The 68,437-nt window shown below is 41.9% G+C and overlaps 3 protein-coding genes across 3 annotated transcripts in view; 1 reads left to right on the forward strand and 2 right to left on the reverse strand.

Moving 5' to 3' along the window:
* Window positions 1–10,745, reverse strand: part of LOC310801052 (uncharacterized protein) — a 10,757-nt gene extending 12 nt beyond the window's left edge. The window contains exons 1-6 of the mRNA XM_083665002.1: window positions 10,600–10,745; window positions 9,558–10,009; window positions 9,110–9,274; window positions 8,618–8,742; window positions 2,107–8,011; window positions 1–1,990 (exon numbers count right to left, since the gene is read on the reverse strand). The exon at window positions 1–1,990 is cut by the window's left edge and continues 12 nt beyond it. Coding sequence (XP_083521128.1) covers window positions 1,973–1,990; window positions 2,107–8,011; window positions 8,618–8,742; window positions 9,110–9,274; window positions 9,558–10,001 — 6,657 coding nt within the window. The 5' untranslated portion in view covers window positions 10,002–10,009; window positions 10,600–10,745 and the 3' untranslated portion in view covers window positions 1–1,972. The remainder of the gene's footprint in view (window positions 1,991–2,106; window positions 8,012–8,617; window positions 8,743–9,109; window positions 9,275–9,557; window positions 10,010–10,599) is intronic.
* Window positions 10,746–13,617: 2,872 nt separating this feature from the next.
* Window positions 13,618–18,504, forward strand: sord (sorbitol dehydrogenase). Its single transcript, XM_083665108.1, has 9 exons — window positions 13,618–13,762; window positions 13,977–14,010; window positions 14,203–14,367; window positions 14,874–15,033; window positions 15,128–15,246; window positions 15,725–15,790; window positions 16,103–16,281; window positions 16,526–16,647; window positions 17,104–18,504. Exons 1-9 carry the CDS (start codon window positions 13,709–13,711, stop codon window positions 17,267–17,269), a joined length of 1,065 nt encoding a protein of 354 aa, XP_083521234.1. The 5' UTR covers window positions 13,618–13,708; the 3' UTR covers window positions 17,270–18,504.
* Window positions 18,505–19,084: 580 nt separating this feature from the next.
* apba2b (amyloid beta (A4) precursor protein-binding, family A, member 2b) lies at window positions 19,085–38,231 on the reverse strand (the record flags this gene model as incomplete). Its single annotated transcript, XM_083664808.1, has 13 exons — window positions 19,085–19,156; window positions 19,498–19,638; window positions 20,997–21,116; window positions 21,344–21,556; window positions 21,912–22,091; window positions 23,355–23,540; window positions 25,732–25,818; window positions 27,153–27,185; window positions 31,352–31,497; window positions 33,352–33,391; window positions 34,800–34,880; window positions 36,750–37,604; window positions 37,977–38,231. The coding sequence occupies 13 exons, from the start codon at window positions 38,229–38,231 to the stop codon at window positions 19,085–19,087; spliced, it is 2,409 nt and encodes an 802-aa protein (XP_083520934.1).
* Between the last annotated feature and the right edge of the window lie 30,206 nt (window positions 38,232–68,437).

Consider the following 68,437-nt stretch of genomic DNA (forward strand, 5'->3'; position numbering starts at 1 on the left):
ATTTCTTCATATGTAAGACAAACAATAGGTCAAAGTCCCCCTTTTGGCTGCACCAGTCTTTAATATGATCAGACCAACAACTGCCAAAAACAAAACAAAAAATTTAAATGATTATCACACAAAAATTACAAATGAATGTATAGATTAATAATAAACAATATTTTGGAAGACTGGAAAGCAAAAACCCACCTTTGCCCTGAAAATCATCAATCAAAATCAAGACTCAGGGCATGGATAAGACTTTACCTGACTTTGGGTAGATTACTTAAAAAATATCACTGTCCCGGATCTCAAAAACCTGTAGAGTGTCTACAGTATAGTATGAGATTAAATCCTTTGTATGACAGTAGTCTAGGTTTCAATTTTTGTGGCCACTCTGCCATGTCTGAAGAAACCCCAACAGACTTTGCTGATTGATAAACCCTGGATTTATTATTCCTGCCACCTAATCTTGTGAGAGGTTTGTCCTTGCTTCCATCATGAAACATACAGTAGCTATTTAAAATAAATTGCAAATAGTGTTCATTTTAACACTTTATTTTTTTAAGAACATACTCTACAGAACATCCAGTTAGCGTAATAGACAAAGTAACAACAGGACTATACACAGTAGCTGACATTGTATCAGTGGCTCATGTCACTGTGTACTGTAAGTCAGTGGTTGCCAAGCAATGCTAGTACTTTCAGTAAGGGATTCTAACTTTTGGAGCCAGTAATGACAACTTAAACAAGCCACAGAAACTGGCTTGCAGAGCACAAATCTTGACATCCAAATGATGAAATTCAATTCAAATCATTCACGACCAAAACCACCTTGGAGCCTTAAAACGAGTTCATCCAGGTCTGAATCTCATTAAAACTTGAAAGTTCAAAATACATGTCAGTGCACATAGGCAGTGGATTGGGCAAATAACTTTAAAGTTCAAAATACATGTCAGTGCACATAGGCAGTGGATTGGGCAAATAACTTTAAAGTTCAAAATACATGTCAGTGCACATAGGCAGTGGATTGGACAAATTACAAATGACAACATTGTTTATACTTTAGGACTGAAGGCATTACTAATCCATACACATATGAAACCAATAAACTATTTCTAACTGAAACATTTTTTATAGATAACTAAGTGATAAGTTTGTAACCTATCATGCTTTCTGCAGTGATTAAATATCTAGATATTACAGTATGTTTATGTTTTTCTTTCGTCATACAACCACACTGAGGCATAATGTTCCACAGAATAAAAATCACAGTAGTAAATATTAATTTACACATTTGTGGTGCAAATATACATGATTAATCATACATATGTTTTGCACATGACAAGCTTAATTTGGTAAACTAGAATAATTTGGTAAACTTGAACTATCCTCAGTTAAACAGGTGGTTTGCAGGCTATTCTAGCCTAGGACAAATGTATTCTCAGATCAAACTCATTCACATTCTCTTTAATGATACTAGTCTTTGTACTAGGATGTGTAGATGATGTGAAACGGCTGTTAGTACATCATACAGACCCTCAACCAGATCAGATTTAAGCAACTCACACAGAGTAACAGTTATTAAATTGCACTTGACCTGTACTATCAGTAATAAGACATCTTACATTCTATAAAAAGTTGCCCATTATTTTACATTAGTGCACCTGGTTCCCATAATTCATTGTAATTGTAATCCATGTTGTCAAATTTAGTAAAAAAAAGGTCCTATCTCTGTTAATACAACTGTAAAATCCTAGTTTGACATACTGATACATGAAGAAATGTCCATGCTTTACAGCATACTCTAAGTGCTGTTTTGTTTTATTAAGCCATTTAAAACAAGAACTAGCATATAGCCTACTAATTTGCATAAGCAATAATCCACCAGGTGAGCAGCAGATAGCCTATTCAGAGAAATCTTTTGGGGGATAACTGTTACATGGCTGGGAAATTGTGTGATGACCTTTTTCTGTACTCTCTCCTCTTCTTTTTATGTCCATGGCGTCATCTATCAAATTAAACGGAAGACATGAGCTGACATGAAGAAGGCAATCCATTTTCATCTTAATGTATTGCCATTTACCTATTAATAAGTAGTAATATAGTAATAGTAATATACTTTACCTCAAAGCGGCTGTAGACTTTCCCCTCCATCCGCATTCTCTGAATCCTCTGAAGCAGCTGGTCCCGCTCCTGAGTGGTTCTGGACTGGCCTCTACTATGTTGTCGAATAGGGGACTCCCCATCCCCACTCACATCCCTGTCAGCCTCATCCTCTTTGGGATTATCAGATTCTTTGGTGAGCTCTGTCCTATTCTGACTGTTGGCTGAAATCTGCTCTAAAAGGAGCTTTGTGTCATCCCTGAGGTTGCTGCTTGAGAGTACATTGGCTGTAGATGAATGATAGCGGGACTTTCTTACATTTGCATGCTTTGCTGGGAGTAACAGGGGATTGACTTGATCTGTTGTGCTCTCCGGTGTCATAGTATTATTATTCTCTGTTGTCTGATCAGGACTCTGTGGTCCACAGCAGATAAGTTCTTCAGGAATATTTTTATTAACAGTGTTCGGGGTCACAGCATCTACTGGTTTCTTCTCAGCTTTTGACACGGAGGAACTGCCAGATTCTTGCTCCTTGTTAAGCTCAGTTGATTTACACCCTTTACTATTTTCCACAAGATTGGATGACTCTGAGGCTGGGGAAGGATTAGGTGAAGGACTAGATTCCATTGGGGTAGGCTCTGGAGAACCAGTTAGTATTGGTGTGAGATTTGGACATGCACTTGATTCTGTTGGGTTGGGGTTCGGGGGAGAGGTGGACTTAATTGAGGTGAGGTTGGGAGAAGCAATGTATTTTGTTTTCTCAGGCTTGGGAGACAACACTGGTCCATCTGAAGAGGAGCATGATTCTGTTGGGGTGGGGTTAGGAGAGAAGTTGGGATCAGTTTGGAAGGGGCTGGGAAATATGTGTGCTTCTTCTGTGACATGCTTTTGAGATGAAAATGAGCAGTCTGAAGAGGTGTTGGGCTCCATTGGGGTGGGCTTTGGAGAGGCACTAGACTCTATTTTGAAAGGCTTGGGAGACAAGACAGACTGATCTGGACCAGTACAAGGGGAGAAGTTGGATTCAAATGGGTTGGTTTTAGTAGAAGATTCGGTCAGGTTGGGGCTATAAGATGTGTTTGATTCACATGTGACAACTGTAGACTTGGAGTCATCTGTACAGGGATTAGGAGAGGAGGTAGATTCTACTGGTGTAGGGTAAGGCAATGAAGTGGATTTAGCTGGGATGGGCTTGGGTGTGCTATAAAGGCATGTGCTAATTTCAGAAGGAATGGTAGGAGGGGAGTGGCTAGTTTCTGATGGAATGGTAGGAGGGGAGGTGGGCCTCAGAGGTTGGATGTTGGATCCAAATGTTACAGGTTTAGAGGATGATAATTGTTCCTTTGAGGTGGGATTAGATGAACTGGAATCCTTTGTGGTGGGGGTAAGGGGTACGCTTAAATCCTTTGCATGATCACTACTGATTTCCGTTGAGGTGAAATTAGTTGAGCTAGAATCCCTCTGTGTGGGACATGGTGAGAAAGCTTCTGTTAGGCTCAGCGGATGAGATAGGCTCAATTCCTTTGTAGCAGTGTTTGATGATATTGATTCTATTGGAGATGGAGTCGACTCAGTTGAGCTATATTCTGTTGCAACAGGACTACTTGTGGTGGTCTTACGTGAACTGAATTCCTTTGAGGTAGCCGATAAACCAGACTCCTTTGAGGTGACATTGGAGGAGATGGTGGGCTTTTTTGAAGAGGGTTTAAGAAATTCACTTGACTCTCTTGCTCTAGACTTTCGTAGGTTATTCTTATACTCAATCTTCTCAGCATCAGTTGAGTCATTTTTTAGAAGATCTTCCCGCTCCTCACATGCTTGTGATGACTCGCATGTTATCATGAGGGTTTTGTCCTCAATCTTCAGTGGAACTTGTGAGGTTTCTGATGTTTTTAATGAAGCCTCTTCTGATGTAGATGCCTTTAGGATGGAAGTATCTGCTGGGTTATGTGGTACCTCTGTGACTGTGGTCTTAGTTTTCAAGTCAAATAAAGGCAGTGGAAAATCTGGCTTTATGGTAACCTTTTCAGCACTACTCTCAGACTCTGCAGCCCTGGGTGGGTGTACTGATTGTATGGCTTTTGGTTGCTCAACTTGAGCAGGTTTGACCGGGTGTACTGATTGTATAGTTTTGGTTTGCTCTACTTGAATAGGGTCAGATTGTTCCTTTGTGGAAATTATCGCTTTATCCACTGGAGAATCCTCAGGCAATTCTTTACCACCTGCATCATCAAATTTGGAGGATTTTGTAGTCAAGTTATCAGCTGTGTCTGCTGACTTTATATAGTGGCTCCATTCAAAAGGTGTTCTAGTAATGGATCTCTGTTTCCTCCGAATCTGAGAGACCATGGATAATTTGGATTGGTCATTTTCCTCATTGGCAGATTCCTTGTCGTGATGGCCAGGGGTATTTTTCAATTCCTGCGAGGTATGTTCTAGTTGTGAGCTAAAGATTAGTGAGGATCTTAACCTGGAGCTTCTCTGGACTGTAGGATTGTATTTCCGGAGGAATGACTCCTCCCTTGTCATACTGACATCTTTGGGCTCCTTTACATCCATGTCCTCTATTTTATCACCTTCAGTGGTTGATGATGACTCTGAAGGAGTTGTTGGTGTTGTCTTGGCATCTGTTGCCAGCAGCTCTGCCCTATTCTGTCTGTTGGCTGAAATCTGCTCTAAATGGAGCTTTGTGTCATCCCTGAGGTTGATGCTTGAGAGTACATTGGCTGTCGATAAATTATAGTGGGAGTGGCTAACTTTTGCATGCTTTGCTGAGAGTAACAGGGGATTGACTTGATCTGTTGTGCTCTCCAGTGTCATAGTATTCTTATTCTCCTTTGTGTCACCAGTACTCTGTGATCCATACTCAATCTTCTCAGCATCAGTTGAAACTCTAGGAGGCCCCTCATTACAAGAGGGGTTATACCTAAAATATGTGTTTGGGTCATTTTTTATAAGATCTTCCCGCTCCTCACATGCTTGTGATGACTCACATGTTATCATGGGGGTTTTGTCCTCAATCTTCAGTGGAACTTGTGAGGTTTCTGATGTTTCTAATGAAGCCTCTTCTGATGTAGATGCCTTTAGGATGGAAGTATCTGCTGGGTTATGTGGTACCTCTGTGACTGTGGTCTTAGTTTTCAAGTCAAATAAAGGCAGTGGAAAATCTGGCTTTATGGTAACCTTTTCAGCACTACTCTCAGACTCTGCAGCCTTGGGTGGATGTACTGATTGTATGGCTTTTGGTTGCTCAACTTGAGCAGGTTTGACCGGGTGTACTGATTGTATAGTTTTGGTTTGCTCTACTTGAATAGGGTCAGATTGTTCCTTTGTGGAAATTATCGCTTTATCCACTGGAGAATCCTCAGGCAATTCTTTACCACCTGCATCATCAAATTTGGAGGATTCTGTAGTCAAGTTATCAGCTGTGTCTGCTGACTTTATACAGTGTCTCCATTCAAAAGGTGTTCTAGTAATGGATCTCTGTTTCCTCACAATCTGAGAGACCATGGATAATTTGGATTGGTCATTTTCCTCATTGGCAGATTCCTTGTCGTGTTGGCCAGGGGTATTTTTCAATTTCTGCGAGGTATGTTCTAGTTGTGAGCTAAAGATTCGTGAGAATCTTAACCTTGAGCTTCTCTGTAATGCAGGATTGTATTTGCTATGGAATGACTCCTCCCTTGTAATACTGACATCTTTGGGCTCCTTTACATCCATGTCCTCTATTTTATCACCTTCAGTGGTTGATGATGACTCTGAAGGAGTTGTTGGTGTTGTCTTGGCATCTGTTGCCAGCAGCTCTGCCCTATTCTGTCTGTTGGCTGAAATCTGCTCTAAAAGGAGCTTTGTGTCATCCCTGAGGTTGATGCTTGAGAGTACATTGGCTGTCGATAAATTATAGTGGGAGTGGCTAACTTTTACATGCTTTGCTGAGAGTAACAGGGGATTGACTTGATCTGTTGTGCTCTCCAGTGTCATAGTATTCTTATTCTCCTTTGTGTCACCAGTACTCTGTGATCCATACTCAATCTTCTCAGCATCAGTTGAGACTCTAGGAGGCCCCTCATTACAAGAGGGGTTATACCTAAAATATGTGTTTGGGTCATTTTTTATAAGATCTTCCCGCTCCTCACATGCTTGTGATGACTCACATGTTATCATGGGGGTTTTGTCCTCAATCTTCAGTGGAACTTGTGAGGTTTCTGGTGTTTCTAAGGAAGCCTCTTCTGATGTAGATGCCTTTATGATGGAAGTATCTGCTGGGTTATGTGGTACCTCTGTGACTGTGGTCTTAGTTTTCAAGTCAAATAAAGGCAGTGGAAAATCTGGTTTTATGGGAGCCTTTTCAGCACTGCTCTCAGACTCTGCAGCCTTAGCAGCTTTTCGTTTGGCAGCTAACTCTTTAAAAAACATGAGCCTACTGTCTGGATTACTCATATCTACATAGGATGTATTGCTCAACAAAGGTTTGGGCGGATGTACTGATTGTATGGCTTTTGGTTGCTCAACTTGAAAAGGGTTAGATTGTTCCTTTGTGGAAATCATTGCTTTATCCACTGGAGAATCCTTAGGCAATTCTTTACCATCTGCATCATCACATTTGAATGACTTTGTAGTCAAGTTATCAGCTGTGTCAGCTGACTTTATATAGCGGCTCCATTCAAAAGGTGTTCTAGTAATGAATCTCTCTTTCCCCAGAATCTGAGAGACCATGGGTAATTTCAATTGGTCATTTTCCACATTGGCAGTTTCCTCCTCATGATGGCCAGGGGTATTTTTCAATTCCTGCGAGGTATGTTCTAGTTGTGAGCTAAAGATTAGTGAGGATCTTAACCTGGAGCTTCTCTGGACTGTAGGATTGTATTTCCGCAGGAATGACTCCTCCCTTGTTATACTGATATATTTGGGCTCCTTTACATCAATGTCCTCTATTTTATCACCTTCAGTGGTGTAACATGTGTGTTGATCCTTGATCCTGTCCACTGGAATTTTGGGGAGCTCTATGGAACTCAACCTGGAATTTGATAGATTTGGACCTAAGGACTTGCCCTGCAAGGGGTTTTGGGGCTCTTCAAATGGGTCAGGTCCAAGGGGTGGTGACACTGGCAGGTCCTCCTCCCCTCCATCATCATATGCACTGAGGTATGAACTGATCCTCCAGTCTCGCAGCCCCTGCTTTGCATTGGTGTCCTGTGTCTTACCTACCATGCTGGACCCCATAAGAAACTGTTTCTGTTCAGGTGGGTTTACCTGTGTTGGGGAGGCCTGGCAGCCATATGGCTGGCCAACGCTCAGTCGTTTTGGATGAGACTGACCCAATGAATCCTCACCTGGACATTTGTCTGAGCCATATTCCATTTCTGCAGCAGAGGTTGATGACAAGTAATTAAGTACTGGGTATAGCTGGCCATAGCTGTCTGGTGGCTCCATGTCTTGTGGGTACACAGGCTCAGAGTGCTGATCCATTGGATGGTACCTTTGGCCCCTGGACTTCTCATAGCCACCATTATCTGACTCTGTCTTCTGATAGTGATGCTGTTCCCCCTGGAGCTGCCTCCCTTTGATCCCCATACCTTCAAAGGTTTGCATGGCTTGATGCTGCATGAAATGGTAAGCAGAGTGTCTGCCTTGAATGTCCTCTGCATAATTGTGCCTTTTAAAGCCAGCCATCTCTATCATGTTGGAGGGCACCATAGCATGAATCTGCTTCATGAAAGATGGATCCTTTCTTAATTGCTGAGTGGAGTATTTGTTGCTGTACATTACATTACTGAAGTCTGGCATTGGAGCAAGGGCACTTTCAAATTTCAAAGGTGTTGACTGGGCAAACAGGATCCGGAACTCCTCATCAAAGGTATTCACAAGCTGTCCAAGGAATAGATGAGCTATACAACGGTGAATCTTCTCAAAAGACCACATGAAACTGCAGACAGACATATTTGAACATTTTACTACATAATGCAGTATAATGCCTATACCTGTGTAGTAATGCTGTAATTACCCCTGTAACACATTGTATTAACATGTTACAAAGTAATTTGGTAATTCAATGGCATATGGGGTTGAGTGATTTGTGTTATTACACACATAGAATAAGGGACAGTCCTTATCCTACTTGTGTAATAACTTTAATCCCTCAACTCCATTATTATGCAATTGCAAGCATTTACGAATGGTCTGTGTAGCGTCATGTTAATACAAGGGTTGTTACTAGAGTACTTCCAGAGTTACTACACAGGTAGAGGGGCAACATTGTCATCTTCAGTTTTTTATATCTGTGTTTACAATAGTGTACAAGACAGTGCAGAGGACACACATGAAAATATCTGAATGAAGCCCACATTACGAGATAGGCCTGTCTGAGAAATCATGCAATATTATAGGCTGGTTTCCCTGACCTATATTAAGACCAGACAAAACATTTTTTTGAAAAGTGTTTTCAAGTCCAGGACTTGGCTTATTCTGTGTTCACCGCCCCAAAATTGATTATAAGTACTTTGTACCGCCTTCTTGGAACTACAAGCCTCACCTATAGTTTCCACTCAGCACTGCCCTGCAGTCTGTCAACAAGAAGCGGTCTTTCATCTGACCCTTGAAGGACTTCCCAGAGCGACAGTAATAGGTCAAGCCAGACACCGTTCTGACGCACATGAGCTGCAAGATAAACATAATTCTACATAGTAATGTTCTCCAAAACTGAATTAGGATAATATGGAAAATAAAAATGGGGAGTTCACTAAAAAGAAATCCATAACCTACAGATCTATGAGGGAATGAATTAAAGTGAACCAAAGTTCCTGAAAATCCACACCTCTAACTGTATTCATCCCATTTCTCTAGATGGCAGTAATGCACCAAATAGAGCCTCACACAAATAAGAATAAGAACTTTCGGAACATTAATTTCCTGAGTAAAGCATTTTTTTTTTTACAAATGAAATAACAACATCAAAATGATCAACTTTAATGTACATGAAAATTCAAGCTCGATACAATATAATTAATCAATAGGATATACTCACTGGGATGCTCTCCAGATTGACCCGGCAGTTGGAAACCATGTTAATGAAGTGATGTGCATTTTGTTCATCAAGAAGGATATAGACCACAACATTTCGCATGGCAGCATCCAGAATATCAGCAAATATGTCAACATCTGTAAACGTGTCCATTACCACAGCTACCAACTGCGGAGGAGGAACACAGAGAACACTGTCAGAAGCAATTAATACTGTCTAACTTCATGTTTATTATATTCTTTTCAGAAGTTACAAGCCCTACTTGATGTTATTTGAGACATTTAATACATGCATAATGTGCAATGCAAAGACTCATGATAAAATAAATGGGCTGACATCAATCATCAATGAATTACTTGTATCATTTGTTGTTATACCACATTGTCTAATAATAGAATAATTAGAAGATTGGGTATGTAAAAGCTCCTAAGAGACAATGTGAGAGACGTACTTGTTGAGCGTTCTTAATGAGTCGGCGAGCCTGCTCCTTGATACTGGGCATATCAGGCTCAGAAGGATTAACCAGTGTGGTGACCTCAGTGGGGCCTAAGAAGCACTGCTGTTCAGGCCAGCCAAGGTCAAGGCCGGGTGCATCCAGGTCAGAGTGGATGGGCCAGTATGTGTCTGAGGAGCTATCATCCCCAGACCCCAGACACTGCAACTCAGTCTGAGTGCTCTGATGTGGAACCTGTACTGTGCACTTAATATGCTCAATCTCCTGTCTGGATAGGAAATCCACCACATCTGTACTCTGGAGAAATTCATAGTAGCCCTCAGAGTTATCCTCAACAAGTGCATCAATGGCCAGCCGGTACTCCTCACGGTAATGGTGAGGCAAGTAGTTGGGGTCCAGGGGGTTATTCCCAGCTGAAGAGCACTGTGAGCGGTGTGCCATACTGATATCTGAGGAGAGGACATACAATTAGCCAAAGCACCATAAATGTCTCTTGCATAATAATAAAGAATGCATTACAAGACATGACGATTTGGCTATTATACAATGGGAACATTTAACAGATCATGAGGAGGGATGGAGACGAAATGATACACAGATTAAGCAGTAGCAGTATCAATAATTGTGAGTAGGCTACTTATACAACATACATTGCAACTATGTATGAACACGTCATAACGTGTCCCTGACCCTGTAACCCATAACCCAACAACGGAGAGGAGGATCTGCCACAGCGTAAAGACGAGTCACTTTGAATAAAAGCGTCTGCCAAATTACTCAAATGTAAATGAAAGGGTGCGGCTATATCCTATTGCTTAAACAGTGTAATCCACAATTGCAATATATTTTTCTGCCGTTTGAAACACACTGAAAATACTCAAGAGCCAATAATGAAATACAAATGCAGATTATAAAACACATTTGACCAATAAACAAAACAAAAACAATGAATACATGTCGAAAAAAACAATTAGCCAATAAGAAAAGAAAAAGTTCCAAGCACGAACATATGTTTCCTGTAAAAGTTAGAGAACCTTACCTTAAGCCGTAATATTAACTGTTAACCTTTTCATACTTAGTCCGGCCTTTGTTTTTAACAAAAGTTAAATCGTAATTTCCAGACCGATTTCTGAAATGTGCCGTATTCCTGGTCCGGGACAGGACTCGACAAAAGGACCGTACTGCGTAGCTTTATCACCTACTCTGGTAAAACAAGTTTATTTTTTTTCGTGCTTGAGGCATGTTGCGAGAACGCGAGAGATAGGACAACCAGTTTCCAGAAAGCGTTTGCCCCTCCTCAAGACAATCGCTACTGGTACTAGAAATATTCCGAGTTCCTTTCCTCAGCTCCCAAACAGCAAAACACCAGCAGTTTCGCTTGGGCGGCAGTAGTAGCCTATTTTGGATTGATATGACTTCATTGCGCTCATTGAATTCTGCCCGTGACCTTGCAGAGGTGAAACCTTGTGATACTAAGGCTACTGAGTAAACATTTGGTCTTAACAAAGCGCGTGCATGTAGATATATTAACCTTATTTTCTGACAGCCTTCCTACAGTCTTCCCTAATTTAACTTTCCCAAGAAAAAATATAAAATCCGCCTTTACAAGGAGCAATATATTTGTCACATTGTCAACTTATGCTGTTTATACTGTTTATACTGTTCATACTGCTTATATTTTTTAGTACTTCTATTTTATTTTATTTTATTCTATTTTAAAACTTATTGTTGCACTACTCTGTGGCACTGTCACTTTTGCATTTCACTGTATACTTGTATGCACGTGACAAATAAAGAATCTTGAATCTTGAATCTTGAAACTTTGTGCTTCCAAAGCCTCCAGTGTTACCAGATGTTGCCCTCTGAGTCTGGTGTTACTACTGTATGGTCACAGGTAAGCGTCCAGGAAATGTCAAGACTGATGATGTGAAAAAGTGTGATCTACAGCTGTTCGCTGGAATTAATGAATCGTACCTAATGTAGCTATCATTGTCTTAAACATTTAGACGACACACTTCTATAAGCTAGTCAATTAAATAGCTAGTAATGTTTAGGCCTTGCAGTCAATTGCCCCATTGTCTTGTTAGCCTAGCTGTCTTTGTTTGACCAATAAATATTTTGAATATCAATATGAGTTCCCGCAACACTAAAAGCACAGGAAGACTGAAGCACTGGAGATAAGGCACCATTGAGGGGTTAAGGCACCATTTGAAAGGGTGTGGCTATATCCTCTTGCCTAAACAGTCTAATCCACCATTACAATATATTTCATATATTTTATGCCATATGAAACACACTGAAAATACTCAAGAAAATACACCAAAAAAAATATTGCGTAAATGATAGTCCAAATGATGGTTTGGATAGCCTTTGGTGAGCCTAAGGGTGTGGTAAATTCCAAAGATAATTGTTCACTAAGGTCTCTGACAGGGACACAAAGCATGGACTTGGATTTGATGAAGCAGGTAAACGCCAGCGACTGCTCAACCAGCTCTGCATAATCAACAACACTGATGTCAATGGCAACACGACTCTGTCAGACGCAGCAGGTGGAGGTCAGTCAGAGGTCATTATCCGAGAGGGGCTGACATCAACACACAGGTGAGAGAACCCACCCCCAACAGAAATACTAGAAAAATAAGTTCCAGAAGGAACTTTGTGGGCTTGCAAAGTTTTATTTTGGTAATGGAAAAGGTTTAAAGTGTTTCAATAGATAGTGGGTAGAGAGTTGGTTGGTTGAGTGGTTGGGAGTGGTAGAGTTGGTTGGATAACCAGATGAAAGTTTTTGGAGTTACAAAAAATGTAATAGTTTAATAGGTATCAGAAGCCCTTTTTATCAGGGTTGATGAAGATTTTCTGGGCAGTTGAAAGAAAGGGGTGGTATAGAAATATCAAAACAATTAAGAGGTTAATCAGTATGGGTTATACTGAGTGAAGCAGTAGTGACTGGTGAAAGGAAGAAAGGATTATGCTAGGTAGTTGAAAGGTTAGATAGATAAGGTTGGAAAGATATGAGGATAGATAGATAGTATGTTAGAAGGTCATAGATAGACACTGTAAATAGATAGATAGATAGATAGATAGATAGATAGATAGATAGATAGATAGATAGATAGATAGATAGATAGGATGAACCTGGGGTAGTTCAGTGGAGTGAGTAGAGGGTTGGTTGGTTGAGTGGTTGCGAGTGGTACAGTTTCTTGGTTAAGGGGTTGAGAGTGGTTTCAGTGGATTAGAACTGGTAGCCAAGAGAGTGTATTGTGTGTAATCATTCTAAGAATGTGTTCTGCAGGTCTCCTGTTTTTATTCAAGAGTTGTGAAAGTTCCATAGCAGTAACAATGGGGCTCTCAGGATGTTGGCCTAAATCAACATTCCACCATGTTAAAAGATAGGAGTTTTTGAGTTACAATAAGCTGAATAGTTTAAAAAGTATAATGAGTTTGAAAAATATAGGCAACTCAAGTTAGACCTCTCTGCACGTTTTAAAGTTTGATTAAATAAGTATGAGCAATAACAATAGTTCGACTTGCTGAAGCAAGCCACTAATAATAATAATAATTTGTATGAGCAAGCCCATTAATAATAAGAATAAGTATGAGTAATAACAATAGTTGGACTTGCTGAAGCAAGCCCATTAATGAGCTTGAAAGAGCTTTGGTGCAACTTTGTTACGAGACAGCTCATACTTCAGAGCACTGTTTACGTCTTCATAGAAACATTTCCGGATTGTATAATCAACTCTCATGATTGGCCCATTTACGTAGGCACCACGATCATGTGACTGGCTAGAAGGCTCTGGGTTGTCTTAAATTCTACTCTGTAGGGAAAGTAGTAGACATAAATAACAGTACTTTAATATCTTCATACCATTGATTACATATAAATTATTCTTATCAATGACATAAATGTAGTTCAGACAACCATGTGCCAGCAAACAGCTCTAAACACAAATGTAGCTTGCTTTATATTGAGTTCTACCCGAGCATCTCCCCTTTTATAATGGTTTTTCGTCCACTGCCCAAAGAGGATACACGCCCACTTTGACGCACAGAACAGGAAAGCACTTTGAGCTTTACACTGATTATTAAGTAAATAGTTGTTCAGCTCCGGACAACAACGTCGGTTCAGCTACTGCTGTCTTCTCGACATGGAAAAGGAAAACCTATCTGTCGTGTTGCATTCTCAAGGCGATCTGAGACTGGTAAAGTGTTCTCAACTTCACAGACTCATACTAAATAATGCCAGAGCAGATGCCAGCTTGTGGGAGATATCACAAAGTATCTATCCAGCTGTGGTTTGCTTTTCAAGATGTGGTTCTGATGATTTATTTGCAAGCAATTTGACGTGGTTCAACATGTGGTTTTGATTATTTATTTGCAAGCAAATTGACGCCAATAGTAATTGATGTATTGCAGGAACAACGGCCCATCCCTGAACCAGGTTTAAATGGTATGATGATTCATTTAATGTGGCATACTTCGAGATCTATCTAGTTATAAATAATGTCCTTCTATTTACATGTCTTGGATTTCAGGGAAATTCGAGTATCTGTGTCCTAGAGAGCACTTATGGAGATTCTGCTGCTACTGTACATTTCAACGCACATTTTGCTGACCTAAATTGGACATTTCCTATGTCCAGAGGTGCTTCTACAAATGCACTCCGTTGGGATCTGCGGGTCTGATGTGCACTACTGGCAACATGGGCGCATAGGTGACTTTGTGGTAAAGAAGCCCATGGTGCTGGGGCACGAGGCCTCTGGTAGGGTGGTGAAGGTGGGATCAGCAGTGAAGCACCTCAAACCAGGCAAGTACTTTACAAGTACGTTAGATGTACTCTTAAACCGAAATCACACGGGATCCGTACGTCCGTTGCATCCGTTTGACGGTCAGTAGGTGATGGTCCGTTAATTCACACTGAATACGAAAATGTGTGTGTCTGTTTAGAGGAGCTCCCTCCGTTTTGTTGCATTCCATGCTCCACTGCACCGTACATCATGTGTAGGTATAGCACGATTTAGCGAAATCTAGACCAAAAAGATCCATGCAAATGATCTAGGCTAATAACTGTAGATAGCTGCTATGGCTAATATTATTAAAACAGGTAACTACTATCTACTATTCTGTCAATTGTCTCTGTACTGGTTACTGTATTCAACATTACATCTACAATGTTCTCAAACACTTTTATTGATTTTCCTGACCTGCTTGATCTAGGCGTACTTCAAGCTTTGAAAATAGACCTGTTACCTTCATTTTAAAGGTGAACAACCTCTCTGTGTATTGACTTATAAACGTGTGTTTGGTGATTAGGCGATAGAGTCGCAGTTGAGCCAGGGGTGCCTCGAGAGATGGACGAGCACTTTAAATCGGGAAACTACAATCTATCCCCCACCATCTTCTTCTGTGCCACACCCCCTGATGATGGGAATTTGTGTCAATATTACAAACATAGTGCCAACTTCTGTTACAAGTGAGTTTATCATTCTACTATCCAACGGGATGAAGGTGATTAGCAACATACTGCCAATGTCAACCTATTGCTTAAGCTGCCTCTGTATGAACAGGTTGCCTGACAATGTGACGTTTGAGGAGGGGGCACTGATTGAGCCGCTGTCTGTGGGCATTCATGCCTGCCGCAGAGCTGGAGTGACCTTGGGCAGCAGTGTGTTCATCTGTGGGGCAGGTAAACCTCAGCTGCCTGGAGCATCTGTCCTTCATTTACACTGGCACTGAACAGCTAGAGGCAGTGTGGGACATTTGCAGCTGTCCAGGGTTTTGCTCAATTTCTGTCGCAAAGGAGATGAACATGATTACATTGCGATAACATGCCCATGCAAGTTCGGAAAACCAGTGAACCTGAACACCTGTAGTAACAGACATAACAGATCCACTGTTCTGGTAAGCAAACATAAATAATTAACATATGTAAATACATTAAGCAGTACCCTAGTAAAACTGTTCAAGTCATGAATGAAAGGGTTGGTTAGATATTCTCACGGTTTCTAGTTGATGATACAGTAGATGTATTTCACACACAAACCCTTGTGCTCGATGTTTCACAATGACCAGCACAACTAAAAAAATATCCCTTCAGGGATTGTTAAAAATTAACATACACATTTGACCTAAACCTCTCTCTGTTATTCACCTAATTTCTACAGGACCAATTGGGCTGGTCTGCTTGCTTGTGGCTAAGGCTATGGGTGCCTCACAGGTGGTTGTAAGTGGTAAGGCTAATTGTTATTTTATACAATTAATTGCATACCTATGTTTCTAATCCATATGTTCTTTTTTTTTAGAAAGGCCTCCATTTAGAATGTAGCAGATGTGAATGAGGTAGTCAGTTTAGCTTATAAGTCTGTTGTTGTCCATAGAGCTACAAGGTACCTAGTTTGGTCCCTCTAGTAGCACATTGAGCTGGCGACTAGAGACCAGAGTTTATATCCAGTAGGTTGCATTAGTTCGTAGTCCTTTCTGTGTGCTCTCTCTCTTCCCTGGTCTGGTCGGACTGTCACAGCACTCTATCTTTCTTCCCAAAGACCTGACAGCAGAGCGTCTGGCCATGGCCAAGGAGCTGGGTGCGGACTTTCCTCTGACGGTAAAAAGGGAAGATGGACCTGAGGAGCTGGCTACAGTAGTGGAGAGTCTTCTGGGAGCACAGCCTCATATCACCATCGAGTGCACTGGTGTGGAGAGCAGTGTCCAAACTGCCATCTATGTATGGAACTACCATCAAAATACTGACATCAGGGCATATTGTCACTGTTATTGACAAACTGTGCCTGGTTTTCAGTTCAACCCAAGTAGTTTCATCTGTAACAAAACACTGTATTTATGTTGGCATTGAGGTAAAAGACGAGGTAAAAAATTAAGCAATCAGAGACAAAATGTCAAGTGTACTGTAGCTAGTGCTTCAACCTTGGCTGATAACATTGTAATGTGTGTTATGTGGATGTTGCCAGGCTACCCGTTCTGGAGGAGTGGTGGTGCTGGTGGGGCTGGGCTCAGCGATGACCACTGTCCCATTGCTCAATGCTGCAGTCAGAGAGGTGGACATCAGAGGGGTGTTCCGCTACTGCAACACGTACGTTAATCCCTCTCTCTCTCAAATCATCAAGGTCAATAATTATCACTAGTTGCCGCATTTCACAAGGGAGAGCCCTACAGTATAGCCAGGACAGGAGTTGTAGTCACAGGTAAGAGATCAAATCATTTGCTGCATCTTATCTACCTTTTTTTCTGAAGTGCCCTCCCCCTCATTGTTTTGAAAGAATAGGATTGGTGTAAGTATGGGCTTGAGATGTAGGGGCTTTACACGTTACAGGGCCGACCCAAAAGCCCAATACAGCTGAACTCATTTCGGCTCTGAGGGTTTACACCCATCCATTCCTTTTAAATCCATGTGGGGCAGTGCACAAGTCCAACCATAACATATCTCTGAGGGAAGATTGTCTTCATTGTTCCATCAAGGAATGAAGTTGTTCACTGTTTTCATATTTGTTTATACTGTATGTAATGCCTTGGTGTTGTCCTGTTTTAGGTGGCCAATGGCTATTGCCATGTTGGCCTCTAAGAAGGTGAATGTGAAGCCCTTGGTGACCCACCGCTTCCCCCTGGAGCAGGCGGTCCAGGCCTTCGAGACCACACGTCAGGGTCAAGGGGTCAAGGTCATGCTCAAGTGTGACAAGACTGACCAGAACCCGTGAGAGGGCCACTGAGAGGACCAGCACAGACAACCATAGCACTGTAGACCTCAGAACCTACAGCTTTTTGTTGTTTGTTTGTGGAGCGCCATGGAAACACACTTTTTAAATCATCTATTTTTAAATCACTTTTCAATTTAACTCTTTGATTGCTGTATTTTCTTCATAATGTTGTAGTACTATCAGATACTGCCTTTAAATCGTACCTTAAAAGTGTTAAAATATGTCAAATGTCTTTCGTAGTAAAATGTTGAAATTATGTTTGGAAATACATACCAATTATAGTGTTTTTTTGGATCTTATGCATCTCAAGCTTTCTGCACTACCTAGCTGTTGCCACCAGGGGGAACCAGAGGCTTAAGGTTAGGTAGGATGTAATATAAAAAGGAACATGGTTCCTTGTCCAAACAACATACTAAACAAACCCTTACATACTAAACAAACCCTTGATTCAGACTGGGTCAATCTGATAACTCAATATACACTTTTCACGTTCAGTTTAATGTTGAGGCAGACACAAATGTGGGTTTATTTTTTATTTTATTGTTATCTTGCCATCATACTTGACTTCATACTTATCATAAGAGGCATGCACACAGATAATGATCATATTGTTAATTTTCAAATGTCAATTTTAGTACAATGTATTTTAAAACGCATTACTCAGTGGTAAGGCTTCTTCAGTCACAGTGTGAATCATTGTTCTCTTTCTCTCAAGGCTGAAGCCTGACACGGGGGAGATGTTTGCAGTGACTAACTGTGATTCTTATAGGAACACAATACTAGACAAGGTTCTCTTTATGTACAGACATTCTAATACTGCTTATGGCAATGAACACAGCTCGAACAACACAATACATTCACAATCGACTCAAATGTGTTTCTGTTGAGAAACCAAAAGATGAACATAGTAGCACACATATAAAATACACTTTCAAGTTTAAAACATTGTTTATGCTTTTGGGATCAAATCAATGTATGTTAATAGTTTTCAAATAATTGTTATTAAAATGTGTGAGAGACACTGCTGTCCAAAAATGTTTGTTTGTACATGGAAAAAAAAACTTTTTAAACGAGTCAAGAACATCAACCCCTTAAATGACTTGTTGTCATATTAAGGTTGAATTTGTGTATTACCCTCTAAAATTAGACAAAGTTCAAATATGGATGGATATGGCGTTTGGTAAAATAAAACCTCCACCTCCATTGGTTTGATGTACAGTATCACCTCAACAAAATGAGATTATACAAGTCACTCCCAAACCCTTTTTTTGCCTATATTATAATAACAACTGACTTTCAATCGTCCCTGCAATCAAACCAGCAGGAAAATGACAATACATATATACAAAGCAATCGTGGCCCTTTCTTACTACTTCACACACATTAGCTAAATATGAATTCACATGAAAAATAAATACATCAAAGAAATAAAAGAAACAATATACAAGTACCATATTACATTTACATGAATATAAAAAATAAATTGTGATGCATTCACTCTTTCATTCCATGAAGTCTCACTGAACTGACAATCAAAACACAAACAACACAAATAAATAACGTAAAAATCATCTGCTTAGATGACTCTTTAGTATAGTATTAACATCAACAAAATATCTGGAGTGTCAGTTTGATGTTAGCACAAAAAAGGTGGATGATAAAAGTTAGAAGTCATCAACACGGAAGAAAAAAATCTGTCTGGTCATGGAGATGAACCATCTGTAGCCAATTATTTGTCAGCTTGTTGTGTCCACCAAGGCTGTCAAACAGGTCTGGAAACAATCACGCTTACGGCTCCTGGGATCTGTCCCTCAGCTATATGTACATAGGAGTCTCCTGTCCCGTTAAGAGTCTGAACATGGCTGCTGGCATAGTCTTCATGTGAATCTGTTTCAGACAATGACATATAGCACATATTTACTGTAAATACCCACACCAGCTACTTTCTGCTGTAGTTTCTCTGACTGTTTCTTTATTGACAATGTCTCTATCCCCTTGTACCCCAAATGTAAGTATTAAAGCAGGTAAATACTCAAGCAAACATAGGGGCAGACAGAAAACCGAAAAAGTGTTTTATACTGTGATATAAAACATCCTTACTCAGCTAGGTGACATGAGGAGGGTTTTCCAGCTACCAAGACTAGTGCTGCTGTGAACTAGACTATTTCATTGTGCTGTTTTCTGAGTTATTGAATGTAGACCTATCTATATGGGTGTCTAATTCTCACCTCGCCCACAGAGTTGGAGAGGGCTTGGACAATCTTCTCGTGTGCTGTGGCCACTACACTTTGGCCATTGATCTCTATGATTCGGTGGCCGACTCGGACACCCCCTCGCTCAGCGATGCCTCCACGCATCAGACTGCAGATCTGTAGGTTAAGAATACAATAATGTTTCGCACATCACTAATGACGTTCACTCAAGAGAGAGGAACAGCTGCATTCCAAAAATATATTGAAATATATTGAAATACATAAAATTAGCATTTCTTTGCCACTGAAATACACACTCTACTCTCCTGTAGGTCCTTAGGGTATCAGGGAGGCATTCCTGAGCCGTTTTGCTCCTCTCCATTAGCTCAGTTTGTAGTGACTGCCTGATCAACATACAGCAGTGTGTAACAAATTCAGCAATAGATACGTTTTTGCATTTAAGCTAATTCTAGTGCTACCGAAATGTATCAATTCCCAATTGTTTCTTTCACTTTGAAAGCGTCTAGTAATCTAAAATGTGTAGATTAGTGGGACAAATCCTAATTCACCACTGTGAGAGCAATGTGTATCATTAACATATTGAACTGTACAGTAGACCAAAAGCTGAGATCTGTGAAGGACAAGGTTAGGTTGATCTGTATGCAGTGGCAAGGAGATGGCAGTTCAAACTGAGCTGAGAATCTACACTGTAAGACAATAAAGCTCTGAGTATTAGCCTCTGCAATGATTGCCAGAGGAGATAGAACAGTAATTGCATCTAATATGCAGACCAAAAAAGCAGCAGTAGATTTCCAAAGGATATTGTCTGACTACACCTATTACTCGAGCGATTGACAAAGTGTGTCAGAAGAACAATGTTTTACAGTAGATGACTAGAGTACACCAGAGACTTGAATCATATACTAGTACAAATACATTAAATGACAGCACCTGCATATGAAAGCAAAATAGTTTTATTTTATCAAAGAATTAAGGCTATCTTTGAGGTATTTAACTTGAAAATGTGCTACCTACAATTGATTAAATTGAGGGCCTAAGTTATGAAAGGAAATATGCAGGTGGAAACAGCCACAAAAGCATTTGTATAGATCCATACAGTCTGTCGTCTTGTATACTTTGATACAGTATTCTACCACTGAGGCTTTATTTCTTTAGTTGTAAATGTTGAAAACAGCTTTTAATTATTTATAGTGTTGTCTTCTCCTATTCAGAGCAACACGCCTGCTTGAGGGAGCTGAGATTTAATTTGACAAAGACATAGATCTTGTCTTGATTTTGATAAATTCAACCTGTGCACAAGAGCACCAAAAAAAACACAGGCCTAGACTTACTAAGTGTTTGCATTTGCTCTTTTCAACAGGGAATAGAAAACAGAAAAGAAGCTAGGTTCAATTCCCTTTGTAAAGAACAGGTGTAATCTTTACAAACACTTATATAACTTAAATGACACCAGTACTTAAATATAAAGTTTGACACCTTGCAGAGGGGACAGTGCCTGACCCGCCTATACTTACAATCCCATTCTGGACACTGAACCCCAGCTGATACTTGAGGTCTGGCCTCTTGATGAGGACGGTGGTGACAGGGGGACAGCTGACAATGTTCAGCTTGACTTGCACCTGGTTCTTCAGTCCCTAATGCACGCAAAATCATCAAAACACTATGTATTCATGATGCGGTAAGGTAAATGTGTCTAACTATCACAGAATGACGCTCTTTCACTATTACCAACCCAGCTATTTAGCAGTATTCTACCAAGAACCTATGCAAAAAATACATTTCTAAAATATACTACTGACGGTGAATTGTTTTGATTACACAGCAATGCAGCATAACTAAGCTGGAAGCACTGGAACTGTACCTTGATGATTCCCTGACAGGTGGCGAGAGGCAACCCCACCAGACTGGTGTTGTTGATGGACATGATCTGGTCTCCGATGCTGAGCTTCCCAGACCGGGCGGCGGGCCCACCGTTCATCATGTTGGCCAGGATCACCGTGGGCAGGATGGAACCCCAACCAGACTCCACAATTACCACACCCAGGATCTCCCCCTTCTGCTTGTCTAGCTGCAGCTGCACAGAAGCGCCAGCCAAGGGAGAGACAGATGAGAGAGATGGAGAGAGAAAGAGAGAGGGGTGATGAGTGCAGTGAACGTGGTTGCTGGCTGGAGGAAAATAAATCATTAAACCTAGTGTGGTGGAAGGGGAGAGAGAAAGTGCAGGAGTTGAAGGAGGTCAAATGGGTAAGGGACTACAGTAGTGACAGCTCCTTTGGTACAGTAATTGGCCCACAGGCCTTCTCTGGCTGCTCATCAGTCACAAACAACACAGAAACTATCTCATCTAAAGTAAAGGGGCACTGAGGATCTCAAGGTCCTCATAGAACAGGTGTGCCTGAGCAACATCCTCATAGAAATGTGAGCCAAACCTCTTTGCAGTTTTCTGAGTTGGAGAAGTGGATGAGGTCGTCGTTATACATCTCCTGTGTGTTGATTATGTCGCTGTACTCCTTCTGACTCAGGTCCTCCGGGTTAATGCCATTGGCTCGCAGAAACTCCTGATAGGCCACACTGAATGCCTGGCCAATGGACTGCGCAATGAGCTGGGCCTGGAGTGGTGATGAAGAGACAGGAGAAGAATAAATAACAGCTACAGTACCCGTATTGGCAGAGCAACAATCCACCCCTCACAATGACAGCGAAGTGGGGGAATCAGAGAGCTACTGAAGAAGGACCCAGATCAATATGATATGTGGAAGTATTCATTGCTGTGAATGAATCAATAATGAGATTCATAATGAACAGACATTATGAATCAATAATGGCATTCTTTCACTTATGCCAAGTTCAAAATCAATGTCTTAAGCTATTTGGGGAATTAGGTATGGTCTTGGCAATGCAGCAAACATCATTCAATCATGCCATATAAACTGATCAAAACAACCAAACTAGTGATTGGACAACCAAACTAGTGAACCCAATGAAGCCTGTACCTATATTAAATGATATGTAGAATTTGGTAAATTGTCTATCAGGCTCATCAGCAGAATGGGTGAGTAATCTGATCTGATTCTTCCCCTCAGGCTGGGTGGGGATAGTGAGGTTTCCAAAGACTGGTGGCATATAAACGTTGCCTTCATATGCCACATGCTGGGCTTTGACAAACACATGAAACCCAGAGTTCCCTTGGCTGCGGTGAACAGGGGTGAACATTGGCCATATCAACCATGACAGACAGCATATCACACACTGACATCTGGCTGTTGACCAAGGGACAGGGGAGCGCTTGCTTGTGGTTGAGATGTCTTGGCAATAAAGATCAATGTTATTGCCTGGCATGGATTCCCTGCATCACTGCCATATTCAGACACTTCTGCTCCTGACCGGATGTAGGGGGCCAGCAAAGCTAGCCATTGTCATAATCTAGAATTTGGACATCTGACCTGTAGATCACGGACTACAGTCAGTTAACTATATAATAGATGTGCATTATTAAGATACTGTGGGGGAAGAATAATTAAAATATATACAGTAATTGTTGCTTATGAGCACAGGCTGAATGACTCATGTGATAATACTCAGATTCACTGGGCTTTTTATCCCGACAGCTAATTTGACAGGAGATAGTGATAGACAGGAACGACTGCAATGCAGGGGCAGAACGACTGGCCAATCAGAACAGGATCCTCTTATTACCATACTGTACCACATACAGCACATTGATTCTAATCATCCTCAGTCAAATTTAACTTCACTACTTGTTTACCATTCAATCATGGCCTTAAGAGATAGCCACACCTGCACATATGCAAGCACGCGCACACACGCACACGCGCACACACACACACACACACACACACACACACACTTACGTCCTCAGACTCAAAGACATGGCAGATCATCTTGTACTGCTTCTTGGCTTCAGGTGCTCCGGGCGTGGTCTCAATGCAGTCCTGGGAGGCTGTACGGGGCATACGGCGTCTCGCCATCAGCACCACAATGTTCCCAATGTCAGCAATGTAGGAGATGGTGCGCAAGGCATTGTCCATCATATTTTCCTGTGTAAAAAACAGCAACAACTATGAATAACTGGGCATTCCCAGTTTCACACAGGTAGGTATTACCTGTAAATAATGTACACTCTAGAATGCCCCTTCAGACAATCAGAATTGCGTATTCAACAAAGCTGTGGTATAACTGTGAATAACAACCATAACATATTCTGACAACTGAAACAGATAGATAGTATGAAACATTATTAAATGCAGAATGTCCAGTTGGACCCATAAAGCAGAAATGGGCAGTGTGTGTGTGTGTGTGTGTGTGTGTGTGTGTGTGTGTGTGTGTGTGTGTGTGTGTGTGTGTGTTAGAAAGCTACAGAGGATGTATGATAAGAGGTGTATCTGCATGTGTTTCTGGTACTGTAGATCTTGACTGACAAGGAGCAGGAATGGTTTGTTCCGTCCTGTACGTTCTTCAGAGATACGGGTCATTAGTCTGTCAGCAGAATTAATGATGCAATTTGTCTGTGCATGCTCTGCCTACAACCTTTCACCTTTCTCATGGTGAGCATGGCAGAAATCCATGCATTTCCATTCAGTCAGCACACACTTTTAGCAACATAACAGACAGGCATGGAAATCACTGCTCCTCATCTTCTTTACAGTACACATTGCCTCTGGTGTACAAACACATGGTTTAACTTCTAAGCTATTCTATTTAAGATATTATTCACACATATAGTATTTATTTCAAAGGTGCTTGGTAAAAAATGACCATGATTTAATCCATGCAATACTGTAGCAAAAGACGCACGAACTAGGGGGCTAGTCATTGATCTGGGATTCTGGGCATGTGTGAGGATGAGACAAGAAACACACAGATGAAACAGGGAGGAGGGTGAGGGTGGAGTCAAGGTGGCCTTTGTCTGGTCTTTTTATGGGACAGCAGTTTATGGGACAGCAGTTTGTATTAGGTTTGGGGTCAACTCAATTTCAATTCAGTCGATTCAGGAATTGATTTTGAATTCCAAAATGGAAAAGCTTCTAATTTTCAGTTTATTGAGAAATCACTGAATTGTAATTTCAATTTACTTTCTGAATTGACTGAATAGAAATTCCACTGACCCCAACCCTGTGCAAACTCTCACAAACTGACACATTCTCCCTGTTCCCTTTGTGTAGGTTGTGAGACCATGGCAGGCAGACATGGAGAGGAGAGATACTGCATTGCAGCACATCGGTCTGTTCCAGTCAGCCCACACACTGCTGCTCAGTCAGCCACACAAACAGACAGCCAGTCAGGGACAGCCATTGTTGCCAGTGATCTCCCAGCCCTGCTCATGCTGCTGCCTCTCTCATAATGTACACTCCTGTGGTACCACTATAGACCAATGACCACTTTTAAACCTTGACAAATCCTTTCTAAGACCTAGACCTAGCATAGATGTTTCATAAATAATTTATCAGCAAATTTGTATTATATTGCGAAAGGATATAAGTTCCTACTAGCATCTTGCACTTTGCCAAACATGACATTTAACTATTTTGCCACATTCTATACCATGACATTTTCTTATAAATAATCAGTGAAGGTAAGAAGTGTATAAAGGATTTATCTATCTAGAATATGCAGTATACATTTCAAGTGGGACCACACTAGTTTCCACATGAATAAGGGATCCTGTACCAGGTTTCCAAAGCAAAGCTCTACATTGCATCTTTCTATCTGCAGCAGAAGTACTGTTCATCTTCAAGTTATTTGACAAGCCATATGGCACAAAAGTGTTTTGTGTTTTACACAAAATGAACATTAAATTCCAGAATGTTCTCATTTCTGCATCAACCAGCCTTCATCTGTTTGTACTGTACTAAAAGTCTCCGTCTGCCAGATGTCAATTGAGGCTTTCTGGCTTTGCACAGAAAGCATCTATTTTGGGGAATTCAGCTAAAACGTCATAAGATGAAATGAATATATGATCATAATCTGTGACAGTGTGGCTATGGCATCACTGCATTTGATTTATCCTGTCACAGAGGACAGGTTCATCTGTGTGTGTGTGTGTGTGTGTGTGTGTGTGTGTGTGTGTGTGTGTGTGTGTGTGTGTGTGTGTGTGTGTGTGTGTGCAAGGCTCTCTGTCTTGTTATTCACACATTCTGAGGACATCCAGGCCTGTGTTCTTCAGACAGTGTGCATGTGTGTGTGTAGCTGTGTGTGTGTGTATGTGTGCGCCTGCGTGGGGAGACTCACTTGTGTGTCTGCGTTGAGAACTTTGATCCTCTGAGTGGAGATGAACAGGTCCACCTCCGTCAGGGTGTGTGCGTCCCCCTCTGGGCTCTGGAGAGAAGAGACAAAACAGGAAGTAGGTAGTTATGTCAGAGCCCTGTGGCATCAGAGGAAAAACATCCTGATGACCAGACTGTACCGGAGGGCCCACCAGGGACCCTGGTTAACAGTCTCTTCTCTTTAACTCCTGTTGAGAGCGTGTTTAAGGCTGATTCATTAATCATGTCATAGGTTGGGCCTCAATCTCTGGCAGAGACACTGCCTTGTTGTACAATGATGGACTGTGGCGCCAACCATAAAGACCAGCCATTCAATTGTATAGGCATTCAGTTCATAGTTCCAAAATATTGATCCAAATCATAATTGAAGCACATAAGTCTCTCTTAAAGGATTTGATCTCTCCAACATTACCATTGGACATGATGGTCATGCTCATAATATGCTCAATATTATAGTTCTACACAGAAAGGGTAGTACTGTAACTAGGTTAACAGTCATAATACAGTCCATGAACATTGTGACAAAGAATGGAATACATCTGAAATCAAAACAGGCATGTTTGTGACAGAGGGTACATGCAGAGCGGGGTGGTGGTGGGGAGGGGGTTTGGAACATGAAGCAGCAGCAGCAGTGAGGGCTGGTCACAGAGGGACGTCTTTGGCACCGGACCTCAGATCAATAGGCATGTCATGATGATGGTGTGTTGGCACGGCACTGTGACAGTGCCCAGTGCTAAGCCATTACCAGCAGTCTATGAATGCCAGTCACAGACCTTGTCTAATTGCCATACATTGGGGACTAATTAAATCATGTTTGATTCTGGATCATTAAGAAATGATATGTGTAAAATGAGCAGCATACGACAAATATTTTTTAAAAGCCTTAGCTAATACATCATGTAAGGAATTGGGAGTAATTCATTGGATGACATGCTTCATAGTATTCATTAGTGGTTTTAGTTGTTCCATGGCTCTGTTGTTTTTTAGTATGATTTCCAGTGCAGAGGCTGCAGGGATAGCATGGTCCTCCAGCCTCACAGTGCAGAGTGATCAGATGGCAGGGAGGTGATGGAGAGATTCCTCATGACTCTGGTAATCTCCTCACACTCCATGATCAGACCCTCAATCCCAAATCAACCCCTAGTCCTTACCCCCTAGACACTTCTGTAGGTCTGAAAGCATAGATTAGACAATATATAAACAAGATGGCAATCATTCCACCTAGTTTATGACTAGGTATCTAGGGACCAGGGGCTAGTCATTGATCTGGGATTCTGGGCATGTGTGAGGATGAGACAAGAAACACACAGATGAAACAGGGAGGAGGGTGAGGGTGGAGTCAAGGTGGCCTTTGTCTGGTCTTTTCTGATTGGTTTTACACACCACCTTTTTCTTGATTTTGGCAGCCTTCTGAACCCTCTGGGACAGGCGTTGGGACAGAACAGGGTCGTCAGACACGGGAGCGGCAAAAACGCAGGGCAGGAAATAAAGAAAGTAAAAGAACGTAAGACTCAAAACTGTAAACCAAACAGCAGGTGTGCTATCATTGCTCTGACAGAGAGAGGAGGGATGGCACAGCTGTGTTCTGCAGAAAAACTAATTTAAACAGCAATTAGAGGGTTATAATTGCTATTTTTCCTTTGAATACAGCAAATCATAAGACATGCAAAAATGAGTTTGATACTGTACCTTGATATCAAAGAAAAGGGAAAGTTGAGTGTAGCATATGCATTTCATTAATGTGTTTGATGTATTCTTGAAATACTCTATAGACACCCTTCAATACAAATGTGAAACACAGTTGAGGCAAGACATGCTTGGCACACCCTTACACAAGATATTCTTTCTTGTCAACAGCAGATCGAAGACCTCTTCAATAAGCTGCATCTATATTTTGATCAACCAATAACTGACAGCAGATGAAAAGTCTCGGAGCGTGGGGTGGAATAACAGCAGACCCCAGCATCAGTAGGAGGTTACAGTACTTCATAGGGTGTAATAACAGCAGACCCCAGCATCAGTAGGAGGTTACAGTACTTCATAGGGTGTAATAACAGCAGACCCCAGCATCAGTAGGAGGTTACAGTACTTCATAGGGTGTAATAACAGCAGACCCCAGCATCAGTAGGAGGTTACAGTACTTCATAGGGTGTAATAACAGCAGACCCCAGCATCAGTAGGAGGTTACAGTACTTCATGGGGTGTAATAACAGCAGACCCCAGCATCAGTAGGAGGTTACAGTACTTCATGGGGTGGAATAACAGCAGACCCCAGCATCAGTAGGAGGTTACAGTACTTCATGGGGTGGAATAACAGCAGACCCCAGCATCAGTAGGAGGTTACAGTACTTCGTGGGGTGGAATAACAGCAGACCCCAGCATCAGTAGGAGGTTACAGTACTTCATGGGGTGGAATAACAGCAGACCCCAGCATCAGTAGGAGGTTACAGTACTTCATGATTTACTCCTGTGTCGTTGTCAGTCCCCATCCACCAAGAGAAATGGGATGTCATCTGACAAATTTGTTACTGAGCAGCTTTCATATTGTCTACACAACACATTGAGAATCCAGAAAGGGCTGTCTTTGTAGGGAATATGAGCATGTTGTTACTGTAACAAAACACGAGATTTCATTTCAGAGAAGGATGCTACTTGAGAGAGATCCACAAACAGCTGCACAAATGTTGAAGCACTGTATTGAGACACAGGACCAGAGAAAGGCTGGTGGGTTTGTGTTTGAGAGCCCTGAGCTGGAGCAGGTTGCTCTGTTCCTGTCCCATCCCATCATCACTCAGGCCCTGAAACCTCTGATGCCATCGGGCTGAATGTTTGTGTTGCTGTGACTACCCAGGTTATTTGTGATTGTACAGGAGCAGAGAAAATGGCCCAGTCTTTGTTTGGTAACGCTTCCTCCTCCACCTTCAGTTGTCTTGATAAAAGGCGGACATCTGAGTCCCCCAGCAATCCACAGCAGAATGCCAAAGAAGCCAGAGGAAGGAAGGAGGAGGCGTGGGCGATGAGGATACATAAATATTGCATCAAAAGAGGGAAGCATGCCAAAAAGATCAACATAAATAAACCATATGGGCTGCTATTTACCTGCAATGCTAAGTTTTTGTCTGGCTCAGTTGTGTCCATTTCATCAAAACATTTAGGATAGCAGTGTAAGTATTCATCGAGTGTGTTGTTGAAGTGCTATGATATCTGGCGGGGGGAGCACCCTATCCGGTCTGGAGGGAGGTGTGTGTGATGGGGAATGCTGCCCAGCACTGATGGCATGTGTGTGAGGAGATGGTAGGAGATAAAAGAGCCCATTCCCCTGTTTCCAGAGTGACATATGGCCCATTCATCTGCGGACAAGACATATTATCTGCAGTTCCTCCTTGGACGAGAACAAGTATCATGCTGTCAGATGACCTCCTCCACAGCTGAGAAGCCACATGAAAATAATGAAGGAAAAAAGACCTTGCAGTTAAGCGTTGCCATGGTTTCATCTTCAAAGGCCTTTGATGGTAGTGAGAAAGAGGACAGCTTAGATTGCTTTTCAGCGGGATGGATGGTGCCAGATCCGCTCAGCAGTAAAGGGGCCTTCAAGACTGAATTTCCCTCAAATGAAAATACCCAGAGGCTGGCTGCTGTTCAGATGTGAAGGTTAGCCGGTCCAGTCTAATGCCTGCTGAAGCGGACTGCTGGACAGGAGAGAGAGTGTCACTGTGTCACACAGTGAGGGGCAGGGAAAGGGCCAACCTGACCTGCCTCAATGAGCTAACACACACTTACATCTCTGGAGTGAATGACCTTGCCACAGGTGTGTGTTTCTAAAAGTAGATCCCAGCCTAGTGCCACTGGAGCACTGTGAGGCAGGCATGTCATCTAATATTAACAACACTGTACAGCGGAGGCCATGTTTAAACAAAAGAGAGAAGAAATAGGCTATGCCTGTCCTGGACAGCTTATGAAAATGTACAGTGTAAATCAAATTCAAAAGTAAATCATCATTATCGCCCTATGTACTGTATGTGCTTTGATACATACTGATATACCTGAGGTATAGCTTGAACAATACAATAGCTGCACAAACTGAGCTCCCAAAATCAGGCAGGATACAGGAAACTCAACAAACACATTTCACTGCATGTGAATATATACAACTTCACATGTGAGAAAGTCCTAATTTAACAGAGAAACCTGTCCTCACATTATTGGCGGTTTAAAGGCCAGACTGCAAAAAGCAATCATAAATCTGCTAGCTGAAAGCCAGTAGGCTTATTGAAGTGATTGAAATGCACTGTGGCCAAGGCTGTGTTTGAATATTACCATTCTCTCCGCCTCTCCATCAGTATGCAGACAGCAAATGTAGAAAATGGTCAGGAAATGGAGCAGGAAACATAACCTCTGAGTGTCAGCAATCCCATTACCCTAGCCATGTGGCACGTGTGCTCTAGTCCAATCTGGACAAACTGCTGCCCTAATGGACTGTTCATTCTGGCCAAATCTCAAACTGCTCTGGAGAGATAAAAAGCATTGATGTCCATGTGGATTTAATAAGGCAATCTGGATCTGCCTTTAATTAAAAAGGCCAGCACCCCATGTCAACAATTAAACTCCAATTATAAAACATTATTTCTGCCTGCCAAGAGAGCAGAACCAGCTCTAATATGGGATTCTAGTAGATTCTAGTAGATTCTAGTAGAGCATATTTTAGGTTGTTATATCTTAGTTAACGTCGTCTCTCAGGCTTTGATCCACCCTTTTGCATACCTGTGATTGGAAAACAATATTGAAAAGCAGGGAGGTACTTTTCAGTCAGTTACTTTTTCAGGCAAATCATGATGTCGTGGAGGTGGTGCTCCAAATGGACTCAGGGCTGAAAAATTCCTTGGATAGGTTTTAAATATTTTGAAGTCGATAACAAAAAGCACGCTGAAGATGTATGTAGAGAAGCTAAGTATAGCAGAGTGGGCAGAGGTGGTTTGTCACGAACAGAAAAAAAGGAATTTACCAGACTATACAGTATCTTAGTTGCTTTGAGGAGAACATATTTTTTCTTTTTAGGATTTGTAATTCAGATGTAACTTCAAATAATAAATAATACATGTACACCATTGGGGAATGCTTCTTCCATAGGGCATCATTAAATTGAGACTGATTAAAACCACTGGGATGTAAACAGACAGCTGAAGGACGGTAAACTGGCCCACTGGGCATGAGCATGATTCTACAGAACCTCTGTATCATAGCAATAGTCCTGTTATTCTGATTGGACACTGTCTCCTGGGGTGTAAACACACAGATCTGACACATTACCTCAGAATCACCTAAAAACCTCTCCTACAGTCAGAGCTGAACTATCTGCATTCTACAAGATACAAATACACAAATACAATATCAGAAGAACTTTCTTTTAGGGGAATATTTGGACGAGTTTTTACTTCTGTAGTATTTACATGGGAATGACGTGACAATAATAGGTACTTTCTGGTACTTACTGCAAATAATTTACCTTACAGGTAAGGTCAGAGACCTTATGTGTGTGTGTCTGTGTGTCTGTGTGTGTGTGTGTGTGATGGGGGGTCTCTCCGTACCTTGACCCGGCTCACAGCTTCCTGAGCCTGCATCATGCGGATGTTTTTAGACGGGTTCCGCTCTGACAGCAGCTGGGTGGAGCCCAGGTAGTTAGCAGCAAAGATGATGCCATCAATGAGGTCCTCTGGCTCACAGGGGCCTGGAACTGAGAGCAAGAGAGAGAGAGATAGAAAGAGAGAGAGAGAGAGAGAGAGAGAGAGAGAGAGAGAGAGAGAGAGAGAGAGAGAGATTGAGATTGAGATTGAGATTGAGATTGAGATTGAGCGAGAGGACGGAAAAGGGAAGGAGTAAGATAATTTACTGCAAAATTGTCCTGCAAAAATACGGAAGACATCTTAGAGTTATTTTACAATCTACAAAACAAATGTGGTTGTCAGTGTATACTTATTGGCACTGTATGTACAATGTACCTGACCCTAACCCTAAATTAACCCTAACCCTCATCACTTACACTAAGCCCTCACCCCACCAGTGCAACAAAGTCTGCCAGTTTAACAGATATGATCTGGCCTCTGGCCCCATGACTTTTGATTGATTGCTGGGATGCCTGTTAACTATGACACTCGGCCCACTGCAATCAATCAATCAATCAATCAATCAATCAATCAATCAATAGGCAGTTATTTAGACTCATAAACCTTGTAGATACGCAACAAAGGGTTAGGGTTAGTTATTTGGACTCATAAACCTCGTAGATGCACAACAAACATCTCACCACTGGACCTCTCACCCCATGGACTCTTTCACCACCTCTGGGCATTCAATTACTTTAGGCTTTGAATGTCATCATTCTATGTTCCTTTGTAATGTTACCTCTGAAAAAAGTCTGGTGAGTGAATTGTCTTGCTTCAGGCTAGAAGTTGCCTTGCTATTTTGTGGCAACATCATATCACTGATACACAACATTTACAGTATATTACACTGACAGCTATTTTAAAAAATCCCAATGGGAAAAATGAATGGGATTTTTTTTGCTTGAACCGGAGGTAAGTTCACAGACTACATTTTGACGAAACTACTTGCCTCTCCCTTGCTATTCCTGTTGTACATATTTAGTACTGATAGGTCATTACATAGCGACTTCGTTATTATGCTTTGTAATATATTGTTTATTCTCTTTCTCTTATAGAAACAACCTTGACTATCACTTCCACTAGTAATGATCTTGCTGGTGTGTGTGTTTGGGGTGTGGTCCAGCCAACAGTGGGTGGCGCTCTTTTTCACACAATCTAAACAAATCAAGCACTGCAAAGCTGTGGCAGTTGGGTATTATGCAGAGAAACAATCAGAGGATTGAGCAGTGAAATGCCCGCCTGCGGGTGAGAGCTAAGAAAGGCACAGGGGATTAATCTGGTTGTGTGATATGTAGATGTGGACTCTGTAACACCCACTGAGGGACACAATGCACTGTCATGATTTGAGTGTGAAAGAATCAGCTCAGCCTCCTCTAAGATTAGGTCCTAAATCTGCTCTGCAATTCATAGAAAGCCCCAACATCTCTGACCAAACAGAGGCCTGATGCTGGCCTGTAGCCCTCCCACTTTGATCAATCACTCATTAAAATGTCTGGCAGAATGATGGATTGTCCAAAGAAGGTGTTGATGAAGTGACATGATTATTTTATAAATGCATGTCATCATCGCTCTTGACTGTCTCGTTCATCATAATTTTTCAAACATGGGGAAAATACTTACTGATCTATTCAGTATCTCTCTGTCTACACTTAAATATGCCATGCATATGAGTATGGAGCAGGAGAATGTTCTTTTTATGTTAGGGCGTTGTATGTTAGTGACGTGTCACCCTGCATCTAGCTCTTTGAGTTGTTACAGTACATGTGAAACATCAGCTCCCTACACTTGATGTGCTATAATCTTCTTACAGACAATATCTGATGTGAATTTGATTCATTTTTGTCTTCTGATGTCATACTCAAAAGATTAAACTTCTAGAGCAGATTATCAGACACAGATAAAAGGAAAATAAAGTTGTGACTTACCATCAACAAAGCTGGGGAAAGATGCAGCCTTCTTTGTTGGCTGAAAAACAAAAACAGAAATATGCTGGTCTTATTTATTATTATTATTACTATTACTACTACTACTACTACTACTACTACTACTACTACTAATAACAATAATAATAATAATAATAATAATAATAGAAAATAACAAAACATAGAAAAACTGTAAAGCCCCAACAGTCTGAACAGCCCTTATATTGTCAGGAAGAGTGTTCCAAAGGCGTATATGTCATAACACTAAAAGAAGAAAAACACCTCTGTGTATAGCATTTGACTTCCACAAAAAACATGAAGAAATGTCTATAAAAACACTCTTCTTGAACAGATACGGGAGAAATAGAAGAAATTATGGAGACAAGAAATTGATAGGGTTATATATATATTCTAATGTATTGTGCTATGAATTAAATGAGCAGAGTGTACAATATAAATTGATAGGAAGGAGAGGGAGATTCTGTGAAAGAAATGGTCTCAACAATTGCACTTCAAAATATGGTGACAAGGTTGAGCATAGGCCTTTACATATCTATTTTACCTTTTAGTTGTTTACAAAGATGTGTATCAACTTTAAAACACCTTAACAAGACCATGTAGTCAATACTAGTTTGCTGACAAAATGACTGAGAGTCTGGACGATGCCCGGATAGCCGAACTGTGCTGTTAGTTCTGTGTGCATAAATAAGAGGCCATGTTAGAATGATGAGAGTAGGGGAAGGAGAGAGCTCTTCTGGAGGTTGTGCAGAGCTGAAAGGACCCAGTCTGAGTGTCAGGTCAAGGCTGAGTGCTTTTCCCTGATGTAAACACACAACTTACTGTTCCTTACTAGTGGCAAGAAAGGCCACAGCCATTTCCCCTCCTATCATGGTAGAGAGGAGAGGGGAGGGGGTCACATACAGCAACATCCTCAGAAGACATTCAAGAGAAAAATGTCCCTGATAACACTGCAGACCTCCAAAGCAAACTGTCTAACCTGGGGACCGGGACTTAATTTATGAATTTACTGATTTATGGATTCTAACTAATTATCTGTATATGAATGTAAAACAAAACAACCTGAGCCTAAGGTCAAAGACGGTTATGTATTCCTCACAATATTAGCCAGAACATTTTTATTTTGCCTGCTGCCCTAGACTGGTCCAGACTGCTGTCTTCTCAACTGGTCCAGACAGCTGTTCTGTAGACCGGTCCAGACAGCTGTTCTGTAGACCGGTTCAGACAGCTGTTCTCTAGACCAGTCCAGGCTGCTGTCCTCTAGAGTGGTCCAGACAGCTGTTCTCTAGACTGGTTCAGACATCTGTTCTCTAGACTGGTCCAGACATCTGTTTTCTAGACTGGTCCAGACATCTGTTCTCTACACTGGTTCAGACATCTGTTCTCTAGACTGGTCCAGACAGCTGTTCTCTAGACTGGTCTAGACATCTTACCTCAGGGACGTTGTTGTTTTCCAGTGGCACGTTAAGATCAGAGCGCTGCTGTTTCCTTGGCTGTTCTCCACTATGGGTCACCTGTGGGGGTTGAGAGAGTGACACATGTGAGACAGACGAGTCTCAGTACCTCTCCCTTGGCTAGCTAGAGCTTACATATGCATAATACATTTCTCTCGGTGAAACTTGGAAAAATGAAGGTCATGCTATTAATAGACATACATTGAGTAGTGTGTGTGTATCATACTGTACTTATATAACAAACACATGGCACCACAGTGTCTTGAGTTTTACCACTTCTAAAGATGCGATAGCAGTACATTTTCCCTTTGACATTGACTGCACTGTCTCCGAAACTGCTACAATTTGATGTCCTTTTTGTCTAATTAGTGCAAAATTGTTATCCATGATTAGCATTCAACATCTATCCAACATCAGCCTGTGCAAACAGTAATTACTAAATCTGATTTATTTGTTTAATAGGATACAATGGTAATCCCTGCTCTGAGAAAGGAGGCAGCATACACCCCGAATCTGATGCTCTCTCCAATCTACTGTGTATACGTATGATAAAAACATGTATCTGTGTGTATACAGTATATGCCACTGCAGTGAGTCTTTGTCACAGTACAGCCTGATACATTCCATAACATTTGGTGCTAGAAGTCACAGTCAGAATGATGCTTGTGTATTTGTATTTGTCAGTGACTATTCTGTGCAGTATTTGATTGGAGTTCAATCCATTTATGTGGCCTGTCCCATGTCACACCCCTAACACTGTACAGCACAGAGGACATACTGTACAATCACACAGTGGAGCAGGTGGGGATCAGCATGTTGCCCTCTCAAACCACAGGATATAGGCTTTCTCCATTCACCATCTGGATGGTGTGTGTGTGTGTGTGTGTGTGTGTGTGTGTGTGTGTGTGTGTGTGTGTGTGTGTGTGTGTGTGTGTGTGTGTGTGTGTGTGTGTGTGTGTGTGTGTGTGTGTGTGTGTCGGCTCCCGAATAACCCTGACCATACACATCTTACCTTCAGTGCTGTATCAACACTGTATCAACACATATCTATGCTTCTTAATACATGCTCTCTAAATACAGTCTTCTGCAGTACACCATTACACCATCCAACTGAAGAGCAGGAGGACTATGGTTTATGGCTGGGTTATAATCCTTTTATAGGATTCACTGGTAAATAACCCAAAATGTGACATTTTAAAACCAAAATCATGTTTATCCTGGCAGATTAGTATTAAACTGTAGAAGGCATCAGAATCTTTGAAACATTTTGAAATGTAGAGTGTAAAAAAGACTTTGATCGCTCTGCCCTTGATCTTGCTGTAAAATGAAGAACCACACTCTTAGAGGGATTACCCAGTACATCAACTAGTCCAACAACCTTCTTAAAGTTATTACCTCAACTTTGCTTCTTACTTTTCATTCACATATGCTAGGCAAGAGATTCATTGGGAGTGTCTTACAAAAACATACCAACCTATAATTATAAATGATAGCAATTATATTGCACTATATTGCACTTTTCATGAAATAAACAAAATATAGCTTTCACTGATATAGCCAGTCCATCACCTTTGTGTAGCAGCCACCTGGGTGATGCCATGACAGCCATGTTGTACCAGAACTGTCACCACATATCAGCTGTCATGGGGTCAACTGAGGACTCACCTTTCAGATACATTTTACTGAATAATAATTGCTATAATAAAATGTGTAATGAGCATATCTAATACAATTTAATAAGTGACCATTGAATACAATGCAGAGCAACATTTTCATTAAAGTGGATTCATCAGATTAATATCCAAGGATCAAACTTTGAATACATCAAATCATACATAATCGACTGTAGATCATTTGAATCTGAAGGACCTTTGGTAATTACTTGACATCCCCAGACCCACCCAGCCTCCTCTGCTCTCTCCCTCTCACCTGTTCTTGAGCCCATCTCTGTCTCTCCTCGGGGGTGCGAGCGTGTACTTTGAAGCCCCTCTGGAGTTCAGGGTTGTTGTGCCGTGTGGAGGGGAGGTTGAGGGACTTGGGTCTGCTGTCGTGGCGGTGAGGGACATAAGGGGTAGGCTCAGGCTTGGCATGGGTCTCAGGAGGGTAGTCGTTGGGCACAGGGTCTAGTGCTAGCTCCTCTGGGCTCTGGTCAGTGCCACTGCTCAGGCTGCCCATGCTCATACTCATCTTGATCTCGGCCACTATCTGGTCAATGTCTTCCTCGGCCTCCTCTCCCGTCTCCCCCTCCACCACCACCTTACGGCTGCGGTACGGGGACACATGGACAGAATTCCCATTGTCCTCGGGGGCATAGTAGTCCCCAGTGTAGCCCACCCCCTCCTCCTCCACATCCTCCTCTTCGTTGGGGAAGTACTCCTCACTCTCCTCCCCCTCCTCCTCTTCCTCCTCCCCTTCTCTGGGCAGGGGCTCCTGCAGGGTGGTGGGATGGTGGTCCAGGATGGGCTCTGGTCGCCCATCATAAATCTGTTCGTCTGGGTCCTGCTCCACCACCTCACAGCGCACCTCCCCTTCCCCCCACTCCTCCACAGCCTCCTGGCACTCATCTGTGTCGGCAGGCTGCTGGGCCACATGCCCGCCGCTGGAGTCGCCTTCGTTGCAGTCCATGCCCTCCAGGTAGCTGTCATCCTCAGGGCAGTAGCGGATGTAGTAGGTTACGCCTTCATCCTCTTCTGGCAGTCCTTCATCGTAGTCCTCATCTTCTGAGGTATTGTTGACATAGTCAGAGCTGGAGTCTCCATCCAGGCTGTCTGCATGACCGTGGCCGTAAGCGTGACTGTGGCAGTGGCAGTCTGCGCTGTCGTGGTTGTGAACGTGACCATGGCAGTCTACATGGTTGTGGTTGTGAGTGTGACCGTGGCAGTCCGCATGGTCGTGGTCGTGAGCGTCACCGTGGCAGTCTGCATGGTCGTGGTCGTGAGCGTCACCGTGGCAATCTGCATGGTCGTGGTCGTGAGCGTCACCGTGGCAGTCTGCATGGTCGTGGTCGTGACCGTGGCAGTCTGCATGGTCGTGAGAGTGACCGTGGCGGTCTGCATGGTCATGGTCATGAGTGTGACCATGGCAGTCTGCATGGTCGTGAGCATGAGCGTGGATGTCTGCTTGGTCCTGGTCGTGAGTGTGTGTGTGGTCGTGGACATGAGCGTGCTCATGATCTGGGGTGGTGGGTGTGGACGGCCGGCTGTCCGTCAGCTCTGGGTCCTGCTGGCTGCAGTAGTGGGGCTCCTCCCCCTCCCTCTCCCTGTCCTCTGGGTGCTGATGCTCCAGACCATGAGGCCCGGTGGGGTAGGGGGCAGGGCAGGGCCGGGCAAGGGGCTCGGCCATACTGCAGCTGCTGCCTCCACTGGTCCCTGGCCTCTTCCTGTGAGCCATCGTTGGCTGCTTACAGGCCATTCATCTCTAGCTGTCTTCAGTCCTGTCAAACACAGACACAATTCCATGAGAGATCTCACTATAATCATAAAAAATTAGATTGTTCTGTGTGTGTGTGTGTGTGTGTGTGTGTGTGTGTGTGTGTGTGTGTGTGTGTGTGTGTGTGTGTGTGTGTGTGTACACGTGCATGTGTATACTGTTTGTATAAGCCCTCTGAGGACTTCAATCCAACATATCCATCCATGCAATTAAAAATAGCTAATGCACATTGATTCCCCTGCTGAACATGTCTCTTTCTTTCAACCTTGGACCACTGAGAGACTGATCAATTACTACTATTGAGTTAGACAGGTTCCCATTTACTTTACCCACACCCAGACCAGCACTTATGTGCTTACTTAGCACTATACTACCCTCCCACAATACTGGTCTGCTTGATAGATTGTTTTATATTGGATTCTGTCCTGTAGACAAAAGTCTAAGACAAAGAATGAAACGTTTACCTTAAGCAAAATGGACTTTGACTCATACGGTCAATACCCAAACTGATGTCATCTACAAAGGGCCCTGCATGTATCTGCAGATAACATTGGGAAAGATTTGCAATTTTCCATTCAGTCTGGGTTAGTATTGATCACCACACAAGGATGGGACATTTTGAGTGGGTCTTTCTCTTCTCTCTGCATCTTAAACAAATACGATAACCTTATTAAAAAGCTATCAAACTGAAGAAGGGATAATATACATTGTGAGATAATCAATTAAAGAGGACACACACAGACACACAGACATACACACACACACACATACACACATACACACACACAAACAGATGTAAAGTGGAGTGCCAGCACATAAACGTTAGATACAAACATACTGCATTTTAAAGAGTGACAGCACAGACTATGTGTCCTACATTCTCTATGCCACATCCCCTTGTGCCATCTCCACCAGTTGACAGTAACAACTGCTCTCTGAGGGGCTTTTGTTGTTCCTTTCCCCCGTCTCTCTCCCCCTAATTACGTTTTCCATCACATGCATTTACAATGGCTAATTACCTCCACGCCAATTCTGTTGCTAGGCATAGGGACTGTTGGTGGAAAGTCTATAAATAGTGTAGGTTAGAACTCAAGCACATGCACAGGTGCGTGCACACACACACACACACACACACACACACACACACACACACAGTTTCCTATTCAATGCTTTCATCGTTACAGTGTTATACAATAGTTGATGCAGTGACCAGGCTAACCTAATGCAGAGATGGGAAGTTTGACTTTTTACAGAATAGCCTCTTTCAAACTCATTCAATTGATTCAGGAATGCTCCCGGCCCAATGAACAAAAGACTAGAATAATCAGTTGTTGATGTTGTCAGTAACTGCTCATCACAAATCAAGTTAGTGAATTCCTAATAAGGTAGCTTAATGTTTCTGAGTGAGTAGGCTAGGAGACTGAAAATTATGTGCAGTTTACAAACCATCTGTTCTTCTGCTGAACAGCTAATCAACTCTAGTAGGCTATGAGAAGTGATGAACCTGTTTATCTGTTGCCTGCCACACATAAAGAGAGATGTTCAAGTCGAGTGTACAGCCTTTTAAGCTATACATATTTGCCTATTTGCATATTTGAACTGCACAGCTCTCCACCTAATTGCACAGTAACTTGCACTGACTGCCATTCAGGTGCCCCAAATGACTCATTTGTTCTCTCATTCTCATTCACTTGACTCTGTGGCTGTGCTTGCCCGTGTTTCCTGCAATGAGAAAACAATTCAAACACTCAGAAAAGTGAATTGATTCACTTGAATCACTAGAAAGAGTGAAAAAGAACAAATCGTTAATGAGCTGCATATCACTCATGGAGCCAACCCTAGCCAAACACCTCCTATCCTACTGCATGCTATCTACTCTGTCTGTGGCTGACAGTCAGAAACACAACAGTGTAACAAGGCGTGTACTGTATCTCCTACCTCCTTTTTGTGGTCCTGAGTAGTGCTAGGAGATGGCCAGGCGCTGGAGTGCAATGATACAGCCCATCCCCATCCCCATCCCCCTTCCCCTCCAGCTGCTCCAAGCTCCACCTCCAGCTATTATTCCCAGCATCCTCTACTCCAGCAGCCAGCCCTGTCTTGCCCACTCCCAACAGGGAACAACTGGTAACTAAGGGTAACTGCATCCCTTGGGGACCAATAACCTTTCACCTCCTTTTTGTATGCTGCTGAATTCATCAGTCCCCCTTTACAATTGGTTGATGAATTAGGGTTGTATATCTACAGCATTTTGTGTTACCTCTCTGATAGACTTGTCTGTCTGACTAGATGTAAGATATGTTTGTAATATGTTTATCTGTCTACGGTATCTGCTGTGTAAACCTATCCTTTGAGCCCCTAAACCGTGTTTACATTTTTTTTAAACGTGGATAGGGGACATCTAGTCTCCCAATACCACCATCCTCGAGATAACAATACCATGTAGATGTTGAGTTTACTTACAGACACCAGTCCATTCATGCCTATCATTGTGTCCAAGCATCTGCCATACTGTATGTGGTAATGGGATAAGCCAAAAGTGGGCAGAAATCAGTTTTCACAGTTTTCACAGTTAAACCTGTTTGGGCAATCGACCCTCCACTAAGGATAGTGATTACTATCTTTCTTTCTAGTGTGATAAGGATTACCTTGGGCTGGTGAAAAAATGAGAACACATTAAGAACAGCACTGCAGTATGATAGAGTGGGTTTCCCTATGTGATTTCCATAATTAGGAGATACTATATATACAATATTTAATCTGTGTGTCGGTGAAGAATATCAAAGTGGTTTCTATGCCATGGCTGTCAACTGCTAACATAGCTGCTAACAGCCAATATGACATCCACTCTAACCTGTATTAGCAATGTTAATGGCAGTATATTTGATGAACACAACTAGTAAAGTCTGCTTACTACAGGATTGATAGAATTGAGCCTATAGTTGATTGTAGTTTACCAGTAGAGTATGGACAGTATCAGAACCAAGACAGACTCAGTGGTATCAGCATTTGGCATCCTCATATTCGTCTAAGCCCTAATTGGGCTAATTGCACTTTAGTGCCGGTTTGGTTTATAAAAAGCTCTGCCTTTGTAGACCCTAAAAGGGTGGCTAAATCACTTCCTTCCTACAACAGTATCAGCTGCAGCGTTGTGCAGGCTACACTTCGTCCTCCCAACTACATCTAGATAAGACTGCACAAGAGATCTGGAAAACAAAAAAGACTGATGAAAAAGACGAACATATGAAATAAAGAATCACTCCACTGTACAGAATGAACAACAGAGACCCAACACAGTGTGACTGTTTGTCCTATGGAGGGACTCGAGCTCTAAAGGATGATGATGATGATGATGATGATGATTAGGAGGAGGAGGAGGGGTCAGAGAGGTGATGGTCAGAAGTGATACAGGTTCCTTTGGTTAGCCACACTGCACTGAGGATGTACAGATCTGTCGACTTAAAAAGCAGTCTGATCAAAGCGTCTAACCACCCACCCATATGCCTATGTTGTACAGAACTACAGAAATACACTGCCATTCCCAAAGGTGTCCCTGGTTTCCACTCACCTCTATCTACCACACACTCACTTACATAACAAAGAGAGAGGTTTAAAAGGTTTTAAATTACTGAGGAAAATCATTGGGCAAAATAACTGAGATGACATAAATGGATCAAAAAGAGGTAATGGTGGTCCAGTGGTCTAGCACCATGGCCTACAGTGCACATGTATGCCCATGAAGGCATGGGTTCGAATCCAGCCCATGCCCTGCTGACATACCCTCTCCTGTCTCTATCCAATAAAAATGAAAAATATAAGAGTGGGACTGCCCCACTCCAAAAAATAACCTTTTAAAAAAATCAAAACAGGGAATGGTGGTTGAGTGTCCTGAATGATTACATTCATCACGCTGTGCTCTATGCCAGGCTGTAATTCCTTCAACATTCATAATCAAATGCAGAAACTTGGTCTGCTTTGTTAAAAGCCCACGCACACGCACACTCACACGCACACGCACTCCTGATTGCACATTGCGCTGCAGCACCATGATGCACTGTTTCACTTTAACAGCCTGAGATGTAATAAACTCTACCAAGGAGAATATACTGAACCTCCATGCCTGTGTGGAATGATAAATGACAGTGATGTTTCTGTGAGGGATAGGAATGCACCAGGATCACGCACACTTCATCATCTTTATGAGGGCGGGGCCACAGAGAGACTGGCCTTATGTCTTTTAGAGGGGCGAGGCCACGGAGAGACTCTCCCCATAGAGACAGGCCATGAAGAGACTACAGGACACAGACAAGCCAATCAGGTCCTAATTAGCAGATAACTGAGCAAGCGAGAGCATGATGAGTGAGGAAATGTGTTCATTCCCTGGAGATGATCCCTCTCCTGCAGTGCCTGGCTGACTGGGGCTCCGTTCAGCATCGCAATGGAGTGATTTGAGCCGCAGCTGGGGGCGAGCGAGCACTGCCTCATAAGGAACTGTTATTCATATCTGCTATGGGGGCTACAGCTTCAAATTAGTCTGTGACACATTCCTTGTTTGTCTGACAAATGCCTCAACATCTCTCTCTCTCTCTCTCTCTGTGGCTGACTGAGTGAGAGGAGGCAGACTGGGTCCCTCCCATGCCTTAGGCAGCCAGGCAGGCAGGGAATAGAACCAGCACATCCATCTGGGTGTGAGCAGAGACCTTAGGAATACTAATGGGTCTGCCCTAAGCCCTAAGTCATGGCCATTGTTTATTCTAGCAAAGCAAACAATGGCTTAAACAATGGGGCTTAGAACAGAGCCTAGTGCTCACTCAGCGTTGGGAGGAAAAGTCAAACTGTACCATATCATTGGTTTATGCCTTAACTGTTTGGATGATAAGGCATATGGATTTTTCTTTCTGTATTCCAAAGCAGGGGAAGATAGCAACAACACAGTGTCAAAGGGCCAGCACAATATTCTGGCTAAAAGAAGCTGCACTCTAATAAACAACACACTATTGATCTCATCACCACTCAATATCATTAAAGATGCATAAGATGGCAAGCCTGTCTGTGCTCTTTATTTGGATAATCACAGCTATATCAGTATTACTGAAGGAAATATGCCCCCTGAAATACAGGCATATAGCAGCCCCACCCCCCACCCCCAGCCCTCACCCCCCTTTGAACACGAATGAGCCGATGCCTTACAACACCTTTTAATGACTTGCTTTATCAACCGTGGCTCAGTCATTAAAGACTAAATTAAAGTCGTGAAACGTAGTCAAGCGGAACAATTAGACAGGACCAATAAATGGAGCCACAACTCAGGAGTCTGTTAATACTGTACATCTGAGACCACAGTCCATGCAGGGGGGGGGGGGGGGGGGGAGTATACCTGGGATACCTGCTACTGTTTGTTTGTAGGGCCTTAGATAGTTGTTACTATATGTTAGCAGTGTATTGGATAGCACTTACTGTGTGTCTGTTGTAGCTGAGATTTGAGATTATTGAATTAATACAGAGCATTTCATATTTCTCTCCATCTTCCAGTGTCTTGTTTTAAGTAGGCTGCCTTTAGCGGTATCGGTCGCAACAGAGAGTTTGATAAGAGTCAGAGAGTCTGATAAGTTTCATGTTTTCTTGAAAGGAAGCAAATATCATTTCATGGGCAGAGCAAGGAGGGACTCTGTGTTCCCAGAGAGAGCAATGGAGCAGAGGAAGTGCAGTGGAAGAAATAGTTTACTTTTAACAATGAAGTTCTGACTAACTTTGCTTTCCATTACCAGAAGAGCTGCTTTGACAAAGACAAGGCCACTCTCTACACATATCCCTCAGAGAACATCGCATATGTTTTTTTCACAGGACTGACTGTTTCTCTCAAAAAACCCTATTTCTCTCTATCCCACCCCCGTTCCCCCTCCCCCGGCACTAAATCTGGGACACAAAGTTAGGGCTTTTAGATAGAGCTCAAAGTAAGAATTGAAATTAAACTCTTACTCTTCCCCTTGGGACAGGTTTACAACATGCACAACACCTTCCCCCTTCACTAATGAATGAGCCTCAGGTCTAACTGCCATGGTCTTTAACAGGCTCACCATTGCCTTTGCATAGCCCTTTGCTAGACTGTCAGCCATATTTATGAGGACCAAATGCAGTCACCTCCATACTGTCTGTACCTCTAACTGAATTGATAAAGTAATGTCCTCTACTCTGAACGTTTCATAGAAACTACCTCAACAATTGTGATTTAATTGTATAATCAACAGTACTCATTATGTATACAAAATAGTTATCACAGGGTTATGCTGCTAGCGAATGAGAACCAGGGGAAGACAGCAGCAGTGCCTGTTGTGAGTGAGAAGAAGGCTCTTTCTCATTGAAATTCAGTGTCTGTTCTTCTCCCAGCCTCCCACACGCTGCAGGGAGAGTAAGAGAGAGAGAGATAGAGACAGAGAGAGAGAGAGAGAGAGAGAGAGAGAGAGAGAGAGAGAGAAAGAGAGAGAGAAAGAGCAAGAGAAAGGCCCTCATCACAGGCACCAAGCCCGCCTGCCCACCCACCGCTAATGCTGCTGCTGCTGCCCGGGCTACTGACACGCCCTCCCTCTTCCCGTCCCCACAGCAACCCTCTTTGTTTTTGTGGGTTAGGTCAGCCTGAGGACTGGGAGATGGACCCACACAAAGACCTCACACTTTCCGTCCTCAGTCAACCACAACCCCCACTTTATTATAGCTGACAGCAAGGAAAACACAAAAACATTTAATGAATTTTTCGAATGTATTTGCAATCCTCTTAAAATTAATGTACAGAACTCTTCACCCATATAATCAATCATTTATAACATGTGTTATACCTGTAGTCATGCAACAGTATTCTTTTAACACCAAATAGGTTGAATGTCAAGGGGCGAAATCTGTTGCGAAGAGCCTCAAGCAATGGCGAAAAGGTGGAAATAATCTTTCATGGAAAATAGGCGGGTGTATAATAGTGTTAATTAATTCCCTAAAGGACTCATACTAATCAAATGCCTTGGAGAAATATGTGCCTAAGACCCACATCTTCTAGCCAGATGCACAGATGAGGTCTTCAGAGTTTGAGAGCTAACCGTGGCAATGCCTGCTAATCTCACTGACAGCAATCCAGTCTCATGAATAGGCTACCTTTTAGAGCATGCAGAGAGAGATTCCATTCTTAGACCCAGAACCCAAAGGGTACAGATGATGGAGCTGGCAAACGATAAGAGCTAAAAACCCAACACATTCTAGCTCATATAAATGCTGCTAGCCCAGCAGTGGTGGGTGGCTGGATAAGAGGGTTGCTTTTGGGAGTGTGAAACCCTCTGCTCTTAGGGTGACAGGGTAACGGGGCTCTCGGTTACTATCCGGACAAACACACCGGCGCTCTTCAAAAGTCTGCCTGACGACAGCTCCCCGACGCTGAACACAGGGCATAATAGGCCCCGAGGGAGAAATACTGGCACCGTTTCACACAAGCAAGGGTTTGATGGTTAGACACCAGGTTGCCAGCTGGATCCTCTCCATACAGATGAGCCAGAGAGAGAAAACATTGGAGCACATGTGAGCTTTATGACCATTCTCAACAGGGTTCTAAACACGCACGCTACTGTTTATTTGTATGATCATAACAACATATAGAGCTGTTGTAAAAGCAGGGTTCACCAATACATACAACAGACACCTGCACACGCACACGCACACGCATACACAAACACACCACAAATGGCACAGGGATGGTTGGGGAGAGAGGTAAGCACCATGAGCACACAGACTGTAACACTCTAACAAACATGTTACACACACTCACACACAGTAAACACCAGTTGAAATGCTGCCATACTGTCAACCATCGGCACGGCTGACCACGGGGCAACGACAACACAAGAAAACCCCAAGCACGACAGGTAGACCACCCACCCACTGCCATAGATGGCTTAAAAAAGACACTCACAAAATGAGAAGATGGGAGAGAATAGGCAAGGACAGTGGTCTTGAGGGGACTGTCAGGAAAATGAATGTGTGTGTATTTGAATGAACACTTGGGAGTCTGATCAGAGAGTGAAAGGAAAATCACAGTGGCAGCCACCAGATCCCTCCTGCCTCTGCCTCTCTCTCTGTTTTTAAAAACAGACATCTAGCTCATACAAACTCCCAATCCAGCCAGAGAGCTGTTATGCAAGGTCTCTCAATGGGAGACGAAAAACGCTCACTTAAACCTGGCTGCTCCAACGGTTTGATGTGGGATTCCCTTATTGTCAGAGCATAACCAGCCTTATGAGGAGACAGTTTGAGTGTAAAGGCATAGATTGTTTTTTATTCTGTTGATAGACATGCCCACAATTGTTCTCCTCCCACTGACTTTGAATGGAAGAATAGCAAACCTCCGGTCTCTGGATGAATATTTTTGAAATTCCACAGTGAATATGAGTCTCATTTACTTTTTACAATAGAGGATGGTGTATAGTTTGATGTAGTGAAGGTTTGAGGAGTGTCAATTTCATTATTTTCTTATAAGATCTGCTTGTAAATGCTCAACCCTTCAGGTTACATGGGAGCCCTAAAATTGGTTACATAGAGTCCTTTACAGATATCTCTCTCTCTCTCTCTCTCTCTCTCTGTCTCTCTCTCTCACACACACACACACACACACACACACACACACACACACACACACACACACACACACACACACAAAAGCAGTCGCTTGCTAAAATCTGTATCAATCTCTCTTCGCCTGTCTCCCCACTTTTGTCATTTGCACATAATGCTTGACAACACACACACACACACACACACACACACACACACACACACACACACACACACACACACACACACACACACACACACACACAGAGCAGTTGCTTCGTAAAATCTGTCAACCATCTGGGGCTTGGATCAGCTGCCCAGAGCAGGTCCTAACCTGTAGGAGTCGTCACTGCCTGGTGCCTAGCTACTGAGCCCATGGGACAGACAACAGCTAGAGGGAGAAACAATAGGGTTATTCAAATACTCTATAAACAGTCATTTTGCTTTAAAGAAGTGGGAAATTAAAATGTGCAGAAAGGGCACACTCCCATTTAATCCTATTGGATGGGGGATTAGTCCAGTATGTGGGAATGGGTCCAAATCTTGGATAAAGAGGGAATAGGAAATAATATCTCTCTAAAACTGAAAAGTGAAATCATGTCCAGATATACATACTATTTGTTATGTCCAATGGCTTAGGATCTCTCATCCACAGTCAGATTGTGTATTGGACTGGGTGATACTACAGCAATCATTTGCCGAAACATTAGCCAAGGTGTCAGGGAGAGGTTAGCAGAGTAAAGACAACCAATCATGGATCTTACAGTAACCCTGTTTCTACCTGGAAGATAGAGGACTCATTCATAGTTAAAGACAGAATCATTGGTTTTGCTCTGAGATTATTAATTAAGGGAGATTGAAGTCCCCACCCTGAGAGTCATACAGCGGATCCCTGATGGATGACCAGCTGACCTCCCTGAGATTCTCTAGTGCCTCCCCATGGCCACTGTCCAATCAGCAGGCTGTGACCTCTGAGTCATCACAGCCAGGAGTGTGAAACAAGACACTGTGACTGACCTGTCACTGTCTCTGAAAGGCGACAGGAAGCTGCTGGTGAGTGTCAAACCCAGAAATGCTGATAGACCACACAGTCCCAGGAGATGACTATCTCTTACTCTGGACAAATGTGTCAAATATGTTTGCCCTGGAATGGTCAATCACATCTGTAACTACAATAGGCCTAGAACAATAGCATAGAAATCACAAACAGGTTAGCTATGTTGGACGTGAGATAGTGCCTCAGAAAAAATCATACAGCAATAGCAGTTGGAGTTGTTGAGCATCACCATAATCACTATTATCGTCATCATTGTAATCATAATCGTTCATGATCAGGGCCATTTCACATGGCCCTTCTATAGAGCCCATGCTTTAGCTGATGGGAGGCAGAGTCATAAATCATCAGGACGAGAATGGAAGATACCCTGGAGAGCAGTGCAGGACATATAGAAGAGAGATGTGAAACAGAAAGGAGAGACGTAATGTGCCATTGAGTTCAAGAGAACACATCAGTTAACACTCTCTAAGCTACTGCCCATCAACGCTATGGGCAATAGTCTTAAAACATCTACTATGCCAATGTGAATTAAAAATCAAAGAAGTCTGAATAAACTGGAGTTGGTTCATGCAGCTGACACCAGACTGCATATTGCCGCTACACAATAGGGCCGATCCCCTTTGTCCTACAGTGTCTCTACCTCATCTGTCTCCCCCTCCGTTTCTCATCTGTCTGAATGAAAGATGCTCATGAATAGCAATTAATGTTGGACAGGTGCTGCACAATGGCATTAGGAAGGCCTTCCATATCTACTCCACCTTTCCCAACGGTTTGGTAAGGATGCATTCCTGAAGCAGAAAACAGCAGGATTGACATAATTCAATGAACAATGCTAATATTATTCATTGAATGTGGTGATATTCATTGTGTTCAATGACAGTACGATATAGAGCAATATCACAACAGTAAATGTTCGCTTATCAAAGCAACAGCCGCAGTCATAATGATTGTGCTCACTAATGCATTTTGGTAACAGCTAGCCACACATGAAATAACTCTGCTCTTTGGTCACTGCCTCCAGAGGAAAGACAGGATGGAATTATTCATAACGCATGCACATACAGATATGCAAACCAACACACACACATACACACACGCACACACACACAGATGTGCAAACCAACACACATGCACACACACACAAACACACACACACATGCGCAAACCAACACACACACACACACACACACACACACAAACTTCAGATGAGAAACACAACCCTCTCTCACATACACACAAATAGTATAGCACTCATAAATCTGACATGGTACATGAAAGGTACTGAGCAGCGTCTGTGGACCTGATGAGTGCACAGGGCTTTCAGATACTGTATCTGTGCTGCACGCAAACATTTGTTTCACGAGGCTGAGGATTTATCATCGAGATCTTGTCTACCAGAGGGTAGCAGGGAAAAATGCAGTACTGTTGACAAGAACAAGAGAAAAATGGAAGAGAGATTTGATTCATCCCAGCCTACGTTTGTTTGTGTGTGTGTGTGTGTGTGTGTGTGTGTGTGTGTGTGTGTGTGTGTGTGTGTGTGTGTGTGTGTGTGTGTGTGTGTGTGTGTTTGTATATGTGTGTGTGTGTGTGTGTGTGTGTGTGTGTGTGTGTGTGTGTGTGTGTGTCAGTGTCGGTGTGTGTTTTTAAGGGCGTGGCTCTGTGTGCTGCTGAAGATATTGATCCTGATCGATATAAGGGATGTGTGGCACTTCTGGGCTGTTGCCGCATCACTCCTGACAACATGGCAGGCTCAGGAGGATGTGTCAGGGGCTCCCAGCATCCTTCATGCTTTAGTGGACCCAGGGGACAGAGCATGACGCAGAGAGAGGCAGGCTGGGAGCTTGAAATCTACCTCCCCATCTTGGAAGGAGTGTTGCCATGTTCTCTGTGTGTTCCCTCAGCAACAAGAGCAGTACCAGGCAGAAGCCAGTTTTGATGCAGCAAAGGAATATGACAACCATTCTTTAATGTCTCTTCACTCTGGAAGGGGGAAGTCATCATCAGTCACCCACTAACAAACACAAAGCTATGGTAATGAGTTCAGGGAATCTTTTCAAATTGCAGGCCTGAAGAAAACAAGGGGAGACAATAAGCATTGCAGAAAATGCTGCCTGACAGCACTGGCAGTCCCAATACGAATAATGTATGATTCAAAGCTATTTTAAGATGGTGGTTTACTAATCCCCTGTGTTCTTCTGGGCCTCTCCATCACTCACTGCAAGCTGTGCTACGAGTGCCTCACTTTAATAGGAATTTCAACATTACCTAGTTTCTGGGATAAGAAGTGTGCTAATGCATGTTCAGAACAATCACACAATGTTCTGTTTGCTCTGCTTTACATGGCAGCTCCTAACATCGAGTCTAGAAGTCAAGAGTTCCACTCTCTCATCTACTCACTCCAGGTTGCCAGTGGCAGGGGGCTCCAACGGTTGATCCCACTGCTATTAATGTGCATGAGCATGAGCATGAGCTGAATCTACATAGCTTGTGATTACAAAGAACACGAATTGCTCTACCACTAACTGGAGTATGTGTCCAATCAGTATACAACTAATCAATTCCAATTTGTATAGCATTTAAAAAAAAGAAATCGTAAATGGCTTCTTAATACAAAAGATAAGTGCAAAAGGTATTCGTATTCAGACCTCTGCAAAGCAGGTGCTTAAAGTGATGCTACGGGATAATTGTATAATTTCAGCCTACAGTTCTAAACGTAGTGCTAATGAGCAGAAACGGGTCCCTGTTGTGCGCCCGCAGTGTGGTGCATATGCGTGTGGATTCGACACAGCCCAATGCCACTGGCACTCTATACAAAATTAAAGTGAAACTTAACTTCTGCTTCAAAGGTTGGCACTGATAAACTAGAATTCCGTGGCTGAATGAGGTAAAACAGTGATTCAATTCATAGATTATATTTATACAAACTATACACTCACCGAACACTTTATTAGGAACAATATACTAATACTGGGTAGGGCCTTCATTTGCTCTCAAAACAGCGTCAATTCTTCGTGGCATTGATTTCACAACATGTTGGAAACATTCCTTTGAGATTCTGGTCCATGATGACATGATTGCATCACGCAAATTCCTGCAGATTTTTCAAGATTCAAGGTGTGAATCTCCCGTTCTACCACATCCCAAAGGTGTTCTATTGGATTCAGATCCGGTTACTGGGAAGACCACTGAAGAACACTGAACTCATTGTCATGTTCATGAAACCAGTTTGAGACGACTTTGTGACATGGTGCATTATCATGCTGGAAGTAGCCATTAGAAGATGGGTAAATTGTGGCCATGAAGGGATGCACAGGGTCAGCAACAATACTCAAATAGGCTGTGGCATTCAAGCGATGATTGATTGGTATTAACGGGCCAAAAGTGTGCCAAGAAAACATTCCCCACACCATTACACCACCTCCACCATGAGAAGGTGTACAGGTGTTCCTAATAAAGTGTTCAGTGAGTGTACATTGACCATCTTACCACTTGCGCTGTAAAAATCGGAATTTCCTATCTCGTAACACCCGCTCACTGACAAACACATTTCAGAGATAGAACTAAATACTGTACTTGTTTTTGCTCTCTGAGTTGTGGGCATTTCAAGATGTCATTTTGATCTGTCCTTACTGATTGTCTGGTATTATTAACACAAATTATCTGATTTCCTTTATGATCACAAAGTTGACAAAATCAATATATAGTACTACTCATTAGTGTGTATTTGGGCCGTCAAGTGATTTAAAAAATGTATTTGGTTAATCGCACGGTTTGGTGTGATAAAAGTATCTGTACTGTAGCTCTGCAACTGGTTAAATGAAGTTAAATGAAATACATAAAATCAAAATGTTCTCACTTGTATCTCCTCCCCCATATCAATGTTATTCAACATGACAAGCTACTGTATATAATGGAGATTTAATTACAATGGAGATTTAATTCTTGTACATACTGTACCAACTGTCAAATCTCTTCAGCATATTACAAGAACGAGGCCTCTATCAAAATGTAAGGAGTGGGACATAAAAGATAAGGATCAAAGGGTCAAACTGGGTAAACTGCGTTAACACGAAATAAAATAAATAACGGTTACAGCATATTAAATAAGGTGAGTCATACAGAGAAACAGAGAATAACAAACAAAGTGAGGTACCGTGACTAAGAGGCAGAAAACAGGAAGGAGCAGTGGAGCTGCAGCTCCAGAGAGGGTGGCATGTTAACATTTCAGCATTTCAGGGCAGCAAGGAGCAACACAATATCAGTGCATGCGTCAGTGTCCCCGGCGATACAGATTGTCATCATGTAATGTGGATCTGAGCCTCTAGTGGGACCGAGTGTGACGTCCTTTGACCAGACGCAGCGCTGATCCAGTGATGCCGGAGGTCTGGATTACTGGGCTTGGACTGCAATCCCCTTACATCACAAAGCTTTGCAGCACAGTTCACTCTGAATCACTTATAATGGGTACTGTCATAGCAATGTTAATATTGCAAATATTGCAAGTGGGAGTAACTCTATACCAGAATTTGGGTTGGTTTCCTTGGCTAATCGAAGATGATGCCATTGGCTTACTTTTGTTTATGTAGCATTTCTCCAGAAACTACCATCGTACCTTGCCCTACTTTTGAATCAGAGGGTCACGAATGATCACACAAGATCTCAAGACTAGTTTTGGAGGTTCCCGATGATTACACAGTTGCTGGGAGAACAGCTTTTAGGGTTCTTACCTCATCCTCTTGGAATGGCCTTCAGGAGGAACTAAAGCTAGAATCATTGGTCACCTTGGGCCATTTCAAGAGAATGTTAGTGGATTTATTCATTGAAAATTGTAACTGTTTTATCTGGTCCTTTGTTATGTGATCTATTGCTTTTCTTCTGTTATTCACATTGTTTTTTGTAATCTATGTTATTGCTTATGTCTTAAGAGTTCATATCATTGTTGTTATTCTATTCTTTCCATTCATTCTTTTGTAGATTTCCATTTGTTTGTCATTGCACTTTTATTTCCTTGAAATATTTACTGGTTTTGTCTGTCTGTATGTTTCTTTTATCCCCATGTACCTTACAGGTCTCTTCTGTAAAAAAAGACTCCGGTCTCAGTAAGAGCTCCCCTATATAAATAAAGGATAAATAACAAATGTCTTGTTTGGTTGCTTACTTGCTTAGAAACAGCTACACATCATAATGGAGACTCAATGTAAAGCTGGTATGTAAAGAGCTTACAGCTAGTATGTAAAAGAGACTAAGCTGAAAGTTTCTATCAGTGTATAAACCTTTGATCAGTAAAGCAGACACAAGACCAGCAGAAACCTGACAGCATGATGTCTGTGGCCAGGATATAGAGCTGCAACTGCCTCAGACTCAACAGAAAACCAGAGGCCATTTGCATGGTCTACAAATATTACATTATCCTTCTGTTTGTTCCTGCTTTTCCCTGAGGATCTTATTCATTTGGAGCAACATTTGTGTCCTTGGCAAGACAAAACTGCCTAAATTACTATAAGCAAGAGGATATACATGCCAGGACATGCACGTAGTACACACACACACACACACACACACACACACACACACACACACACACACACACACACACACACACACACACACACACACACACACTGTCTTGCACACACAGAGAATACAGATCCACAGCCATACAGTAATAGATAAGCTCAAACAGCCAATATTACACAGTCTCTGTTTCTAGCGATAACAACACTTTCTTATTGATATCACCAAGCTCAAAATGCGCATTGCACGAGCTGGCCTGACAGCTCCTAAGAAGATGATTGCGGTACGATGGAAGCCCCCTCATTCCCTTACCACCAGACACTGGGTCCTCGCTTTTCTGGATGTTGTTTATCTGGAGTTGTCAACTGCCCGAATTAATGGGGCTAGTGAGACTAGTTTAAACAATTGGCGCTCTGCGGCTGATTCTCTAAAAGACCTTTGTATATGTGTTAGGGATGCATCATTTTTCTGGATGCATTGATTGAATGCTGGTAACCTACAACGAACGTTCCTAATGTATGTGTGTGTTTTAATACATTATTCTGCATTTTGTATATTTTGTGGGGATTTTTATTTTTTATATATATTATGCTTTTTTTTTCTGTTATTGTTAAACTCAAAAAACAAGTCACACTTTTGGTTGTAAACTGCGCGTATTCATTTCAATAAATATTTGATGACGAAAAAAAATCATTTTCTTATTGATGATATTACTCAAAAGAATATCAATATACACAATAATATTGTTCATTGCTGAAGTATGGTGGTGACATGCCTCCGTGAGCAAAAATGACTAAACTGCAGCGCACAGAGTATATATATATATATATATACACACACACTCTAGCCATACACACGTTTAGTTTAGTACATTTTCTTCACTGTCTGTTTAAAATCTGTAAAACATGATGTATATTTGTCCAAGGACTGGGAAGGCCACTGAAGAACACTGAACTCATTGTCATGTTCATGAAACCAGTTTGAGACGACTTTTGCTTTGTGACATAGAGCATTATCATGCTGGAAGTAGCCATTAGAAGATGGGTAAATTGTGGCCATGAAGGGATGCACATGGTCAGCAACAATACTCAAATAGGCTGTGGCATTCAAGCGATGATTGATTGGTATTAACGGGCCAAAAGTGTGCCAAGAAAACATTCCCCACACCATTACACCACCTCCACCATGAGAAGGTGTACAGGTGTTCCTATTAAAGTGTTCAGTGAGTGTATAAATATACTCTACACGCTGCAGTTTAGTCATTTTTGCTCAAGCAGGCCATCAACTCCAAAATGCTCCATACTTCAGCAATGAACAACATTATTGTATATCTTGATATTCTTTTTATAATATATATTTTATAATAACAAAATGTTGTTATCGCTAGAAACAGAGTGTGTAATATTGGCTGTTTGAGCTTATCTATTACTGTATGGTTGTGGATGTGTGTTCTGTATGTGCAAGACATTTAGTTTGGACAAAAATACATAATGTTTTACAGATTTTAAACGGACAGTGAAGAAAATGTACTTCGGAAAACTGACAATGAAACAGGGAAGTCATGGCTTTTTCTCCTTTGAGGAGTTCAGATCATGTTCCAAGGGAAGAGAGGAGGAGTTGATTATTTATACATTTGAGAGTATTCATGATGATAGGCCAAAGCTTTACAGTCAAGCCAAATGCTTGGCACCAAATGTACAGCAGATTTAGAACCTTATCATTACCATGGGTAGCGTATCATCAGTTTACACTTGGGTCTTATGGCCTTTAGATGATTAAACTAAAGTAGCTAGAACTCTATGACAAGCATCTTCTGAGAGTTATTCAAACTTTTAATCATGATATGTAAAGCACTGTTTCAAATATTGAGAGTCTACACTGTCACAACCATCAAATGCAGTCATCCCCAAATTGGTCTAATATGGAAGTATGGGCCACATATACACATTCCTATACACTATCTGTGATGTGCAGAGGGACAGGGGACATTGGAGGGGAGATTATAGGCCTCCAAAAGGATGAGAGAGAGGGCCAAGTCTGGGGCCGCATCACAGAGCTAGCTGACTCTGTCATCCCCTTCTGAAGAGCTACAGTCTGGTACCAGGAGGACAACAACCCCAAACAGCTCTATCCTCCTTTTCAGCAATAATCCTCTTTAGTGCTCAATCATGGTCTTTTTGGCTGAAAGCAATCGTAATATGGAATAAGAAAATGGGGAAACAATGGTTGTTCTGACTAACTGCTTCATGGTAACATGTCAAACATGTTTGGATATGCACCTGATAATCTCTTCAAGCTATAATGCACAAGAGTTGGTCATGGATCAATATCACAGATATGACAATACATTTTTGCAGCTTCATCCATTGCATTCTTCACCTCTATAGGTGTGTATGTAAAGTACACGTAAATTAATTAGCCATCAGTGATTTCTGCATGCAGGGTCACCAAGAACATGTAAACAATGGGGAAAATACATTTCAACATGCAATTAGCACTAGATTTCTATGACTTATATTATATTACCTGTTGTTCTCAAGGGCACAAAAAAAGAGCATATTTTCAAAAGATGATTTCAAGCTATACATAATTTGCTTACAAAAATCAAAACCTAAACAATACCGTAATAAGTAATTTTTGCTTTGAGATACAACCCTTTTTCTACTCTCATTAAGGTATTAAGGTGTCATGTTAATCATAATCTAAAACAGAGTCCAAACACTCAAGCCAAGGATATACTGTATTATGCTTCTGAATAATTTGTCTGTATTACTTTTTCGATAAGTCATTTACAGACCCACTTTTGAATATTATTTTATTGAAAGAAGTTCCAATAAAGAAGACCTCTGATGGTCAGTCGACCCCCCTCCCATCAATCACAACTGCTGCTATCGACAGCAAGAGGCAGCTACTTGCACATTTGTCAGAAAATAAGTCCAATGTTTTTAGTGTGTTTAAAACAGAACAGAGCAATTTATTTTGAAACTAAAACTGACACATTTTATAGTACAGTGCAAAGTATTTCAGAGTATATTTGAATGTTGTTATGGACTTTTTAAAAATATTCTGACAGAAATGGAGAAAATCTAAATATACGATTAATGCATGTAAAAACTGTGTGGGGTGGGGAACCACTTTGAATACTAGTGATAGACAACTATAACATGTAAATATAGTGGAGCATCGCTTTAAAAGCAAAAACTGAAGTGAAAACAGAATATGTTTCAACATTGGCATAACATGTTCTACAACATGAACCAATTCCCAATTTTGTGACATGACAGTATATTTCCTCTACCCGGAAGCTTCTTCTTCTGCTGTTGCCACTGCTTTGCTCCTACTGTCATGCCAGAAGTGCACATTAACAGGCTGCCTCGACATATTCTGTCATACCACTCTGGATCTACCTCAATAATAATAGTAAGCTTCACTTGTTTAGCACGTTTCATACCAGTAAATTGTAGCTCAAAGTGCCGAACAAATTAGCAACATATAGATATAAATAATCAACAAGCCTCATCTGAAATGTAAGTGTGTTGCAATCTAGAAAGAATGACAAATAACTTTGACTCCCTTACAGGTACTACATCTGGTTTACCTCGCCAATGATTCCACAACTCACATTATGGAGTGACCTGCCAGTGTTGAGTGACAGACTGGTCCTCGTCTTTTGAAAATGGCACTGAAGCTCCATCTCAAAGGATGGCACTGTATAAATATTCCAGCATAAATTAATAAGTGATGATGAGAGACTGATGATGAGAGGTTCAGAGCATTTTGGAGTTGATCCGGTGTTTTTTTCTTTCTTCTTTTTCCTCATTCTCTCCTCTTCAGAGTTTTCTGATGATACCCTCCTCCTCTACCCACTCATCTAACCCTCCCTCACATGATTTCTCTGCGTCAGGATGGTGCCTATCTACAGAGAGCCTTCTGGACTCACAAATGAAGCTCAAGTCTTTGTGTTCTTTTATCATTTAATTTATGTTCCAAATGTTTAAGTTATATGGTGAAGTTTTAATATAAGCCCATGCCAGTTTGCTACCTCACCTGCACTTTTTTAATTGTGCAATATTATTTCATTGTATTGTAATTTGATTTGAATGACAATAAACACTGATTTGACAAATGCTGCCATTGTCCTTCACATGTGAGTCTTTTTCCTTTGAACAAGCCACACCACAAACCCACCACATTCTGCTCAGCTGCAAATGACTCTAAACAACAAGTATGTATGTTCACTGACCAGGTTGTAGGTTGTAGGTTGATGGATATGGTATCTTTCCCAAGTGTACACCTAAAAACAGAGAGAGCATGGGATGAGCATCAAACTGACAAAAGTGATGAAGAGACAAATGCCTCCACTCAGAGAATAAGCCTTGATGTATCACACCTGTTCCCTGTCCCTAGGTAATAACATACACAGGCTTTTTGTGGGGAAAAAAACATCATTAATGTACCGCTCACAGCAAGACCTCCAAACTCATTTTCTAAGGAACACTGCACAGACATACAACATACAAGGGGGTATGAGATGAATAAAAAGCTCAGCCGTTAACAGGAAATGAAAGCTTGTAACATGTAACATGTGACAGACAGGTGAACAGACAATAGCCAACATCACATGCTCTCACAGAGTTAGTCATGCCAGTACACTTCACAAAGAGCACTTTCAGCTTCTCCGTGTGAGCATCACAGCAGGGACTAGCATGTCATTAACAACAAACCCAGGCACTGTTGAACCCATTTAAGAGAGGGAGAGAGAAGTTGTTTCTTAGTTTAGCGTGGTGTGATTACTGAGCACTGGCTGACAATGATTCTGATTCATTAAGTGGCTGGATTCTGCTGGCACCATTAGATGGAGGAAGGAAGGGTGGGAGGGAGGCGGGAGGAGGGAGAAAGAGGAGAGGGGAGGGTGGAGGAAGGGTGGGAGGGAGGAGGGAGGAGGGAGAAAGAGGAGAGGGGAGGGTGGAGGAAGGGTGCCGACTGAGTCCTCAGCTATGTGGTCCTCTGTGGCTCAGTTGGTAGAGCATGGTGCTAACAATGCTTATTTTGTGGGTTCGATTCCCGCTGGGACCATATATACTGAGAAACGTATGCACTCACTGCAATGTAAGTCGCTTTGGATAAAAGTGTCAGCGAAATAGCATATATATTATGTTAACTCTCACCCTGCCTCAAACAAACACACAACGTTGTCTCGTTAGGAGCACACCTCCCTATGGCCAATTTTACGCATGATAAGCCTCGTGTTGACAGATTAGTCCAACGGTCTTATCTTATGAAAACCCAAAATATAAGGCTGTTTTACTTAATTGTTTGTAAACAATGTATTTTTAAACAAACCATATCTAGCTTTGAGATATGTTTAAAACTAATTTCAATATTATTGACTGTTACCTCTATGAATTTGAGTGTGGTGACTTTTCTCCTACTCATCTCTCAGCTTTATACCAAAACTAGTCTCTTGATGACAGACTCAAAGCGCTCTACATGCTCCGCATTTCAGAGCCTGTCAAACATTCAATGGTTACTGAGCAGTCAGAAGTGGATGGGGCTGATGATGTTCAAAATGAAATTACTGACAGGTCGTAGCACCAATCAGATATCACAAGCGAGAACATCCCGTTTTGAAATGAAAAACAAACAAGCTTTTTGTTTTTAGACAGTTGGACTTCTCCATTGCTAACTTCTAACTAATTAGCTAGCTTCCAGGTAACAACAACTCGAGGACGAAAATGAATGACGAAATGTGTGTGGGTAGGGGAGGAGCTTCCTCAGGCTCAGTCTCATTTCTTCTACCATAGAGTTGGATCCAATCATGTTGAGTCTCAACCTCCGAATACCCATATAAGGTTATACCAAAACAAGTGGTGAGCCAGCCATTTGGCTGAAAAATGTATTAATGAATTGTACCTCTAAAGTAAAACATTTTAAATACATTGATATCACAGTTGAAAAACAAAACAAAACTTCCCAATGAGCAAAAGGGAGATAATTGATGATTGTGGTGCTGAAGCTCTGTGTAAAGCCATCATTGTATGAACCCTCTGGGGCCGACTCATGCTATTACCTTATTTCAAACAGACTGGAAGGGGCTGACAGGGTCCTAACCAGCCCCACTAAGTGGTGGGCTCCCTGCATATGTGACCACCATTCCAATTATCTGCCATCATTTGGTTCAAGACAGTTATATAAATAATACATTTTATGTGTAGAAACCAGAAAAAGCTGCTTTTCCAGCAACTATATTGTGTTGGAACAGTGATAACTGTAGCTTCATAGTGCTAACAGTATAGTGAGAGTATTTGGCCTTTCAGCCCGTTATCTGTTTTGAGAAAGATGACAGGTTCAATTCTTAAGCTTTACAATCGACAGCAAGAGTCTATGACAACTAGCTGCCAGTAGATATGGAGGAACACACTAATACAGCCCTGCTGTCAGTAACTCCTCTAAGACACGTGTACCGGGTTACAGGGCCAGGGGATGACTGGCATCTGTGAACCCCCCCCTCATGCACCACCAAGTCCACTCTATCAGATGACAAATCACCTGAATATATTCAATTAGCATAATTCAATACATCATGAAGGATGTTACTGTAGATCAGTGGTTCCCAAACCTCTCCCACCGTGTACACCGTGTAGTGCTATATTTTAAGGCCATTTCTAATTTCATGTAAGTGGGGATGAATGAGCCAATTGCAAGTTGGAGATTATTAGACGGCAATGACAGTATGTTGTCCAGAATGGGTATTAAGCCAGGACGCCACAAGTTACCACCCCTTACTATTGCTATAAGTGTCATGATCTGTTTAGTGATCACAAGGAGTCAAGACCTTGGTTTGACATCTTATACAAAGGACAGCTTGCTTTGCAGGGTAGTATACCCAATCACTGCCCTAGGGTGTCCATCTAGACATGAGGGATGAGGGCTCCTATTGGTTCTTCAACACAACTTCGAGGAGCATCTGTGTTTCCCATCCAAGGAGTGACTAACTCCAACCTTGCCTAGCTCCAGAGGCAAGCCAGCAGTGGGATGCGGGGTGGTATGCACATGCATAGAGATCATGCACATGGAGATCTCTACAGTGTAGAGGACCCTGACAGAGCACTGGGCTGCTGATGGTGTTGATGTTAGTGGCCTGCTGACATAACACCCGCCACACCACAGCTCAGCAGGTGAGCCTCCAAAAGGAAATCTATCCCATCAATCTCTTCCTTCTCAGGCTTCCCCTTGCTGCACTATTCATTTTAAAGACTTGCAGAAGCTATTACCTGGCATTTTACATCCCATCGACCTTTTACAAGGTTGCCCGCTGCTGTGTTGCTGTGCCCTCACATCCCAAAGCAACTCTCCTCTACATTACAGATACGTACAGCAATCTGCAGAGAGGAAATTAGAGGGCTGAAGCAGAGATAAACATTCTGTTATTGGTCAACATAGGACACATTGACCTCAAGCTGTATTTCCCCTGAGACCAGGTAATACTACTAATAATAGAGGTTATACAGTAGGCTGTCTACTAAAATCTTGCTCCATGAATTTGATTAGAACTAAACCAGGGGTTCATAGCTGTAAGTACTGACACAAGAGCTTCTGTTATCATTTCAAAGGCATTATGTCTTTACTTCTAACTGCTTCTTTTAATTACCTTATTATAATACAGGAGCTGGCATCACCATGGCAAAAACAAAAAGAAAAAAAAGGGTACATTTTAATGTCCCAAATCAAACATGTTGAGTGTCTACCGGAGAGCATGACTTCTCTATGGAGGACCAAACCTGCCATATTGCTAACAAAAAAAATATAAATAAATAAGAAAGCCAATGATCTATCATAATCTATCATAAGTATCAAAAGTTATTACCCTTGAAGAATGGCCAAAATTGGGGTGACTAAATCAATGGAGGCCAGAGAAAAAAGTGGTCAAAAATCAGGAAAACAAATTAATTAGCACTAGGCTACTACTGTAACTTGCATTAGGCTACCAGACAGGTTCACTTTCTCGTTGAACTCATCATCTTTCTTCTCAAATCCGCAAGACATAAAACAATACAGAGGTAAGAGAGATATCTATTTTGAGACATGACACGTAGTATTTTCATATTCTAGTATACGCTTTTCATATTACCATGAAATGATTGTTATTTTTCAAATGTTTCTCACAAAACGACCACCACAACGTGTAAATCCTCAAAAGTTGCTGCGAGACAGCGGCACCACTCGTCAACTGTGCATGGTGCTTATTATCAGATGTCTTAGGTCACGAAATGTGACAATGTTGATAAAATGTTAATGGTGTGTTAAGAGAAATGCCCCACTGACATAAAGGATCATATTGATTTATTTATGGATGTATTTATGTGTACAATTATTTATTTATTCATAAATAAAGTAAGTGTTTTCTGAAGTGAAATTGCAAGGATCATGTAACACCCAGTTTGGTCAATCCATGTCTTGCGTAGTCGTCCTCCCCTTTGTAGCTACTTTCTGCAAAGCATTCCCCCAGGCTTCTTGAACAAGGAAAAGCTTGGTCCCAACAAGGTTAGGTCAACCCCAGGTATGACATGAATCTTTTATGTAACTAGCAGGCTAGTTTTAATATCCAGGAAAGTTTTATATTGTATTATATTATATTATATATTGTATTATAGTATATTGTACTCCCACTGTCCTCTAAAGTAGAATTCAGTTTCATCCATGTCATTAAAACAATTACCTCTGCAAGAAAGACAGGCCTGTCAACTTTTTATTGATAGTCATTTATTCTTAAACACCACAATGTCTCAGATACACAGGGTGCAAAAATAATGATGCATAACGTTCACTCCCAGACAAGACTTTTCATGTCCCAGACAAGACTTTTCATCATCAATTTGATGTTCTGCAGACATGACATATTAACGTTGGCACATATCTGCGGTAGCCTATCTGTTTTATATTCCTGCTCTACCACCAGAGTATGAGTGTTAAATACTGTTCAGTAGAACTGAGAAATAACAAATAGCGTAACTATATTTCTATTCATTTAGAATTTATATACTTACACTGTTACTGTATACAAACATCTCATACTTATAATGTTTATAAAACACATTTTTGCATTGTAACAGGGTTTTCATTCCCATTCATTGATCTTCGCAAATCAATTGCATCACTTAATTACTTCTACTTCAATTATCTAGCAATGCTACTAGTCTATCGTAATGGCATGCTAGGTAATATTTTCTGCATTTGTGGAGGTGTAGAATAGGCCTACAATAATTTCATCCAAATATGTTCTTAGCGAAACCCAGCAGGCTAGCTAATGAGGATACTTAATTACTGTCAGGTTTAAGAGAACGTTGTTTGGACTATTCTTTCTGAGTGTCAAAGGCAGGACCCTGCAGCTTTCCTCCAACATGGCCTTCTTGAAACGTTGCGTCATCTCACCCTACAGCATAACTGCACTGCAAGCTACTGTAGAGTCCCAAACTACTAGATAATCACCTCTGTACAAAGGAGGGGACATACGAGCAAGCTAGCAAGTGAGATTATACACTCTTTACAGTCAGGTCTGAATTGAATTCTAACCATGATACAGTGTATTTTTCACTGACATTGTTGTTTTTCTTTAGAATATCCATCTCTTGCAGAGGAAAGGAAATTCACCAGCTGTGAGCCAATGAAGCCCAGTAGCACATAGCAGCAGGTGAGGCTCTCACTACTAAATGCTATCTAAATGCTAATGTTATGCCATTCCTCACAGAAACACTCTCACTAATGAGCAGCCCACTGAATACATTCAAAGCATAAGTAGTAATAATGACATAACAGAGGCCCAACGAGAGAAATGTGTAACCTTTTCACCTGTAACACTGCAGCAGGGTCCTGGAGGAGTGGTAAAATGAGGTAACACACACACACACAGCCTCCCTAGTCCCTACACACTGTAGTAATGCTATGTATTTTAGGACGCAAAGGAACAGATGCATTGACTACCCAGAGAAACAGGGGTTCGTAGTCAACACTGGGAATGTCATGCCTTGCCTGGTTTTAAAGAGCTAGAGAGGGTGAAATTGAGGTGAGGTGAAATTTAATAACTGATGTATTGAAGCATAATCTGTCATTTCTGTCATGTAATTTAGTTATCCTTGCACCTACAGTGAAGCAGTGAAGCAAATGATTGCCTTTCAGACAACTTTCTTTTTTTTGGTTCCTGAAAAACAAAATGAGAGCAGCATGTCAGAACATAATAATAATAATAATCATGATACGTTTTGGCAAATTGATAAGACTATACATGTGTTACATGTGTGTTATTTGCTTCTTAATGGACTATGAGGCTATCTTTCAGATACAAATCCATGAAGAACTAAAAGTAAAAGTTGCAGTGGGCAAGTTTTAATCATTCAAATATTGCCAAATGACCCAGGTATATCTGTAGTGATTCGGCAGTGAAATTGGCTTGCAGAAAATCATCACCTGAGACCATCTCTATCCCATCAAAATCTAATTTAGAAAAACAGTGGCTTGGTCCAACCACTTTTGGCATTGCGTTCTCTTATCCTATTCTCTGTGCAATAACACAGTTATTAACACAAGAGCGTTGTTGAGAGGAAGCATGAGAATACAACAGGGGAGGAGAGAGCAGGGAGGGAAAGAGGCTTGTTGTTTTCCACAAGCCTGCCTACTGCCACTTTAAAGGCTCTTCACAGCGACCTTGAATTCCAAATAAAATAATTTCTGGCCAAACCTTAGGTTACCAGCTTGTAAACCCCAAAAATGTCCAGGGAAGGCCAACGCAGCAGCGTCTAACAGCTCTATTGTCCTGTTAAATTACTGTCAGGTTTACTGTTACTGTCAACATTATTTTTTTTAAAACTGTGATGAAACCAGTATAGTAATATAGCGTAGTTCACATGCAATGTTCACGGGCATGTAGTTCCATGCCTTAATAAAAAACCCTTTTAGGATGTCGATTTAGGGCTTTTCTTTAGAGCCATCCATGATTTATGCAGCCATGAATGGGGCATTCTCTAACCAGTGAGGTTCCATTTTTGGCCTCATTCAGCCTGTGAAGCTGGAATTGAGTTTAGTTCATTTACATGCTAATGCTGAAGGATCTGAAATGGCATGTAGATCTCACCTCATTGATTCTGGAAGATACCACCTCCCCATACACACAATAGCGACTGAATCCAGATTCCTTAACACTACGAGCACCAGGCCCTCCGCACTAACCAATGCTACCATTTTTCTTTTACAATAGTGTAACAGTGTAATCATCAATTAGCTAAATACCATGCACAAATACTGCATTGAAGGTGTTTAGTCAGAACTTAAGAATCATAAGAACGCCACATGTTGTATTTTGAAGGGCTTACATATTGAATATAGCATATTCACGGATATAATTAATTTTACTGTACATACTGTATACTGTAAAACAAACTACACCATGGGCTCGAGCCGCAGCTGGGGGAGCATGGGCTCACATTCACACACATTTATCCTACAGTTCTACCAACTAGTTTTCCATTCATATGTTATTGCACATTGAATTAGTTTGTCTTTCACCCAGTGCCCCTAAAATTACACAATTGTTTTAAATTCAATCGATTGGATTGCTGAGCACATTATAATCTATGTAAAGGCGGGGAGTGTGGTTCTGCTTTCCTGGTCCTCATGTGATTTCCCGAATTGGAATGCCCATTATTCACATAATTACAAAAATGTTCTTCAATTGGTCGATTGCTAACTCATGGATAAAAGCTGTCACACGTACAAATGGAGCTTATACTACTCTGGTAAAGGGAACGTCACTGGAGACACCTAAACAAGTGTCCAGCGCTGTAACACTGACATGATGGCACGCCTGATTTGAGATCAGAGAAAGTCCTTGCTTTTGTGTGTCAAATTAACTCATGGGCGGCTGGCGTACCACCGATGGCTGAGTGGCGCCGACCCACCAGAGATGCAAAGCACGCCATCAGTGGTACGAGCTGCTCGGGTGCCGGCGGTAGGACATTCTAGCCTCCTGCACAGGCACAGGTAGAAAAAAGCAAAGGGCCTAATCTGTTTTGCGTGGTGGGATAATGCAGATATTTGTCTGTCAGACATGATTCCACCGTAAGATTGACAAGTAAATTGACTAGTATTCATTACAAACAGAGACATTCAAACAGAGACAATATGAAAAACTGAACAAGTTAGATTTACTATCCCTAATAATCGGTTTTCAGCTATAATAGCGACTGGTCACAAACTCTAAGAAGTAAGCATTTTGCTACTGCAATCATCATATATTTTAATTTGGTATTCCCAGACACACAGGCATGCAACAAGGTACACACAGAGCTGGGCAAGAACGAGGCTCAATCTGCCCTGATTGGCACCTGCCTACAGGGTCCTAACCTCCTACCAGTTATACTTGTAATAGAGTAGAATTGTAAATAAAGTACATAGAATCAAGTCTATACACACAAGGCATTTGTCGATTTTATTACACACAATGTTGTGCCCTTCTCCTTTCAGAGGGCTAAACGCACACACACAGGAGCAATATCATGCTATATCACGCTTTTCAAGGACTTCATACACATACACTAATCTAATTCTCCATAGGTTCTGCAACTCTCCAACTGTGACATTTCCTTGTTGCCCTAAACATTGAAGTGCTATTTTCAAGTGGCCTTGGCCTTCAAACTGAAGTGAATGCCTCAGCATCTTTCAGCACACTCAGCAAAAGCCTAAATGACCAAACACCCTGGTATATGAGGGCTGTCAGCCCACGACATCTCTCAGTGTAGAGGACGCATCACACCCCAGCTATCTCATCTCTGCTCATCCACTTGAGGAAGAGGCAGAGATTTTATATATTGAGGAGATACTAGTCTTTGTTGATTTACAATGGGTTTTGAAAGATGGCACCAGCCCCACGTGGGGATCACATTGCTGACCAATCATCACGCAGTAGAAGATCAACAGTGCTGACAAATGTCTTTCCTTGGACAATTACCCTCTACACTGTGCCGTTGTCCCTAGCAACGTGTATGGAGGACTAGTGTGGGATTCAAATTAAATGAATTTTTAAATTTTGAAGCCATTACAGCTTATTACGTTCAAATGACCACACAAAATGTTGCTATTCACTTTCATGGAAACAGGAAACATTTAAATGCGTATAGTTATGATGTGGGGTGACTTCATGTCTAGTCCTCCCATTAGTGCACAGTCTAAAAAACAACAGTGTTCTATCTTGCTAGCAAAAATAAGTGCACCGTCTCCAATATGGCGGCTGAGTCGACCGGGGTCCCTTGTAAGTGGTTGTGGTAGTGGTCACTGAAAAACTAGACCACTCTCATTCTGCACCGTCTGTTCACACTTCACAGGAAGAGTAGGTGTGATTACGTCCAGTGTGACGCCAACAATTGTGAGAAGTTGTTATTGCCTGGGGAGCATGAGGAGCACATGAGCACCAGGAGAACATGCTCTACTAGAGACATGACTCACACTGTGGGAGTCGATCACAGGCTGGGCTGTGTTCTCCCTCTGCCAGGAAACAGCTCACATCAAAAGGCCTTCCACCCTCATACCAAACCCTCAAAAGAATCAATCTCCAAACGCTCCTCGTCTTTCATCTGCACAGACAAACAGCACACTTCTAAGAGCGTGTCACATATTCAAGAATGATTTTTCAAGATGATCTACAAGAGGAGTGGATAGGTAGTCCACTAACAGTGCCTGACTCCTAGGGAGGGGCTAGTTTTCTCCATGCCTATGGTCTTTATGTGCTCTATGGGCTGTAAATAATCAACGCAGGACACAATTAATCATCTGACGTGCTGCTTTGGTGTCCGGTGTAGCAGGCCCAGTACAAACAGACTCCGAAATGCAGTTGAGGTCCAGCGGAAGTCTATTGTTTTCAATGGGATATTGTGCACACAATTGCGACACTGCGGCTGCGTTGCGTGCCACACAAGTTGGATTTATCCAACTCATGGGTTGAATCTCTGTGCAGCCAGTCAATTGTTTGAATAACGAAGTGCAAACCACCCAGCTCCCGCTACCACTCACCATACCATGCCAGCAGTTTTTTTTGCTGTTTTTTTGCGTTTCTTTGCCAGATATCAAACATTTCACCTGAGCCTGTGTGCACGAGGCATCATTGTTCACTGTGAGTTGTTTCAACTGCGGCTCACGGTTTGAGACGTTATGGTGTTGTGATGGCGGTAGTGGAGTTTGATTGTTAACTGTTGTTGCTGCACAATTCTGATCAAAGAAGGGACCAATCTTGCTTTGAGTTCTTCAATGATGCTCCAAAGTTTTGATTTCTCTATTGCCATTAGACTCGTTATGGCAGTGGAGGAGGATGAACAGAGTGTGCTGAACCATCAAAGGTAAATTCCCAATGCTGTAATTACCAATTCATACTCCTCAGCAAACAACAACGTAAACAACAAAGCTTTTTATCACGGCTTGTCTTATTTGTGATGGAAAAACTGTTAAAGGTGCAATCTGGGATTGGTACAGTACATCAATTTTAGTAATTATAGCATTTGATTCTTTAAGAATATAACTTATAAATGCCTCATAATCTTAGTTCAACTGTTTTACCCCATCAGAACCCAAAAAGCTTGTTTTACTCCAATGTTTAAAGGTGCATTATATAGCTTTCCCCTCTTGCAAATATCACTAAATAACCATGCTGAATCATTACTTATGATGCATTGGCAGTCTGTGACAGTGCGTGCACCTGCCAGGACCCTGCCCTTCTGCCTGAATTTGCTTTTCCAAAATGTTCGGGACGTTTCTGGGTGTCTACCACTTGCTGTGGGCGTGTAACCTGCCACTTGCTCACTGGCTACCTCCTGCCTGAGCTGCAAGTAAGCATTTGTCAGTGCTGGAAGCCGACATAAGCAATTGAAGCTTAGAAGGAGGTGGCCTGTGCAAAAATGTAAAAAACATGTATCCTGATGATTTTTCCTAGTAAATGTCCTGATTGACATTAGAGCTTTGTCTGAGTTTTGTTTGGGGAATCAGGGGATTTGTT

This window comes from Argentina silus (genome assembly GCF_951799395.1).
Source record: "Argentina silus genome assembly, chromosome: 2".
In the NCBI taxonomy this organism is placed as follows: domain Eukaryota; kingdom Metazoa; phylum Chordata; class Actinopteri; order Argentiniformes; family Argentinidae; genus Argentina; species Argentina silus.

Bases quoted from the DNA above. Each gene is read 5' to 3' on its own strand.
- sord (XM_083665108.1), top strand. From the start codon at position 13,709: ATGGAAAAGGAAAACCTATCTGTCGTGTTGCATTCTCAAGGCGATCTG. The intron at 15,247-15,724 runs GTAAACCTCAGC...TAATTTCTACAG, and splicing joins TGTGTTCATCTGTGGGGCAG to GACCAATTGGGCTGGTCTGC. The intron at 15,791-16,102 runs GTAAGGCTAATT...TTCTTCCCAAAG, and splicing joins CTCACAGGTGGTTGTAAGTG to ACCTGACAGCAGAGCGTCTG.